The sequence below is a fragment of the Bos javanicus genome, chromosome 4, assembly GCF_032452875.1.
Source record: "Bos javanicus breed banteng chromosome 4, ARS-OSU_banteng_1.0, whole genome shotgun sequence".
Classification (NCBI taxonomy): Eukaryota; Metazoa; Chordata; class Mammalia; order Artiodactyla; family Bovidae; genus Bos; species Bos javanicus.
This window is the reverse complement of record NC_083871.1, coordinates 70,079,085-70,151,173: the sequence shown is the minus strand read 5'-3', so window position 1 is coordinate 70,151,173 and position 72,089 is coordinate 70,079,085. Positions and strand designations below refer to the sequence as shown.

Sequence of the window (72,089 nt, the reverse complement as noted above, 5' to 3'; positions counted from 1 at the left end):
GATTAAATATGCTCGAGGTCAAGGGCAACTCTTCTCCTAGCACTGGGTATCTAGAAATATTTGATAACATGATCAAGGTTTAAGAAAGAAGACAAGGCTGGTTGCCGAGCCCCAGGCAGGGCCCCTGAGTTCCATCAGGTGGACACAGTAACATTCAGCTCCAGAACCCTATAGTACACCTTCGTAAATGCTGATTGGCAATTGTTTAAAAAGGCACCCACAACACAATGGCATATCGTTCTCTTTGGCTTCCCTCTTTCACAGCTCTTCAAGTACCTGCCTGTGGATTTAAGTGGAATTAGAGGAGCTGTGGGAAGATCTCCTACAGAAGAGAATGGCAACCTACACCAGTATTCTTGCCTGGAGAATTTCATGGACAGAGGAGCCCAGCGGGCCATAGTCCAGAGGGTCTCGAAGAGTCAGACACTACTGAAGCCACTTAGCACGCATGTAGAGGAGCTACAGGGGAGGCAGGGGGTGTTTGTGTTTCCTCCCTGACAGTCATCAGTGAACCAGATTGCAGCTTCTGAAGCTTGCAGAGAGGTGACCTGTATGAAGGCCTCTCCATCTCCCGGGGCAGAGAGCATCCAGTGGAGCACTGTGCAGTTATTAGAGGGATAATGGGATTCATTGCAGCAAGGACTGTTTGGCTGGGGCAGAGCTTATTTTAATTCTCAATGTTAATAAACTTGTGGCTATTGCTTTTTTCACACCAATGTGCCTCACACCTCATTTCGTCTGCCCATTAGGCAATTACCAACAGTGCCCCTATTCCCAGCATCTCTTAAACCTGGAGCAATTATGCTTACTTGGTGAATGATGATGAAACTTGGAGGAGGCAAGTGCACTGGCATAGAACTTTCCTCCCAACTTCATCAGGTGTGCAGCGGGCATATCCCTTCAGTGAAAAACAGGGCTGTGGTTACAACCTTCATAATCACAGAGAGGTGGGGACCATCCCCTCCTAGAACCCCAATGTAGCTCCACTAGTGCACCACCTGGGCCAGCCCCTGCTGACCTCAGACCCCCCGCGCTGGGCAGTGAAAACAGCCCACCCAGCTTGGGAAATGAGCATCTAATGCTCTTCATTCATCTTGAAATAGGAAGTTTTTGATAGGGCTTAAGGGTGTATTAATGCATCAAGAGTAATGATCCCTTTATTTACAAAGTTGCTTAATTCCTCCCTTTTGGCTCTGAGTGGATTTTCCCTTTACCAGGTTACTCAATGGCACCCCACTCCAGTACTCTTGCCTGGAAAATCCCATGGACAGAGGGGCCTGGTAGGCTGCAGTCCATGGGGTCGCTAGGAGTCGGATACGACTGAGCGACTTCACTTTCACTTTTTACTTTCATGCATTGGAGAAGGAAATGGCAACCCACTCCCACTCCAGTGTTCTTGCCTGGAGAATCCCAGGGACGGGGGAGCCTGGTGGGCTGCCGTCTACGGGTCGCATAGAGTCGGATACGACTGAAGTGACTTAGCAGCAGCAGCTGTAATTTTCACAGCAGCTTAAACAACCCTTTTTTACCCCCTGCCTGGTCTTTCCAGTGATACCTAGATGAAGCCAGCCTGACTTCTGACTCCATTTGTAAAATCTTCTTGGGTGTGAAGAGGGTTTCATAAGAGGGGACAGTGACAGCATGTGGACTGGGATGGGGAGACATGACGTAGGTCTGTCTCACCCGGAGAGAAGTGCCCTTGCCCTCCGGCAGCTTTGTGGCATCCCCGTCCCCCCTCCCCAACAGTCTTCCTTTGAGCTGGTTACGTCCCCGTGTGGTCCCACTTGCCTCCAATGTCCCCAAGCCCTGGCTTCCCACAGGACAAATTTCAGGGATCTTCAATGAAGACAAGGCCGTGCATAGAAGTCCTGTCAGAACAGGACTCTGTTTGTGATGGCAGCAGTGACATCACTTTAGTGAGTTGCAGCTCATTACCTTTTTAAAGAAATGAAAAAGAATAAAATAGAACAGAAAATATCAGACTGGTAAGTATTGTTTCACTAAGGTTTGGGTTTGCTTTGTTCATTCAAGAAATGGTTATTAAATGGCTATTCCTCAGCAGGCAGAGTTCAGTTCAGTGCAGTTCAGTCACTCAGTTGTGTCCAACTCTTTGCGACCCCATGAATTACAGCACGCCAGGCCTCCCTGTCCATCACCAACTCGCAGGCAGAGTTGGTGGGTCTGAAATCTAGGAGCTGGTTTTAGTTCTGTGTTTTTATCTGTGTCTACTTGCAGCTCTCTGTGTGTACTGGATCGCAATATAAAATGTATCTCTTACCATATATTGGTGTAGAAAATCTTGGTGAATCCCTGATGAAGTTCCCAGCATCCATGCATCCCTGAACTACTTCTGGCTCCAAGATTCTCCCTTAGCCAATCCGAGCCTTGGATCCAGAATGCAGTGCTCTTGGTTGCCAAGTGCTTGCCTGGCAGGATTCAATGTGTGCTTTTAAACTCTTTTCCTGCTCTACTCCCTGGAAGGAGGAGCTGGCATTTTGAAGTACATGGCTCAGAGAGACGGTGTCAGTGACTTAGGTGGCAGAGATTCAGGCACCACTCAGACAGAGACTTAGGCACCAACAAACAATGCTGGGCTTAAACACTTTCAATCAGAAAAGTCTCTGGGTAAAACACTTTCACAGAAGACTCACAAGAGCCCAGAGTCAGTGAGGTCCCTGTGGGGTAAGCTGGCCAGCATTTCTAAAAGCAACACTTTGTGAAGACTGTTTTCACCCTTGGATAGTTTCAGAGGGTCTATGTGGAATTTGCTACAACCACAGATAGAAAAGCTATTAATTTAAAGAAACTTTTATTTTTCTGATTGCAAAAATTCTGAATCTGTAGTTGATTGTGTGTATGTTGGTGGGGGCTTTGCAAGAGAGCGTCTCCATGCTACTAAGCTGCATTTTCAGCAATGTGTCCCAAATTATCTTAGGAATTTCTGCCATTCCAAGTGGGCTTGCCATCAGGACTGAGTCTATCATGATAGTTGGAGCTTGCATCTGAGATAACACTGGGGCAAGATAGGGTGTGAGGATGGGATGTGAGACCTGGCCTTACATTCAATGAGGGCGTCAACCTAGACTTTTGATGAGGCTATGGGTAGAATCACAGATGGTTTTTACAAAACTTTCTTTCCTATTATAGGACAAAGCTACTGATATAGCTTTATAAATTAATATCTTAACACAAATCATGTCTGTATTATGGACAGCACTGTGATATTACATTGTATTTTTTGATGTTGTCAACTTGAACTCTGAATATCTATAGATTTTTTGTGACTTTGGTTTTGTAATAGTTTGGAACCTCTGAGGTGTTGGTTTAGTCAGTTTGAGAAGATTGATCAAGGGCATGCCTGAATGTCGATCCCATGGGGATGCTAAGTGGAGGCTGTTCTGGAAAAGTCATTTCATGCCACCCTCTTCATTAGCTAAGGAGAGGTAACTGCTACTGCTAAGTCACTTCAGTCGTGTCCAACTCTGTGCAACCCCATAGACGGCAGCCCACCAGGCTCCACCATCCCCGGGATTCTCCAGGCAAGAACACTGGAGTGGGTAAGGAGAAGTAAAAGTAGACTCTAATCCTGTTTAAGAGCACTTTGGACACTTCCAGGGCAATGCTGTTACAGATGTTGGGCATTGTGTCCCCAAATGGCATTTCCACATAATATATGACAATGACCCAGGAAGAATGAAGCAGGGAGGGCGTCTCAGGTCAAATGCCTACTCAGCATTGCAGCTCTGCAAAGTTCAGGAATTCTCTTCCCTTTTAGTTTTTTTTTTTTTTTTTTTTTTTTAAGGGGTCTTCTCTTGCTTTCCCTGCCCCAGTAGCAAAACTCTTGTATTCAGAAAACTTGGAAGACCAAAAATACAAAGAGCCAAAGGAAAATAATCACCTATAATCCTTCCTGTTTCTCAGGCAATGTGGCTGTTATGGCAGCACAGTTCATGTCCTTCCAGGTGGTTTTCTTTACCATTATAGAGACACGTAGAGTGTAAGGGGACACTTACACTGGGACTTCAATCCCTAAAGAAACATTAGGCAGAGTACTTCCGCCTTTCCCTCTGCTGCCTCGCTTACTCCCCTATATTCACGGGGAGATGAATTATTGGGATGGGGAAGAGATTAGGGAAATTATTTAAGCATTCCCCTTCCACTCTGAGATTCAAGGATTTCATATCAACTTATCCTCAACATCTCTAATGGCTTTTAGCCGGGCAGCCCCATTGGTTGGTGAGCATTGAGAAATATGTGGGGAAATTTCTTGGTTGTCACCCTGTTTGGGGAATAGTATGGTGTCTAATGGGCAGGGCTTGGATGCTCACCACCTGTGGCCTGGGATTGAGAAGCTCTTCCCAGGGATAAGTTTACAGGGCTGCCCCTTCCTTGCAGGAAGGACTTAGTTCTGAGTGGGTCAGGAGAGTTCCCAGAGGGAAAGAGTAGAAAGCCCACTTTGCCTTAGCTCTAAGCTGCATTTTCCCAATCAGAACTCTTTGTAACAAAACTGGTATTTTGTTCTTTGACTCTTTAGTCCATTTCTCAATTGGTTTCTAACTCTGAGAGAAAGAGAGAAGTGTGATTGATTGTCAAACTCCAACATAGACTTTTACAAAATATAGCACCATTGACACTATACATGTTGTTTTGTGCTTTGCTTTTTCCCCATAGAAATAGATTAAAACATTTTTTCATGACAATAAATATTTTGTCTGCGGCATGATTTTTAATGGCTGTATCACATTCCAACACAGAGATATGCCATACTTTACCTAATCAATTATCTTCTTTTAGACATTTAGGCTGTTTCCATGTATGAATATGAATAGTACTACAGTGAATGCCTGGAGACTTTATATCTTAGCACACACTTCTAATTCTTTTGATAAAAATCTTAGAATTGGAATTAAGATATAGGCATAACATTTTTTAGACGTTTTGTTTTTAAAAACAGCTTTATTAAGATGCAACTGGCACAGAGTAAATTGTATATACTTAAAGTGTTCGTTTTGAAAAATTTGACATATATGTACACACCCATGGAACCATCATCACAATTCATGGTAGTGACTGTATCCATCACCTCGGAAGCTTCTGTACCCTTTGTAAGCCCTCCCTCATGCCCTCCTCACCTTTTCCCCAGGAAACCACTGATCTGATCTTTATCACTATGGCTTAGATTTTCTAGTTTTATATAAATAGAATTATACTGTATGTATACTTTGTGTTCAGCAGACTTACTTTGAGATTCATCTATGCCATTGAGTGTATCAGCAGTTCATTCTTTCTTATTGCTGAGTAGTATCCCATCCTATGGATAGAGCATGATTTATTTACCCATTCACCTGTGGTTGGATATTTGGGTTGTTTCCAGTTTGCAGCCACAGGCATACCCTGGAGATACTGCAGTTCGGTTCCGGATCACTGCAATAAAGTGAATATCGGGATAAAGCAAGTCAAAGAAATTTTGTTTCTCAGTGCATATAAAAATTATGTTTATACTTTTCCAGAGTCTATTAAATGTGCAATAATATTACTGTCTTAAAATATAGCACTTAAAATACTGTCTTAAGAAAACAATGTGCATATCTTAATTAAAAAATACCTTATCATTGGGTCTTCCCTGATGGTTTTGTGGTCAGTTCTGCACTCCCAATGCAGGGGGCACGGTCCCTGGTCAGGGAACTAAGATCCTGCATGATAAAAAACAAAAAAAAAAACAAAAAAACACAACAAAACTCCCAAACTTTATTGCTAAAAAGTGCTATCATCTGAGACTTCAGCAAATCATGAATCTTTTTATAATAGTAACATCAGAGATCACTATGCATGCTAAGTTGCTTCAGTTGTGTCTAACTCTTTGTGACTCTATGGACTGTAGCCTGCCAAGCTCCTCTGTCCTTGGGATTTTCCAAGCAAGAATCCTGGAGTGGGTTGCTATGCCCTCCTCCAAGTGATCTTCCCAGCCCAGGGACTGAACCCGTTTTTCTTACATCTCCTGCCTTGGCAGGTGGGTTCTTTACCACTAGCACCACCTGGAAGTCACAGATCACTATAACAAATATAATAACAAAGAAAAAGTTTGAAATATTGTAAGAATTACCAAAATGTGAGACAGGGAGACACGGTCAGCAAATGCTGCTGGGAAAGTGGCGCTGATACACTTGTTTGATGCAGCGTTTTCACAAGCCTTCAGTTTGTAAAAGATGTAAATCTGCATAGTGCAATAAAACAAAGCACAATAAAATGGGCTTTGCCTATATTACAAATAAAAATATGGGGAGCATTTGTGCCCAAGACTATGCAGACCTCAGGTCTCGTTTCTCTTAGGTAAACGCCTAGAAGTGCATTGGCTGGGCCATACGGCGGGAGTATGTTTAACTTTTTTAAAAGATTGCTAAATTGTTTGATAAAGTAGTAGTACCCTATTAAGCCTTTTTTGATATTTAGTTTAAAATAATGCAAATGAATTTGAATTAGGTTTTTTTAATCATTTTTCAGCAAGATTTTCAAGTACATATTTCATTTGTTGATCTATCATGGATACAGTCATTTTCCCATTACTCTGTTTCTTGCCTTTCCTATTCTAACATTTTTCTCAGTTACATCATAGGCATGTGGGCCATTTTGAGGCCTCCAAGAAACAGAATCTAAAATGCATATGATATTTTTTCAGTATTTTGAAAACAAAACTCAGTAAACAGTGATAGTAATCAGATTCTGTTAAAATACTACTGAGTTGATGAGCACCAAAATTATGATATTATACATGTTTTAATGCCATTCTCCCAAATCATTCCCCCCCGCTTCTCCCATAGAGTCCAAAAGACTGTTCTATACATCTGTGTCTCTTTTGCTGTCTCACATACAGGGTTGTCGTTACCATCTTTCTAAATTCCATATATATGCGTTAGTATACTGTATTGGTGTTTTTCTTTCTAGCTTACTTCACTCTGTATAATAGGCTCCAGTTTCATCCACCTCATTAGAGCTGATTCAAATGTATTCTTTTTAATGGCTGAGTAATACTCCATTGTGTATATGTACCACAGCTTTCTTATCCAATCATCTGCTGAGGGACATCTAGGTTGCTTCCATGTCCTAGCTATTATAAACAGTGCTGTGATGAACATTGGGGTACACGTGTCTCTTTCCCTTCTGGTTTCTTCGGTGTGAATGCCCAGCAGTGGGATTGCTGGGTCATATGGCAGTTCTATTTAAGAGGGTTCCCTTTTCTCCACATCCTCTCCAGCATTTATTGCTTGTAGACTTTTGGATCTCAGCCATTCTGACTGGCGTGAAATCGTACCTGATTGTGGTTTTGATTTGCATTTCTCTGATAATGAGTGATGTTGAGCATCTTTTCATGTGTTTGTTAGCCATCTGTATGTCTTCTTTGGAGAAATGTCTTTTTAGTTCTTTGGCCCATTTTTTGATTGGGTCGTTTATTTTTCTGGAATTGAGCTGCAGGAGTTGCTTGTATATTTTTGAGATTAGTTGTTTGTCAGTTGCTTCATTTGCTATTGTTTTCTCCCATTCTGAAGGCTGTCTTTTCACCTTGCTTATAGTTTCAATTGCCCTAAGAATAGAAACATAAGATCATGGGACAGTGAAGCTAGAAAGAAATTGGTTTTGTGATTGTCTTTTTTTTTTTTTTTGCTTTACTGAAGATGAAACAGTGATCCAGAAAGAGTAAGTAACTTTTCCAAGGTCTTCAGCTCACAGGCTAGTTTCTTCACTCTTTTATAAAACCCTGCCATTTGGGAGGAACGCCACTAGTCATGGTGCAACTTCTCAGCATGGCCTTGTGTTGTGACCGCCAAGGGCACAGTATTCAAAATAGGCCTCAATGTGCATGTGATATGTAACTTTGGCATGAAACATCTTTTGAAATTGGGGGGATTTTGCAGGAGATGGCGTAAAGAGTATCCAAAGGGAAATAAGAGTGTAATCTACAGGAGGTCATCTCTGACCACGCATAGTATCAACAGCAGTTCAACAGCAGGTAAAATAAAAATGTGCACTCATCAGTGATGCATGGAGGAGATCCACCTGGTTTCTAAACTAAGTGATGCACCCAAAGATTAAGGCTACAGAGCAGTTCATTAAAAATGAAGAAAGCAGCATGCCTATTACCCAGCCCCTTCAGCTTACTGTTCCAGCACCCACCTCTTATTATCACATTCATAAGCATTGTCGCTCATCAGTCTTCCCGAGTAAAGTTAACAAGTATATGCATTCACTCTCTTAAAATTATTTTGCTTAGCCTAAGAAGCTGTCACGGTGTTGAGAAGGCTGCTGCTTTAACCAGATTTCATCTTTGTGTGTCACCGCTCATGTCAAAGTAAAAATGCACTCAGACATAAGAGTTGTCCTGCTTTCATCAAGAGCGCCAGCCTGCCTGAGCCTCGTTCCACTTGGTTAAGCCTGTTATTTAAATTGTTAAAATTGAGACATCGGCAGTAAATTTCAGAGAAGATATAACAATTATTAGATACAAGCTGGGCTCTTGTACTTGAGAACATACCATGCCCTCCATCCACCAGCAGAATTAGCCACAAATAATTTACAATGGTTGCTTTAAGAAGTGTGCCCTATAGTACTTGGATGGCTTTAAATCACAGCCCGCCCCCACCTGGATCATATTTCCAACTTTAAGATAGATTTGGTACCAGTCAGCAGAGTGGCGGAGCATTCCCGGGGACTGCCTTTTAATGCCTATAACTCTTGAAGGGCTGAGTGAGGATTCCCGAAGCTGCCTTCTGGCTATGAGTTTTGTGTTTAGGTGACTTTATATACCAGGCAGGGGAGCCACAATCCAGAACAATTGCCCTTTGAGGGTGAGGAGAAGGAAAAGCTGGGAGGCTCTCTGAATGACCTTGTACTATTCAGTCATCCCACTGAAATCCTAGAGGAGCACTTGACCTTGTGGTGACTGTGCCCCATGCCACCCTCTGCTTGTACTGAGACAAAGGCTAAAGGGAAGAGACAAGTATGAATGAAGCATGGAAACTTTGAACAGATCATCAGAGTCCCTCTGATCCATATTAGCCAACCTCTCTTTCAGTAAAGGGAGCCCAATAAGTACCTGCTTATTTAGCAGTTGACTCATTAGACTTTGGGGTCCATACAAATTCCAGGGTTGGCTATTATTGTTGTCTAATGCAAATGACTTTCAAGCCAAATCTCCCCTAATCCACACCTGTAAAAAAAATTCCTTGGACCCAAATGTTGGACTTGACATTTAGTTACATTGTTTCATAATATTGGTTTTGATCCTTTATTTATATTAATGGAATATTTTAAAATTCTGCTTCTGACATTTAATGCATCATATTTGTGTAATTTTTAAAGTTGTATATCTTTCTTCAAAATCATAGAGGAAAAGAGAAATTTTAGAGCTGAAAGAAGGCTTGGACATCATCAGTCTAATCTCTCGTTTTAAAAACCAATAAAACAAGAACTAAAGAGGTTAAACAACGGTCTCAAAGTCATATGTCCGAGTGGCATTAAACCATGGTACTTTTTGAGTAATCTTCCCAGGTGGTGCAGTTGTAAAGAAGCTGCCTGCCAATGCAGGAGACACAAGAGATGTGGGTTCCATCCTTGGGTCAAGAAGATCCCCTGGAGTAGGAAATGTCAACCTGCTCCAGTATTCTTGCCTGGAGAATCTCATGGACAGAGGAGCCTGGCAGGCTACAGTCCACGATGTCACAAGGAGTCTGACACGACTGAGTGACTGAGCATACACGCACGTACTCTTTAAGTATATGTTGTCTTGTTATTTGAAAATTTACCCTACTGTAAAACAAGTACACATTTCCTCACCTTATCCATACGACCACTCTAGGAAGGTTTGTAAACATACCTTTTAAGAGTCAGAATCTGGTCTTGATATTTCCACATTATTTCACTATTCTTAGGCATCACCTCACATCCTTTTGCCTGAAATATCTCCCAGCCCTTGGCCACTTGTTGCCCTTCAAGAGTTATAGGCATTAAAAGGCAGTCCCCGGGAATGCTCCGCCACTCTGCTGACTGGTACCAAATCTATCTTAAAGTTGGAAATATGATCCAGGTGGGGGCGGGCTGTGATTTAAAGCCATCCAAGTACTATCTCCCAGCCCTTGTTGCCACAGTGACTGTCTCTTTTTTTAAAAAAAGTTATACCTGTGGCGGATTCATTTTGATATTTGGCAAAACTAATACAATTATGTAAAGTTTAAAAATAAAATAAAATTGGAAGAATAAAAAATAATAATAAAAAAAAAAAAAAGATTGAAGAATTTCTCTTTTGGCTGTGCTGGGTCTTCATTGCTGCGTGGCAGCTCTCTCTAGCGACAGCGAGCGGGGGCTACTCTTTTGTTGTGGAGCATGGACTCTTAGGAGCAGGGGCTTCAGTAGTTGGGCCATATGGCTCAGTAGTTGCGGTGCATGGCTGTATTTGTTCTGTGGTATGTTGGGTCTTCCTAGACCAGGGATCCAACCCATGTCTGCTGCATTGCCAGGCAGACTCTCAATCACTAGACCACCAGGCAAGCCCCACAGTGACCATCTTTTATGGATATAGCCAGCAGTGCCTGTCTCATGCCTGTCCATGAGCTGTCTTGTTGACACTGAAGCATGATACTATTTGGAATCCCATTCTGCATCTTTGCAGCTTGGTAATACAGGGGTGTTCATCAGGGCATTCAAGAGAAACAACCAAAGGTATATGGGTATGTGTGTGTGATAAACAAATTGGCTCATCTGATAATGGAGGCTGGCAAGTCCAAAATCTCTGGCTTGGGCTGACCCAAGACAGGCTCAAGACCCAGGAGAGCTGACAGTGCTGTTCCAGTCTGAAGGCCAGCAGGCTGTTTCTGATTTAGATGTTAGTTGCAGTCAAGAACACCCTCCAAGTTGGGGATTCTCTGGAGGTCCAGTGGTTAGGAGTCAGTGCTCTCACTGCCAAGGGCTGGGGTTCAATCTCTTGTCGGGCAACTAAAATCCCACAAACTACATGCCCCCCCTTCAAAAAGAGAAACAAAAATGCCCTCCAAGTTGATACATAAAATTACTCTTCACAAGGGGTTAATACTCTGTGAAACAAATCTCTGATGATTGAGGTATGGGAGTCAGTGGATATTCTTCCTGCCCTTCCCTGCCCCAGCATGCAGTCATTCACATGGCCTCCCTGGAAAGCATCTGCGCCACTGAGCAGTCGTGCATGTACTTCAGTGTGGAGCCTGGTTTGATGTCTCATCCCCTTTCTCTCACTTTTGCCTTCCCAGCATTGCACCTCCTAGCAAAGTCTCACCACATAAGTTTTGCCTCAGACTTCATTTTTCCAGAAGCCTATATCTTCTTATCAACTAGCAAACCCCTCTCTAAACTGATTACAGCCACACGCCGATTGTATGAAACATACTATCTAACTTTGTATCTTGTGCAATTTTAAGAAACTCTTACTTACTGCAATGCTTCAGTTGATTCTTTTTGACCAGTTAAAAATCTGTTGTAGATTACATACAAGTGTCGATGTCAAGAACTATTATTACTTATCCCTTATGCATAGAATCTGAACTGTAACTTCATCAGCTTAACTCACACAGCCCAAATCAATCCTCTATGTCTAAACAAAGCAATTTAACTTCTTGGTAATTTACCAGTTACAGAGCACTTATTTATAGGAGAATTCATAAGTGCGGGACATGGTGAAAGGTATGAAGAATAAAAGATATGATTTCTGCTCTCAAATTACAGTCTACCAAGCATTTTTGCTTTTCGTTCTTTCCAAACTGATATTATACTTACCTGATAGACATGTGAAATCTTTTTATAAATGTTTTTTGACCAAGATGTTTCAAAATTCAAATGATTCGGTTGGAGCCATTGAAAATCCTGGTGATGATGAGCCAGGAGGCACAAAACAGGCTCAAATATTGGAGAGAAAAAGATGTAGTAGTTGGTGCCGGTGAAAGCTCACTGATGGGTTGAAGCAGCCTTTCCCTCTTGTTGCTTACTGACATTTTGAGGAGTCTTGAAGGGAGTAGATCTGCAGATGATATAAAACCAGCAAGCAGTCCATAAACAATGCTGGCTCTGAAATATATAGAATAACTATTTTTTAATAGTAGATTTATAATCTGAATTAAAACTTGTTTAAGCCAATGTTACGATTCAATTGCATTCTCCAAAGCACAGGTAGGTGAAGGAGAGGGTGGAACAAATTGAGAGAGTAGCATTAACATATATACACTACCATGTGTAAAATAGATAGCTAGTGGGAAGCTACTGTCTAGCCACGGGGAGCTTAGCTTGGTGCTCTGTGATGACCTAGATGGGTGGGATTGGGGGTAGGTGGGTGGAAGGGATGAGAGGGAGGGATATATGTATATTTATAGCTGATTCACATCCTTGTACAGCAGAAAGTCACACAACATTGTAAAGCAATTATCCTAAAAATTTTTTAAGAGAGGGAAAAAGATGGAGGAGACATCTGATGGTTAAAATTAGACTTTGGAGCTTTCTCGTATCTGGCTTCAATCTGGCTACCGGAGAGAAGCAGATACTACAAGTTAATAGCATAATTGGTAGTTGTAAGAAGTCTTTGTCTTCTTATTAACCTACTTCAGTTTTAGATACATAAATTAGCCATTTTGTACTTTTTTACCCTATTCCTATGTCTGTCCTAAAAATAATAATTAAAAGATGCAGACGGACTATCTTGAAATAAAGGACTAGAAAACCTTTATGAACAATGTATTTCCTGTATGATAGAGGTACTACTATGAAAAATTATTATAAGATCTAAAATCTTCAAAAACATCCCCTAGTTCCATTATGCCTTTCTATAATTGGTTTTGACCTTTATTCAGGCAAAACTCTCACTGATTTTCAGTTGATTGAGCTGATTTGAGTTGAATCGGGTCAGCTACAAATCGCCCTCTCTACTCTACATTCTGATCGTGTGATGCAGTGTGTCATAATGTGGCAATGATATGTATTGGCAATCTCATACCACTGATTAATTGCTGGGAAAGTAATTTCTTTATAATTGTACTAGAATGCTTTTTGTGTCTGACATCACAGGGACTCAGGCATACTGGCTCAGAACAGCACCCAAGAACTGTCTCAAGACTCCCATCCCACCTGAAAATGACCCCAAGTCTGAAAATAAGAGTAGCCATTCACATCTCGAGTGCTGACTCATGCCAGGCACGTGTGAAAATTCGCATACACTGCCTCCTCTGCTGTCATCTTCCCCAGAATCCCATTAGGTGGGTGCCCTAAGCAGGTATTACTGTCCCATGTGAGATGGGACACCCTTGCATTTTGCGTTTCCTTGCTCTTCTGTGAGGAGAGCAGCTTTGTCTGAATTAGTTGTTACTCTAGCTCTAGCATCCAGGACAGTGACCATCACTCCACAGGTGCTCAGCCACTATTTGTTGAGTGATCACAGAGCCAGGTTAGCTGAGCAAGCCTGCAGATTTGATACCCAGTGTATATGAAGGCTGGGCAGGGTCTCCCCGCAGAAGAGGGCAGAGTGCTTAGGAGGTCGTGCATGGGGCTCACTACAGGATGGAGATGCATGGAGCATGCTTACTTTCTCTGTATCTGCTTCCTGTCTTGCTGTCTTATTTTTCCTCCAGGCTTAGTCCCAATTCACCCCACACCCTGCAAGCACTTTCTTGCCTTAGAGCAGAAATATTCTACTTTCCCTTGAGCCATGGGATATGTTGGAACCGACTTTGGGTATCTCATGACTGATGGGCACCAGTATTGGTTTGCAGAATAACCACGAACACTGGACAGTCCAGGAAATCCAAGGAGAAAGCTAACCAAAGGGACGTCAGCACCTTGAAGGCTGCATGGAAGTCCACTGACCACATACCTTGAAAAGGTGACATGGCTCATTACCTGGCAGCTTTCTTGGTGAGAAGTGACTAGACCCTAGTGCTTCAGTGTGATGTGGGGCTTGGGACAATTGGTTGGTCCTAACCAAATATGAACAGAGAAGGCAATGGCACCCCACTGCAGTACTCTTGCCTGGAAGACCCCATGGACAGAGGAGCCTGGTAGGCTGCAGTCCATGAGGTCGCTAAGAGTCAGACACGACTGTGCGACTTCACTTTCACTTTTCACTTTCATGCATTGGAGAAGGAAATGGCAACCCACTCCAGTGTTCTTGCCTGGAGAATCCCAGGGATGGTGGAGCCTGGTGGGCTGCCGTCTATGGGGTCGCACAGAGTCGGACATGACTGAAGCGACTTAGCAGCAGCAACCAAATATGAAAGCAGATACAAGACCAAATACCTTTGTACCCCAATATGGGGGAGGGAGACTGAAAAGAACACTTCCTCCTCCTTCAGGGTCTGCCTGCTCTATGTTCCTGCAGGCATATGGCAGAGCTCTGGCATCTAAGGAGAGCCCAGTAAGCACATCACAATCATCCGCCAAGTTCAAAACGCATCCTCACAGGCTTTCAGAGTGCTTGACATCCTTTCAAGTTAGCTGCTACAAAGGCAAATGCAAACAGAGTGTGTTTCGAGGGCGTTCTGTCAGTCAGCCCTCAATCTGTATGTTCTTCAAGGCACTCCTTCTCCTGCCTGATTTATTTCATATTAAAAGGGCTGTCAATCTGTATCACAATAACAGGTTGAGAAAAACTGAGTGATGTTTGCGGAGTGGGTTTTCTGTTGTTGTTTGTTATTGTTAAAAAATAATGGTCTCCCTCTCTCTGGCCACACTCCTGACTCACCGACTCACCCTCCACAGCTCCCTCAGTCCTGACTTGCAGGTATCTGCACATCCGAGGTATGAACTGCATGTACTAGATGCATTTACATTAGAAACGTATTTTGTGAGGCTGTGGCAGACCCTTTTTTATTATCCATCAAATATATCTCTTTTTACCATCTGATGGCTTGGCAACAGGCCCATTCTTTCAAAAAAATAAATGTGCCTGCAATGTGGCAGAATAGTCAGCATTGAAGAGGCTTTGCCTGGTTAATGAAAGTTGCATTCTTTGGGCTTCATTAGGACAGAACACTAAGGATGTAAAAGGTAGTTCCGGGTGGGAGTGCTTTATGGGACCAGCTGCATTATTGTTGCATGTTAGGATATCGATTATTGCCTTCTCCTGTCACTTAGGCCAGCATTTCTTACTTTAATCTGCTGTTTCGGTCTATAAATAGAATTGCTCCATCATCCTGTACTATTAATTTCTCACCAGTCTTGAAGATGCCTGAACCAATCAAAGCCATCTTCACTGGCCATGTGAAAAACTACACCCAAATTACAAAGTAACCAGAAGTCAGATTATCTCCAGGCACAGGGTCTGTTTTGAGCATGTGTGGGAATGACTGGGGAAACTTGTCGAAAAGCAAAGTCCTGGGTCCCAACCTCATAAATGTGGAAAGTGTGACAGGACCCAGGAATCTACATTTTCAATAATCACTCAGATGATGCCTGGAAAAGGCTGGGGGGCAGAGTGTGCTCGGGGCGGGGTGGGGGGGTGATGCAGGGTTGGCAAGGAGCTGGCAGGAGGCCCTGGACTCTGTCCCAGACATCTGTTTGTGATGCAGCTGACCTTGGCTCTACTCCTTCCCTGTGGCCCTCCCCCAGGCTTCACCCCCTCTTTGCAGGCTGCCCCTGAGCTCCACCTCCCCCCAAAGGTTTTCTGAGGGCTTCACCTCTTCTGGGTCTACCTTTAGTATTTTAGAGAAGTATTTTAGAGTAGAACATGGAGAAGGAAATGGCAATCTACTCCAGTATTCTTGCCTGGGAAATCCCATGGATGAAGGAGCCTGGTGGGCTACAGTTCATGGGGTTGCGAGTGTCGGATATGACTGAGTGACTAAACAATGACAAAGAGAAGAACATGACCACTTAGAAGAAAGACCCAAATAAAAAGTGATGTTAATGCTGCTCTCTCTTTTCAAAACAGTTAGGCACATAATACAATTTTGTAGTGAAAAGGTGAGATGGAGAGGAGAAGAAGAAGAAAAACATTCTAGAATAAAATATAGGCCAAACTGCTGCTCAGGAACAAAGCCCTCCAGAGGCCCTAGGAAAATGCTGCCTTCAAGGAAGCAGCAGACCCTCTTCCTTGAGGATGGGTCACTGGGAGACATCCTGGGCCATCAAGGGAGGGCCAGGTGTATGCAGATGCTGCCGGGAAAGGGACACAGCACCATAAACCTGCTTTTGCTCTCAGCTAATGCTTGCTGAAAGGCGGTACCTGGGGGACGGTGCAGACCTAGGAGGACCACTAGGACTTGGGAAGAAAACTCATGGAAAACCAATAGTAAAATAAATATATTAAAACCCCAAATAGTAAATGCTCAAATTCTTCAATTCCTAATTATTTTAGTATTTTACTATTATCTGTGCTCTTGAGTTTTTTTTACATCAGTTGGATCTCTTTGGCAGAAAGCTATACTGTGGTGGGTTACACTGTGTCTTATCCCAGTTCTGCATTCAGTGACATCATCTTGGCAGCTTGGAAATGGCCAGGGGAAGTGTATTTACACCATGGGAATCAGCAAATGCTGTGAAATCGCACTTGGTTTATTGTTTCGTGGGATATCCGGACTTAAGAGAGTGTTGGGGAAAATGTTAATAATTAAACATACAAGTGTGTTGTGCCTATAGCTGTTATACTGTGATAGCACAAAACTTTGTATTTGAAAATCATCATCTGATTCAGCAAAGAAGTCACTCATACCACTGACGAACGAATATAGTTCTGACATATGTCTTCATTTTCCACTTCTGTCCTACTCATTAATGTAAATGAAAATATCCACCTCTATTCATGTCGGAACTACACTTCATTCATCACTCGCAATGTAGGATGGTGATGGACACAAGAGTTCATGAAAAATTGGCAAAGCCTCTTGAGTATGTAGAATTATAATAGTTTTACTCATTTTATCTTTATTTGTAAATTACTTGCTATGGATCCTTCAAATCAGTAGAATTTCTAATAAACCCAGGCACACATATACAGGCAGCCTCCTCCCACACCCCTTCCCCCTATGCTGATGTTAAACAATTACTAGCACGTCACTGTCTTAATCACGTTTATAAATATAAACGTGGCTTCTTCCTTAGGAACCCCAAGGAGGGAGCAAACTTATTCAGAGGAAATCTTATCTCATCTACTGGATTACATGTTTCTTGAGTCAAGAGCCCATCTCTGATTCAGTCTTTTATCTGCTGTTTTACTTAATGCAGAAATTATATTCAGCAAGTGTTCTTAAATACTACATAAATAGTATACAATTTTTCCTTGGTATCCACGGGGGATTGGTTCCAGGAGCCCCCCTGGGGCACTAAAATCTGAAGATGCTCAAGTCTCTTAAATAAAATGGTATAGAGCAGTGGTATAGTTGGCCCCCCATATCCGTAGGTACAGAGGACCACCTACATCTCAACACAAGCATGCCAACTAGGGATGAACTGTATCACATGTCCTTGGTAGGAGTGAAATACAGGAAGACCAGAATGGAGCAAAGAAATGTAGACTTGTGGTCCATGACAATTTGGGACTAGCAATTAAGATGAGCCTGCTGTTTATTTGCAAGAAGCTCCCTGATAATTTACACTTGGGATGTTGGGATGGTCGCTGGGCTTGACTATCTGTCAACTGTCTTCTCTGCTTCTGGAGCAGTCCTTGAAAACCAGTTTGTTTTTGGTGTTTTTGGTCCCATCATGCTGGCCTATGGGGAAGAGTGCAGCTGGAATGAGGAAGGAGGTGGGAGAAAGAAAGAACAAGAAGGGGAGGGTAAGGGTATGTTAGTTATACTAGTTATATCGGTGTTATGTGATGCTCTTGCTAGGTGCCAGGGATTGCACTGCATATTCAATATTTTAAAACAATGTTTTAGGGTCTTCCATGGTGGTCTAGTGGCTAAGATTCTGTGCTCCTAATGTAGAGGGCCTGGGTTCGATCCCTGGTCAGAGAACTGGATCCTATGTGCCACAACTAAGAGTTCTCATGCTGCAACTAAGACCCAGTGTAGCCAAATAAATAAATATTGAAAACAAAAAGCAGTGTTTCACATAAACCTCATGACCAGCCTCATGAAATCATATTGCCACTCCATTTTACTTTTAAGAGAACGGAGGCTTCAGTTCAGTTCAGTCACTCAGTCATGTCCAACTCTTTGTGACCCCATGAATCGCAGCAGGCCAGGTCTCCTTGTCCATCATCAACTCCTGGAGTTTACTCAAACTCATGTCCATTGAGTCGGTGATGCCGTCCAGCCATCTCATCCTCTGTCATCCCCTTCTCCTCCTGCCCTCAATCTTTCCCAGAATCAGGGTCTTTTCAAATGAGTCAGCTCTTCTCATCAGGTGGCTAAAGTATTGGAGTTTCAGCTTCAACATTAGTCCTTCCAATGAACACTCAGGACTGATCTCCTTTAGGATGGACTGATTGGATCTCCTTGCAGTCCAAGGGACTCTCAAGAGTCTTCTCCAACACAACAGTTCAAAAGCATCAATTCTTTGGTGCTCAGCTTTCTTTATAATCCAACTCTCACATCCATACATGACCACTGGAAAAACCATAGCCTTGACTAGATGGACCTTTGTTGACAGAGTAATATGCTGTCTAGGTTGGTCATAACTTTCCTTCCAAGAAGTAAGCATCTCTTAATTTCACGGCTGAAATCACCATCTGCAGTGATTTTGGAGCCCAGAAAAATAAAGTCAGCCACTGTTTCTACTGTTTCCCCATCTATTTCCCATGAAGTGATGGGACCGGATGCCATGATCTTCGTTTTCTGAATGTTGAGCTTTAAGCCAACTTTTCCCCTCTCCTCTTTCACTTTCATCAAGAGGCTCTTTAGTTCTTCTTTACTTTCTGCCATAAGGGTGGTGTCATCTGCATATCTGAGGTTATTGATATTTCTCCCGGCAGTCTTGATTCCAGCTTGTGCTTCCTCCAGCCCAACGTTTCTCATGATGTACTTTGCTTATAAGTTAAATAAGCAGGGTGACAATATACAGCCTTGACGGACTCCTTTTCTGATTTGGAACCAGCCTGTTGTTCCATGTCCAGTTCTAACTGTTGCTTCCTGATCTGCGTACAGATTTCTCAAGAGGCAGGTCAGGTGGTCTGGTATTCCCATCTCTTTCAGAGTTTTCCAGTTTTTTGTGATCCCCACAGTCAAAGCCTTTGGCATACTCCATAAAGCAGAAATAGATGTTTTTCTGAAACTCTCTTGCTTTTTCGATGATCCAGAGGATGTTGGCAATTTGATCTCTGGTTCCTCTGCCTTTTCTAAAACCAGCTTGAGCATCTGAAGTTCACGGTTCACGTATTGCTGAAGCCTGGCTTGGAGAACAGTATGAACTGAAGCTTAGAGGGGTGAAATAACCTAATCAAAGGTAGCAGATGCCACCCTGGCCCTGATGGAATGAGGTCTGGCATTAACACAGGGCTTTCTTTTCTCATGCCTCCTGGTATCCTGGCTGTGGGGATAATATTGGGGATACATTTTGGTGTTTATGAATCTGCCCTAAGAGGATAGATGGGCCTTTTTGGTTTTGGTAGTGTCATGAGTCTCTGGGTGCATTGGGAACTTCTCTGAAGTGAGAGAGGTTGCTACAGGGCTCTGCTGCTCTGCCGACGACGGAACAGCTCCTGGGCTGGGAATTTTCCTTGACTTTCATGGAGGTCGAGGCCTGGTCCCTGGAGGAGGAGGGGCTCATGAGGAAGTCTGTTGCGTGCCAAGTTTGACCTTAAACACACTCCTCAAGTGGCTTATTCCACTGTTTAACAATCTTTACTTCCAAGAATTTCTAATTTACATCTACCCTGAATTTCTCACCAAATTTTAGTGCATTTCCCATGTCAAGGGTGCCCTGTTATCAGAGAACTCACATAGCCAGTAGTCCTTGGGGATTTTGTGGAACCTGGGTTCTGAGAAGTTCTCACGTGTGTGAGCATAGCAATGTTGAGTTCTCAGAGGACTCTTCAAGCCTCTTGGCACCAGAGTTTTCACTCAAGCCTGGATGGGAAGGACTGGTATGTGAGCGGACTGCCCTGTGGATGGATGGTCACTTTAACCACATGGGTCTAATTGCAACGTACTTCCTAATTCTGCACCGATTCCTGTGATGTTTGCTGCAACAGCATGCCTCACAATGAACTCATTTGGCATTAATGTGAATGTAATATGCTGTTCCATAGGAGTTCCACTGTAATTGAGCATTCATTAATGTCCACTTATTGTAAAGTGTTACAGAAAACACTTTATCGCCCACAAATTGCCAAAGGGATTTCCCCCTGTGGGTGTATATATGTTGTGTGTACCATTTAATGAGGTCCTTGTGAACTTGGGAATCCTAGTAAATATAAACTTCATATAAAGTCCCAGGTCATAAATCAAGCAAGTATTGCCAATGACCTTACCATCTAAAGGTCAGATGTGCTGGGTCCTCTCAAAGGGCTTTGATCTTTTGTGGGGTCCAAGGACATCCAAACACTTTGTTGCAGCAGCATCATGTCAAGGGTCCCTTCAGTGTGTGCGTTTCCTGTTCTCTACTGGGAGCTCCCAAATTCCCTCAATTGACCATTTGTTACGTTTCTATCCCTATGGCTCCTCACAGAGGCAGCCACAGTCACCTCTCCTGTTCAGGGGAATTTTCCTTTATGACATTTCTGAATACTAAGTGAACCAGAGCTATTTGAACCCATCCCACTTAGAAGCTAAACTCCTGTTGCAATAGTTTCAACTAGATTTAAGATCAAAGGCAGAGGTAAAAGTCAGTGTAGCAATGCAAAGCATTAATCTCTGATGTCAGTTGTGTTCACTGTTGCTTTTTTAAAAAACATTTCAATAGCTTGACATATTATTCATTTATATGCAATAGGAAGGATTTACTTTGCTTCACGCCACAGATTGACCGATGCATCATGGAAAGACTCTCTCTTTTTTTTAACAAAGGTCATCTCTGTCCTAAAAATAATTCCACAAAATAAATGCAACACACCACACCCCTCAGTATTTTTTTCTCCTTTTGATACCATTTTCTCTGTGATGTAACTGAGTGATTTTGCAGCAGAAAGCTTCCAAAATTAAACCTGAACTTTCCAAATAGCTTCCTAATAACCGTTGCCCAAATCAATGGGGCTCCATGAATATTTTGACACAGTTTAAATGGGTTTGTATCCTCACCACTGAGATCTGGTGATTTAGCCTGTCAGGCTGCAAATGTGGAAATATCACCTCTCACTGAGCAAAGTCCAATATCTCATTAGAAATGAAAATAGAAGAGAAGGGAAGCACAAATGCTGTCAGTGGTGGTGAGGAAAGAAATTAAACCTCCGGAGGCCTGTATATCTTATACAAAAGATTATGCACTGCCAGGCTATATAAATCATGCCAGGGCTCTGGGGCTGCAATGGACTAGAAAATAAAAAACCATAAAAGTGTCATATTGAAATACAGTCACTGAGAATTCTTTTATGATGAGTCTAAATTCGCCTGACATTCTCGCAAATTCAGGGGCCTGCTTGGGTTGTTTATACCCGGCCTTTCTCTGTCAGTCACGAAGTCCCAGTTTCCACAGCAAATTATTCTAAACAGGGCTTATTATCAAGGCATAAAAAAGTTAAAACACAGATGGCTGGAGAGTTCCTGTTTAATTTAAATGCCCTGTGGCCCACATCAATGTGAGTCTGTCTTGTCCTAGATTTACTATCAATAAATTGGCTGCACTTATTAGATGGCAGAGCCCTAAGATGTTGGTAGGGAGTATTTCAAATAGAATTAACATGAAGAGATGCAGAGCCATATCCTATCATCTGTGAAATATGGAGAAGGACAAGCCATACATAAACAGGTATGACCACTCGTACGCGCATCCACATGGGCCGGCATGCCAGCACCAGGAGGGAGAGGAATTATACCTGTTACAGGATTTAATTACAGACACAGGCTTAATTACCAGTGGCATTTTCTGCCTGGGTTAAAAAAAAAATTTTTTTTAAACGATCAGCATAATACAAGCAAATGGTGATCCAGATTTTCGGCGCAAATAAAGGAGATTTGGGCCCAGAGAACCAAATAGGGTATATAGGAGCATTTTATGTGGAATGACACACTGCCAGTTTGTGAAAATACGGGCCGGCTCTCTCCTCGGCTGATTTATCTTTCAGCCTCGCTTGTACAGCAGCCAGTCAGCTGGCAGTGTTTGCTGGGTTTTTATTGTGCTCAAGGCTTGGCAGTGAGTGACTGGGAAGGTTGAAAAGATGCAGAGAGACCTCTGTCCTGGAGGCGAACTGTTGGGGCCCAGGGGATCTGAGCTGGGTACGGAGATGAATGGGATGCTGGACATCAATGTCAAAAGTTGTCCCTCCCTTTTCTGTGAAAGGTGCAGGTTGGCCATGGGAGAATCCAGGCTTCTTAACCACCGAGTTGGGCTGGAGCCAGACAGACCTGGGTTCAAATTTCGACTTTGCTTTCTCCTGGTTGTGTGTGAGTCCGTGGCTACTTCTTTGCTTTTTCTGATCTTTGATTTCTCTACGTAAAAAGAGAATAATCTGATCTGCCTCCGAAGGCACTTTTGAGGGAAAAAAATGGAGAAATAAACGCAGGGACCTAGCATGGTGCGAGGCACACTGAAAACTGTCAGTAGCTGCGTGCTGAGTTAGCCTGACGCTTGTCACTGAGTTAGCCTGACGCTTGTCACGGAGACCTTCCTTGACCAGTAAACATTCAGTAAGAATGAGGGGCTGCAGTCCCTTGTGCCTTCAGAGCAGCACTGCTTAGTCTCCTAGTGGACACTGAGAATGGCCCATCCGCCGAGGCCCCAGATCGAACACCTCCCTCTCCTCCCCTGCACACACAAGGATCATGTCCTTTTGGAAGTGCCACCACGTCTAGACATCTGGGAGAGACCACATTGAGAGGCGGTGGCTAACTCAAGTCACGCTGCCCGACCTGTGGCCATGACTAACGGTTACTAGGTACCTCCTCTTGGACCCTCCTAGGAGGTAGGTCCCATTTTGAGAAATCCCAGTTTAAATGGGCCTCAGGGCAATGAACTTCAGTCAGCCAGACTGAAGATGCCAAGGGTTCCACGCTGCTATGGGTACCAGCGTCCAGCGTGAACCATCTCCTCCTCATCCACTGACACCGGGCACTATAAAAAGGCCAGAAGAACATGGTGCACTGGTTCTCAAGGCCAGCGGGGATTCCAACTCCATGAAGGAAAGCAAAGACCGTCACGATGCCAGCCGCCAGGGACAGAAGACCAAACACTGCTGCCCACTGCATCATGGTATCAGATGCCAAGGAAAACACTCAAAAGTGCAGCTGTGAGTGAAACAGCACTTTCACTCAGACAGAAAGAGAATAGGGAGCAAAATCTGCTCCAGTGGCGTGGGTGGGTCCTCGGGGCTGTCAAGGCCAGCAGGTGCCCTGGCAGCGATGCAGGGGAACTGGCCCACGCTCGCCCAGCAGTCAGAGCACTCTGACCCCATTCCTGTGGAATCTGAAATACTGAGACTGAAGGCATTCAGTACAGGCTTAAGCAGAACAAAGAAACACTTACTGAGTCTGAAACAGGAAAAGAGAATCCCACATAAGGTGGCAAGCCCAGCGCAAACTGTGTGGCTCTTTCTCTCTCAGTAAGGCAGTGTCCTGGGCCCAAGGTCTCTTCTCATGTGATGAGCAGGGGTGGAAGACTGTGGGCACAAGACTGCTCTTCCCCTCAAAATGATGTTAGGCCCCTCCTTCCCTAAGTCAGATGCATTCAACAAGATGATGTGGAAGAAGAAATGCTTCAGGTTCCACCATGTTTCCCCAGACAAAGTGAATGAAGTCAAGGTCATCGGTTGGGTTGTGATGGTGCTGTATTGCTCACCTGTGGGGTCTGACTTTCAGAGAAGAAGGCAGGCCAAGAGGAAATCTAAGGCCCAGGAGACTCCTTTCTACACTGGCTTCTCGGGATTTGTGATCGAAGTTCCAGCTCCACTTAAACTCTTCCCTGGACCTAAGGAAGGCAAGCAATTCAGCAAATGCTCAGCTAACTGTTTGCAGCCAAAGACTCCTGAGACGTCTCTTACAAAGTTCATCTCAGTTCATGCTTCCGAAAGTACTTGCCTCTCTGGAAAGTCAGCGTCCCTCAGGATTTGTTACTTGGCTTTGGTCAAATAACTTTGAAATTGAACGCTCTATCTCAAGATGGATAACCCCATTAGGCATCAAGACCACATTTGTTTCCCGTGCAGCACATTTTCAGTGGAGGAGGGATGCATGCAGAAGTTGGAAGGGAATATCAAGGTCTCTGTGGGTGTTTTCCCCACCCCCACCACTACACGTACACACATTCTGTGCTTCCTGGCTCTTGCCTTCTCTTTCAGCACCAGGCCTCTGGTTCACAGCCAGAGGAACTGCCTGGAAATCAGACCCTGTGGCTTCTCCATGTTGTCACCACGTGGGAGGCACTGGGAGCAAGGCACTCGTGGGTTTACTCTTGCGTGGATCCTCTGACCAGATCCTCCTGCAGAACTGAGGTATCAATACCCGCCTCCCTCCTCCTGCCAGGAGCTCCCCCTGCTGGTGACTTACAGCTGAATCCCTGTATCCAAAGACTGGCCCGTGTTGGGGGATGGGGGCCCAACCCTCTTGCCCCAGTGGGGCCAGCTCTGAAGGGCCGTCCCAGGTACCCTGGGGCTGGCCCAGGTCTCTGCTGTGACTGCAGCACAGTACAAGCTCCCCTCTGCCAGCCCCGCTCCCCTCATGCACCCACAGGTGTTGTTCCCTCTTTCCAACAAACCTCCTCCCCACAGTCTCCTAAGTTCTGCTTCCCCAGCCATCTGATCTGTGACAACTCTCCTAAAGTGCCCTGGGAGGAGGATTCCAGGTGAGCAGCAAGGGAAGGAAGAATTCTGGAATGAGAGAGGGAGAAAAGGCAAGCACCATCATCTTCAGTGATATAAACTCAATATTCAGACCTTATACCAACTTTGCCTCCCTCTTTTCTAGGTGAATGGAGGGAGACTATACCGAGGGGGTGGGATTACAGTAAGATGTATGCTAATGAGATGATTGATCCATGTTTCTTTTCCTAGAATGCCATCACAGTTTGAAAAGACCATGTCTGTCATATTCTAAAGCTTTTAATACATCTAAGGCAAATCTCCATGTTTTGGGGAAGTCTAAGTCAGCAGGGAAGCATGTGGACTGGTTTATGAGTAGGTGGTTAATAGATCACCCAATGTATGTGATTTAAATTAAATGGTACAATTTTCTTGCATTATTTCTAAATTCTGATAGACTTCTGATATTTGAGTTTTGAAAAATGAATCATCTGTTATTAACATGCAAAATAGTCATTTATAAGACGAATAATTATCACCTATTAGTTCTCAGCTAGCTTGGAGCAAGGCAAGTACTAAGAAAGGGATTGGGATGTGGGTGTGTGGGTTCCAGAGGCCCCGTAAGATGAAATAAGAGGGAACAAAGAGGAGCTGTTTGCCTTATACTCTATGGTAATATGAGTTAAAACAAGTGTTTCCCAAAATGTGAAACCAAAAGGGATGGAACCTGGTGGAATCAAAAGAGATCTTAGGTGGTATAAGAGAAAAATATTAATGATTTTCATTATTATGAGTTATAGTTACCTTTTATTTTTGACAAGTGTTTCTCATCTTCTTTTTATAGGTAGTGTTATAAATTTTAAAGTAAATTTATTTATTTATTTAAAATGTATCAATTTGAATAAAATATTTACTGATACAAGTGGCCTACAGATATTATAGAAAAAATCACAATGATCATTTGTGACTATTAGTTTAGATATTATAGAAAAAATCACAATGATCATTTGTGACTATAAGTTTAGATGTAAAGTTCGGTTCAAGGTACTAAAGAGAATTAGAGGAAAAAAAAAAAGATTATCTAGCACATTCTGACAACTCAGTAAATATTAAATAAAATAACAAATGACACCATGTAGAATTCATGTAGATTGTTCAGACTGTTTACATTTTTTTCTGCAAACTGCTTACATTTTTGTTGTTGCTTTTGATATGTTCTTAACTAAACTAGTACCACCCCCCCCCCCATCCTCATGTTGCATACTGTATAAAATAATTCATTCTAGAACTTTCAGTCTCTAGCACACTTTCACAGTCTATAAGATTTTGTAACATATCATGCCCATGATATTATTGCTCATTAATTACACACCCAACACATATCAGGTATCATTAAAGCCCATTCATTAAACATAAAACTAGAGGATTTAAAGGGAATTTGGGAAAAAGAAAAAAATACCTCCTACTCTGGAAGGTTTCCAGGCTAAATAGAGAAACTTGAGACAAGTAGTGGTTTTCAAACTTTTTCAGCCAGAGAACATTCTGTTCAAATAAATCTTATGCACAAACCCAAAGTCACAGGGGAAAGGTACACAGAGCTGCTTAGTGGGTGAGGGTGCTGGGGTCATGACAGTCCTCCTGTGATGCACGGTTCCCCTCCCCTGTCTTCTGGACAGCCCCCCCAACCCCAACCCCAACCCCAACCCGAGGCTTGGGGGATGTGGTCCTCCATTTGAAAACTTCTCTTTCTGTCTGCACCTGTCATTTTGTGTCAAGGGGTTTCTATTTTATGATATGGTGCAGTAATGGTATATTCTCTCTGAGATTACTACAGATGTGTCTTGTCCAAAATTAAAAAAAAAATGGATTTAAGGGATAAACAAACAAAAAATCTCCTAGATCATAAACTCCATGCAGGGCTTCAAGCTTCTGGCTTGTTTCTCATGGTGTAGCCCCAATATCTAGCAGGACTCCCCATATACATCAGATGATCAGATGAAAGAAGGAGCAGAAGAGGAAAGTCAGGCTATGATGAGGTCTGAGAAATGGGATTAGTGGGTCAGAGGGTGTTCACACTCTAAAAACTTTCAGTGAATGAGTTATTATAGAGAGCAGCTGGGAACAGTTGGGCAGGTTGCAGTAATCTGTATGCAGTGAGCCCTGAAGGTGATTATGCTTGGGAGAAGATAGTGGTTATGAAATAGAAAAGCAAATATGAATCTACAACTATCAGAAAAGAAACAATACTGGTAGTGGGTGGAGTTTGAGAACCAGAAAGACTTGGGCCAAAAATGATTTTTGTTTCCATCATTAAGATGCTGTGCGAGGGATTTGAAACATCACAAAGCTGATCAGAAACTTAGTTCCTGAGATAAGCTGAGAGTTGCCTTAAAAGACAATTCAGCCTCCTTAGTATAGTCCATGGGGTTGCAAAGAGTCGGACAGAGCTGAACGACTTTCATTCACTCACTCATAGCTGCTTTGGGTGTGCCTTGTCAGGCAGATGAGAGTAAGAAGGCCAGGGCACTCAGCATTTGCCCTAGTGAGTTCCCCAATCTAAGCTGATGACTGCCTCTGTCATTTGGGTTGGGATGTGTGTGTGTGTGTGTGTGTGTGTGTGTGTGTGTGAGTGCGCACTCAGTCCTGTCCGACTCTTTGTGACCCCATGGACTGTAGCCCACTGGGCTCCTCTGTCCATGGAATTTTCCAGGCAAGAATACTGGAGTGGGTTGCCGTTTCCTACTCCCGTTGGGGTTGGGGTGAGGATGGATAAATGAATGTTCTCAGGTCATTGTACAAATTCTCTCCCCATTTCTCTGCTGCTGCACCCCTCCAAGCCATTCTGCAAGTCCTAGGTGGTTTCCACTCCTCCCCAAAATTTTCCCAGACAACCCAGCCCTAAGAAGACTCATCCAGCCCCTCGTCACTTCTAGTCTTCTTGGCCTGTGATATTATTTTACACCTATCCCTGTCTGTGTGCTTCATGTGGATATATGCATGGGTTGTTTCCCTGACTGGATGAAAATGATGCTGAAGGCAGAGTCTGTATATTTCTGTTATTCCATTAACACCTTTCCCCAGATGGGGACAGGCACTGAGGCCATGCTGGTTAATTGAATGTCATGGATAACCTGAACAGGAGCATGCTCCGTCTCCAGTTCACTGCTGATCCATACTAGTTTTGGGGGATTATCCAGCCCATGAAGGCCCACAGACTGGATCATGAGCCAAGTTTCCCAGAAGACTGAAGGGGAATTTTGATTTATTGGTCTTGGAGCCTCAAGGCAGGAAAGGCCCAGGAGGGATGACATCTCCTTGTAGAACATTCCCATCAAAGGTGTCACGTGGTTACGTATACTGATACAACTTGTTCCACTTGGAGATATACCTAAAAGCTCTGCTGGCACAGTCCCAGAAGGATATTTTTGGCTAATCTGCCCTTGAGGGACTTGTTCACACATATAGTGAAATGTGCGCATTGGAGGACGTAAAGACTTGGCTTTGCTGGATGAAAAAAACCCTGGTAAATGAAATGATAGGGTGTTAAGGATGACGTTCTTCTCTACCTGAGAAACACAATTTGAAAGTTGACTTCCATGGATCACCCTTCCCAACTGATTCTTGTGAAAGATGGAGCTAAGGGGGTGGGGTGAGGGAAGGGAGCATCTCTCTTGGCAGAACCTGAGGTCATTCAACCAGAAACAGGCATGGCAGCCTTTCCTGGGTCTCTAGAATCCAATGGCAGCTCCAAGAAGCCACTGCCAGGGTTGTGGGTGGGACAATCCAATGTACTTTTCACCCTTCCTTGCTTCATGTGTTCTAATTCCTGCTCCTGTCCCCAAAGGGTGATGGGAACAGAAAAGCTGTATAAAGTTGTAAGGAAGAGCTCTGTATTTGAACATGTGAGGAGGGATCCAGATTTAACTTCCTGTTATACCAGGTGACTTCCCTGGTGGCTCAGATGGTAAACAGTCTGCCTGAAATGCAGAAGTCCCAGGTTCTATCTCTGAGTTGGGAAGATCCCCTGGAGAAGGGAATGGTTACCCACTCCAGTATTCTTGCCTGGAGAATTCCATGGACAGAGGAGCCTGGTGGGCTATAGTTCAAGGGGTGGCAAAGAATCAGACACAACCGAGCAACTAACAAACACACTTTACACCAGGTGGCAGGATTTTGAATAATTTGTTCAACATCTCTTAGACTCAATGTCTCCATCTGAAAAACGAGGTTGGTATTTACCTTGCAAGCTTCTTGTGACAATGAAAAGAAATAATAGTCATAAAGCTCTTAGCACAATGACTGACATGTAGGAAGTATTCATTAAGTACATGTACTCAGCAAATATTTATTAAGCACTTAGGCACCCAGCATTTTCCTAGGCACCTGGGTCACATCAGAGAATGGTAGGTCTTATTATGGGATCCTAGTGGAATGGGCAGACTGTGGGGTTAGGGAGAAGTTTGGCTGAGCTTATGATATTAATATGACAATCTCAAGGTACCCTTCTACAGAAATTCCAGAGGGAGCAGTGGGAGGGGAGAAAAGAGGGCTTGCACCTGAGAGAGACCCTGGGTTGCATCTTCACTGGGAGCTGGCTCTCTGTAATAACCGCCTCCCCCACCCCCACCCCCGCACCACAGTTGAATCTAATGCCTGAGTCCCTTCTCCTTTCATGGGGTTGGGGGTAGAGTGCATCTCCCGCCCTTGCTTCCAACTCGGGTCAGTTCCAACTGACCACTCTCTGGAACCTGCTCTGGGGTTCCTCCTCTCTATGTTCCGGGTCTCAGTAGTACTGCCAGAAAACTGGGTTTAGATAAGGATGGAATCTTAGTCATATTTCACCTGTACATGGTTTCCAGATCTTTTCCTTGTCATTCACTCTCTCCCCACATGCCTGCCACACCTGGTTGGTGGATTCCTCCCACCATTATTATTTTAACACAAAAAGACTCATATGAAAATTAGGGTGGCACATCCATTAACATGGGCTGTTCTTTGGAACAACAACCACAAAAAGGCATGGACAAATTAACTATATTTTGAGCCATAGGTTGACCACATCCCAGCGGGAGATGTTTTGCTTGTAGGAGATTAAGAGGTACAGTTTCCGTGTCAATCACAGGTAGGAAACCAGCCAATCCAGTGCTGATCTCAGTTCCTTTCTGTTTCGGGACATCTGAGCAGCCTTACCATTCCTACTGATTGAGGTAGGAAGGTCTATTCCTAACACAGGCCAGCTTGTGTTCAAAGGAGAAGGGCATGTTTAGGTTTTCCCGACTGTTCCTGGGGTTTGGTTTCAAAGACTGCCAATTGTGCAGCCTCTCACAGGATTTACAACAGCAGAGATTTGGAGCAGTCCACACTGAAAGAACAAGGGCTGGGGCCTGTGAGAGCCTGGGGGCCTCTTATTGGTTGAAAGAGAATTTGCATCTTGACCCATTACCCACAGGAAGGGCTGAGGTCTTCAGACAATGTAATTTTCTTGAGCACATCACAGCACTAGATAGCTTTGGGACAGACTGAGAACACCAAACCAAAGGCAGCAAGAGTGGGAAGAAAACTTCTCAACCAGGATACCCCAGTTCACTACTAACAGCCATTTGAGGTTTCTCTGCGGGGGCTGTTTCACCCAGACCCTGGAACATCTTCCCAAACCTGCCTGCCACTATTTGGGGGTCCAGGTCTCATGCCACCGCTGGCTTGTGGTTTTCCTCTGCACCTCCAGCCTCCCTGGTTTTCTCAGGACACAGGGTCCTTCCCCGATTCTGCCCACCAAAGCAGCTGGTGCTGCACTCGGAAGACCTCAGCTTTAACTGAGCAGACCTCCCACACCACGCATCTGAAGGCTGCACAAGGAATGGGGACACCAAAGGCTTTATCTCTTGTAGCAAAAAGCACAAATCTAAGAACAGGACCACTGGGGCTGGATTACCCTTGAGACTTAATGACCAGAACTAAAATCCCAAGTATCCATCAGGGACTTTCATCACCTCACCTGACAGTTGCATGCCTCTCAGTTCACAGAAGCTGCCGAAGTGAAACTGACGGCTGTTCACTCACGTCTCATTGGACGCTGGGTGCCCAGCTCACTTGCTCCACTTGGCTGCCTCCTGCCTGCCTCTCTGCTCAAACCCTGTCTTGATTTGGCAGCACTACAAGACAGAATAAAAACATACACTTCTACCCAAATTCCTGTCTCCTCTCATTTGCACAGGAGATTAGATGATTTCTTTTCCTTGTCTTAGGTGCCTGGGGTTCTCACTGCCCAATTCCATTTTCCTCTACATTAGCTACAAGAAAAGAGAGAGTTACTGAGTAAACAAGATGTCACACCTTTTTCATATGGTTTTCTTAATGGATAATCATCCTCATTTAGCAGATAAGGAGAGTTATCATTATAACATCTGTCCATCATCTACATCCATCCACCCATCTCTTTACCCCCAAGATGGTCATTGTCTAGTATGAGCCAAGCAAAGTGCTACTTACCGCAGACTCTGAACCCAGTGCTCTTTCTCCTGCACCACAGACATCTCAGGAATATACCCCTTGTTTATGAAGAAGCCTGATTCATTCAACAGATATTTTTGGAGCACCTCCAATGTGCTGGCACGTTTTCAATCTAATACTGGAAAAGCAAAAAAAAAAGAAAAACAAAACCCCAAAGACAAATCCATTCCTTCATGGAGCTTACGTTCTAAGTTCCATCTGTCTGTCTGGAGACAGACAATAAAAATAACAAAAAATATAGCATGTTAGTGACACGGTGGAGGGGCACTTAACAAATGTCACGTACATAAATAATTTCCGTGAAATTAATCACATGCTGACAGAGACAACACATTTTGGTTCACAGTAAAATTGTTCCTTGGTATTAGCTATTTCCTTTCCTCAACATTTCAGGAGCTGCTAAAACCACTCTCCTGTTTCTTCTTACTTGGGCTCGTTGTGTCCTGAGATGTGCCTGCTGTTGTGAGATTTTCCTCACAATGAATATAGAACTTGTGCTTGGTTCCTCCAGCCATAGCAAAGGAGCTAAGAGAGAAATAACTTCTGTGCATTTCTTCAGTTGCATTTAAGTTATGCCTCTTCTTCATTTTTTAAAAGAAAGATACGCTATAAAGCCTTATTGATTTAGCTCAGCAGTTTGAGATTTATGATGCTTTAGATAGGCTTGGGCTTGAGATTGCCTTGAGGAGAGGTGAATGTAAGTAAATTAAGAATAAAAATAAGATTGCTAAACATTGCACTACTTAAGGGAATAAGTGGCTTTTTTATTATTTTGAATAAGCTATTTTAAACACATCGGAAAACAAAATCAGACTTGCTCATTATAAATAGTTCTTAACCTGTTCCTAAAAGCAGGAGCCAATGATATGCTTGCTACCTCCGTTTAGACTCATAACATTGTGCTTCAAGCCCATTTGGATTTGAGAGTAATAAAATGGTTTTTATTAAACAAATACTCTAGAATTCTCACTTCACTAAATTGAGACCCACCTTTTACCCAAATTTAGCTAGATTTTAATGGATATCACACATCTCCAACCTGGATTTTCCTGTAGCCTATTTCAAAAGATGGATTTGTTCAGTCTTATCAGTAAAGTACTCAATCATGCTTCCCTTGTATCAGGCACCTCAAGGGCAGGAGATAACGCAAATGTGCTTGATTTTTAATAGGTAGAAATATGTCTATGTGAGGTTGACTGTTACCTAATATAGTCAGATATCTGAAAGGAATGTGAAAAATTAAGGTAATCATTGGTGCTTCCAAATAGCTTGGTGGATGTATATTTGCAAAACATAGATTATGCTGTCATGTTGGATTTGGGACACTTTGGGAGGTTGGGAGAGAGATGGAATAGGTGGTGGCCAATGTCAGACTGGTTGGATATGCAGGTGGGTGATGTAGCTGGTCCATAGCGGTGGTTGGGTCAGTGAATCTATATGCAAATAGGAACACATAATTTCATTCCTGACACACTAATTCCAAGGTTGATACTCCAGATCTATATCATCTTTCCTTTTTATCACTTTAGGAAATAGAGAAATATATCCCCCCAAAATCACCCTATATCCCACCAACCAGAGATAGCTACTGTTAATGATTATGGCATATTTCTTATGTCTCTTTATTTCTCCCTAATGCAAACACATTTTTTAAAACAAACATTGGGATTATCTTGTTCATATAATTTTATATGCTTCTGTTTTCATTATTACAATTAGGGCATTTTTTCATGTTAATAAATACTTACAGAAAACATAAATATCTAATGGCTATATCATAATTTATTCAACCTTTCCCTTGATGTAGAATGTTTAAATTGTTTTAATTTATTCTTGCTTATATATAATAAACATTCCTGAATATGTACACATGTAAAGCACTCTGACAAATTACTCCTGGTTATTTTCCTTATCTTCAGAGAGGCTTATGGAGAGATAAGTATTCCCAAGATGGTGAGAGATTGAATGGTTTATTTGTGGCAAGAATTTTTGGGGTGCCATGCCGCTTAGCATGTGGGATCTTAGTTCCCCAACCAGGGCTGGAACCCGTGCCCCCTGAGTCTTAACCAGTGGAGTCTTAACCAGGGAAGTCCCTGTAGCAAGAATGTTTTGGAGTCACATTGATACAATCACATTTAATCAATTAATTAGTTCCTCAGGAATTTGTTGAAGTCATAGAATGTGTTAATAAATCCTGCAGGAGATTGCACAAAGAGTTTGAGGGCTGCTCCGTCTAGTTGCAAAGACATACTTAGACAACATTCAGGAAACCTTTGCTAATAACTGCTAATAGATGGAACTTCCTATATGTTGTTCTAGGTATTGTATGTATATTTACTTAGTTCCCACAACAGTTACTATTGTCATGAACCCCATCTTATAGTGAGAAAATCAAAACACAGAGAGGTTAAGTAATTTTTCCCCAAGATCACACAGCTAGTAAGCAGTGGAAGTGTGATTTGAAGCCAAGCAATTAAGCTCCAGAGTTCTTCACAGCCCACACATATCTCAAATATGCAAACATAGAGAAAGTATTATAGAAGGGTTATATCTTAATACTTTCTATAATACGTCTATAATAATTTCTCTCTACACTGGCATATTTGAGATATGTGTGGGTTGTGAAGAAAGCATTTTCTAGAGGTGACTCTTTTCTTTTGCACTGGTTTTGTAAACTCTATAACAAAACCCTTTAGGGTTCTATAGTCAAGGTCATTCTGAGGCCACTTTCTATAATACTTTGAATGTTAATGAGAATCACTAGATGAACAAATTGTCTCTTCTGATTTGGGTAAGTGAATTATTTGAAGGTAGAAGAACCATCATTCCACTTGTCTTGTCTGAAGGAACTTTTATGGGGAAATGTTGGGGAAATAATATTATTTCAGATTGAACCCAATAGAAGATTTGATTTGTAATAAAGAACTAATTTAATGGATACTTTGTTCATATTCCTAGTATTAAAAATGTTTGTCAAATGGACGAACCAGTAATACTTTAGACTGCAAGGCTTACAGATGAAATAATGCCATGACCCAGACTCAGTGGTGGGCTGGTGCTCACTCCTAGTGGCTCATACCTCTTTCCAACTTCATGGTCAGTGACTTGGTGTTGGTAGCTTGAAATCAGTCATAGCAGGCATATTTACAAAGCTCAGTAGATGCTACCAATTAGGGCTTTTTTTGTTATCTTGGAGAGCTAGTTGTTACACATTTACCAGCATACTACTCCCTAGGCTTGTTAGGGAATTCATAAGTGGGAAGAGTTTCTGAGACTTCAGGGGAAGAAAGAAGGAAGTGCAATGAGAATTCAAACCCTTTTCTCTTCTTCGGTCTTGAATGTTTATGTCTGTTGCTTTCTTTTATTGGTTATTTCAGAGTTGGGGGATACTCTGTTAAGATAGTTGAGATGTTTAGGTAGTAGAGGGCGACTGAAGTTCAAGAGTAAAGGCAGACTGGGGCATGTTAGTTTCAGCTGAGCTCACCTCTCCTTTTCAGCCCTACAGCATTAATGGTTCCCATAATTTAAGCAGGGAAATGTTGGTGGACACCCACGTAGGAAGTCCTCGTGGAGTATCATTTGCCTGTGGAGACAAGGAAATAAAGGTGTCCAAGTGGGAAGAAAATCTTCCACATCATCTGGTCCAATCCCCTCATTTCCCAGGTGAGGAAAATGGGCTCCTAAGAGTGGATGTGTTTCCCCAGATCATGGGTCTAGCTTACAGTGAGGACCTGGATCAGACTATCTGGTGTGACTATCAACTCTCTACTTCCTTGTTATATTTGACATTGGACTGGTTACTTAATCTTTGTGTGTTTTCTCAGCTATAAAATGAGGATTTTGTGAGGAGTAAATAATACATGTGAAAAGCTTACATGTAGTAAGAGCTCAATAAGTATTAATAATATGGAGTATTTAGTAATAATGTTTTCTTTCAAAGGGAAAGTTCAGAAAAGAAAGATTTATTAATATACTAAAACCCAGCATACTACTAATTAATAATATATTAATTCAATCTATTAATTTATTGAAAACCAGCACAGAAATTAATAAAACATTAACATTTTGAAATTGCAAATGTACGATTTCTCCCCAAAATCAGACTGTACAAGTATTTTATGATTCACCAACAGTGGTAGTTACTACTCTCCTTTTTTTTTTTTGAACTTCAAAGGATTTCTAGCTGAATAAGGGACCAAGTAAACTCCAGACATCTTTAGACTGGCATGTGTTCCCTTAGGCCTTTTCTTGCGCTGAGTCACTTCAGTCATGTCCGACTCTGTGCAACCTACGGACTGTAGCCCTCCAGGCTCCTCTGTCCATGGGATTCTCTGGGCAAGAACATGTATACCTGTGGCGGATTCATTTTGATATTTGGCAAAACTAATACAATTATGTAAAGTTTAAAAAAAAAAAAAAGAATACTGGAGTGTGTTGCCATTTCCTCCTCCAGGGGATCTTCCTACACAGGGATTCAACCTGTGTTTCTTGCTTCTCCTGCATTGGCAGGTGGGTTCTTTTACCACTAGTGCCACCTGGGAAACTTTTTTTCCAAGAATGTTTAAAGAAACTCCTCCCGTACCAGGTAGGGGTTAGGCCACATGCCCCTTTACGTTGCCAGTGACTATATCTGGGTTGCATCTTCTACAGGTCTCTACCACCAGCAAGTGGTAAAGGTCAGAAAGAGAAGGCCCTGGGGCACACCTGGTTTGTCCAGGATCAGAGAAGAGCTGAATCCAGGGTTTATCAAGGCCAGGGGCTGGACAGAGGCCTGGGGCTGGCCCCTCCTCACCTAGCCCTCTCTCTACCCATTTGCTCAGTCGTGTCTGACTCTTTGTGACTCCTTGGACTGTAACCCACCAGCTTCCTCTGTCCATGGGATTTCCCAGGCAAGAATTCTAGAGTGGTAACCATTGCCTTCTCCACGGAATATTCCTGATCCAGGGATCAAACCTAGGTCTCCTGCATTAAAGGCAGATTTTTTACTGTCTGAGTCACCAGAGAAGCCCCTACTCAACCATGCTGCTGCTGCTGCTAAGTCACTTCAGTCGTGTCTGACTCTGTGCGACCCCAGAGACGGCAGCCCACCAGGCTCCCCTGTCCCTGGGATTCTCCAGGCAAGAACACTGGAGTGGGTTGCCATTTCCTTCTCCAGTGCATGAAAGTGAAAAGTGAAAGTGAAGTCCTTCAGTCGTGTCCGACTCTTAGCGACCCCATGGACTGCAGCCTGCCAGGCTCCTCCGTCCATGGGATTTTCCAGGCAAGAGTACTGGAGTGGGGTGCCATTGCCTTCTCCGTACTCAACCATAGATAATGCTTATAATTTGTTAGTCACCTGGGAGGGTGAGCAGCGTACAGGTTATAGGGGCTGGTCCTGGAAACTGACTCTGGGTTCCCTTTCCTAGCTCTGCCACCTACTCACTCCATTTCCATAGGGAAAATGCATAACATCTCTGAGCCTCTATTTCTCATCTGTAAAATGAGAACCATAGTCCCTGCTTCATAGGAATGGTGAGAAAATCAACTCAGGCAATACGCAAAAAGCATCCTAGCACATGTTTTGCTTTTATTTTATTTCTTAAAATTTAATTGTGGTAAGATGTACATAACATAAAATCTACCATTTTAGCCATTTAAAATATACAATTCAGTCACACTAAGAACATTCACATTATCATCAGGCAACCATCACCCATCCATTTCCAGAACTTTATCGTCATCCCAAACTGAATCTCTGTACCCAGTAAATAATAACTCTCTACCATCTCCTCCCCCTCTGCCTCTGATAACTTCTATTTTCTGTCTCTATTAATTTGACTACTCTAAGTACTACATATAAGTGGAATAATACAATAGCTATCTTTTTGTGTTTGGCCTATTTTTCATAGCATAGTACCTTCAAGGTTTATCCACGTGATAGCATGTGTCAGAATTTCATTCCTTTTTAAGGCTAAATAATATTACATTGAATTTTCATACCATATTTTGTTTACCCATTCATCTGTCGATATTTGGTTGTTTTCATATTTAGGCTATTGTGAATAATGCTGATATGAACGTCGGTGTACACATGATCTATTTGAGTCCCTACTTTTATTTTTAGGGTGTGCACCTTGAAGTGGAATTGCTGGATCATGAGGTAAATCTATGTTAATTTTTTAAGGAACAATCATAGTGATTTTCACAGCAGCTGCACAATTTTACATTCCCATAAACTGTACACAAGAGTTTTGATTTTTGTATATCCTCACCAGTATTCATTATTTTCTTTCTTTCTCTTTAAGAAATAATGGCTATTTATTGTGGGTATGAAGTGCCCATTCTATGGGTTGACTTTTCACTCTTTTGACAGTGTCCTTTGATTTACAAAAGTTTTAAATTTTAATTAGTCTAATGTATCTATTTTTTCTTTTGTCGCCTGTGCTTTTAGAATCATATCCAATAAATCATTGCCAAATCCAATGTCGTAAAGCTTCCCCCTATCTTTTCTTCCAAGAGTTTTATAGTTTTAGCTCTTATGTTTAGGTCTTTAACCTATTTTGAGATAGTTTTTGTACATGGTGTACTGTAAGCATCCAACTTCATTGTTTTGCGTGTGGATATCCAGTTTCTCCAACACTGTTTGTTGAAAGTGGAAGTCGCTCAGTCGTGTCCCACTCTTTGCAACCCCATGGAATTCTCCAGGCCAGAATACTGAAGTGGGTAGCCATTCTCTTCGCCGGGGCATCTTCCCAATCCAGGGATGGAACAGAGGTCTCCAGGACTGCAAGTGGATTCTTTACTAGCTGGGACAAAGACTGTGCTTTTTCCCTTGAACAGTATTGGCACCTTGTTGAAAATCATTTGACTACATATGAGAGGGTCTGTTTCTGTGCTCTTTATTTTATTCCATTGATCTATATGTTAGTCTTTATGCCAGTACCACACTATGTTGATTGCTATAGCTTTGTAATAAGTTTTGAAATCAGGAGGTGGTAAGTCTTTTAACTTTAACTATTTGGGGGTTATTTGAGGCCCCTGGAGATTTCTTATGTATTTTAGGATGAGTATTTTTTTATTTCTGCAGAAAAAAATGTTGTTGGGATTTGGATAGGGGTTGTGTGAATCTGTTAGATCACTTTGGGTAGAACTGGCTTCCTAATCATGTTAAGTCTTTCAGTCCATGAACACGTGATGTCCTTCCATTTATTTATGCCTCCTTTTATTACTTTGGCAGTATTTTGTTTTGCAGTTTTCAGTGTAGAGGTCATTTGCCTCCTTGTAGTTTATTCCTACTTAGTTTATCATTAACACCACAATAGTGCTTAATTTGTGCCTAGCACTATACCACGGAGAAGGCAATGGCACCCCACTCTCTTGCCTGGAAAATCCCACGGACAGAGGAGCCTGGTAGGCTGCAGTCCATGGGGTCGCTAAGAGTCGGACACAACTGAGCAACTTCCCTTTCACTTTTCACTTCCTGCATTGGAGAAGGAAATGGCAACCCACTCCAGTGTTCTTGCCTGGAGAATCCCAGGGACGGGGGAGCCTGGTGGGCTGCCGTCTATGGGGTTGCGCAGAGTCAGACACTGAAGCGACTTAGCAGCAGCAGCAGCACTATACCATAGAAACCAAGGGAATCTTTCTAAAACGGAAATGTTATGTCATTCTCTTGCTTAGAACTCTTGAGCATAGTCTATAATGTGCTTTGAGATCTGGTTTTGGCTTGCTTTCTAGCTTTATCTCTTATTACACTCACCACCAAAAAAACTCCCAAAGCAATAGACAAAACTCTAGCAAGGCCACTAGTCCTTTTTCTAGAATATCCCACTATTTCCAAAGTCTGGAATACTTCCCCCCAGCCCCCGCCCCACCCATTCAGTGCTGCTATGTCTTCTGAATGTCCACCCTGACTTGCTAACTCTTCCTATAAACTCTTTGAAGGCAGGAACTACAACTTACTCATCTTTGCATCTCAAGCATTCAGGATGCTGTCTAGAACTGAGTAAGAACAGGATGGAATTGAATTGACTTTTTTTCCCTGAACCTTGAGAAGAAATAATGTGAGAAGCAGGAAGAGGAGGAGCACAGGGATGCTGACTTTAAACAATTAAAATGTTACTGTATAAAACAGGGAATTCTGTGCTCCTTACAAAGGAATAGAGACCAAGGTAATAGGTATATGTCCAAGGAGATAAATTTGAAATCCATATAAAGGATATTTTTAGCAATTACATCTGCCTAACGATGGAATGGGTTATCTTGAAAAGTAGTGAGTGTCTCCTACTGGAAATGTTCAAAAGTAGGACCTCCATGTCCATTTCTCAGTGATTGATAAAGTGCTTGATGCACATGGGCTCTGGAAACATCCAGTCTTTAAAGTTTCATGATTCTAGATGCAACATAAACAGAACTATTTTATAGTGGTTCAGCATTTGCCCTCTAAAAACTTACCTCATCAACTTATTTTTTGGTGAACAATAACTTAAAGAAATGCCTTTGAGGGCCAGAGTCTGGGTGGTGGTGCGTGGGCATTCTGGGGACAAATCTGAGATTCATAAATCTGTGAAGGCTTCAGGAGATGGTGTCAAGGACACTCGGGATGGGCAGGTGGCCTTCCAGGGCTATGGCAGACCCAAGTCAGAGAATAGTGGGCAAGGGCCCCGCTTCAGGGAGTTCCTGCAGGGGACTGTTCTGAGTGTGATGGTGTAAATGGGCTGAGTGGATTGTCATGGAAATCTGGCTGCAAGCAAATGGCAGACCACTATGGCTCTAGGGTGACTTGACATTAGGTAGCATTAGGACTCCAGATTATAGAATAGTTGGCAAAAATAAGCCAAGACCCCACTCTCAGGCAACTGACATGGATTGGGGTGAGGGGGTGGTGGTGGAGCAGGCAGGCACCGCACTGTGGCAGAGTTCTTATTGCAGGTGCTGGGGAGTAAGAGGAGGGCTTGTTTACCAACATCTTTAATAATTACCAGATTTGTTTAAAGATCAGAGCAGGAAATTGACTTGGATGCTGAAACACCAATCTACTGGTATGGACCCCTTCCTTTTGCTCACCTTCAGTGGGAATGGGGTTAATTTCTCTACTGGGCTGGTTTGAGCTCCTTCTACCTGAGGCTGTCTGCACCTATGGAGAGGGGAAAAATGTGGAGACATAAACAGCAGACTGGTTCCAAATCAGAAAAGGAGTACGTCAAGGCTGTATATTGTCACCCTGCTTATTTAACTTATATGCAGAGTACATCAGGAGAAACGCTGGGCTGGAAGAAGCACAAGCTGGAATCAAGATTGCCAGGAGAAATATCAATAACCTCAGATATGCAGATGACACCACCATTATGGCAGAAAGTGAAGGGGAACTAAAAAGCCTCTTGATGAAAGTGAAAGAGGAGAGTGAAAAAGTTGGCTTCAAGCTCAACATTCAGAAAACGAAGATCATGGCATCTCGTCCCTTCACTTCATGGGAAATAGATGGGGAAACAGTGGAAACAGTGTCAGACTTTAGTTTTTTGGGCTCCAAAATCACTGCAGATGGTGATTGCAGCCATGCAATTAAAAGATGCCTAAAATTAAAAGATGATTACTCCTTGGAAGAAAAGTTATGACCAACCTAGATAGCATATTCAAAAGCAGAGACATTACTTTGCCAAGAAAGGTCCATCTATCAAGGCTATGGTTTTTCCAGTAGTCATGTATGGATGTGAGAGTTGGACTGTGAAGAAAGCTGAGTGCCGAATAATTGATGCTTTTGAACTGTGGTGTTGGAGAACTCTTGAGAGTCCCTTGGACTGCAAGGAGATCCAACCAGTCCATTCTAGAGGAGATCAGCCCTGGGTGTTCCTTGGAAGGAACGATGCTAAAGCTGAAACTCCAGTACTTTGGCCACCTCATTCAAAGAGTTGACTCATTGGAAAAGACTCTGATGCTGGGAGGGATTGGGGACAGGAGAAGAAGGGGACGACAGAGGATGAGATGGCTGGATGGCATCACCAACTCGATGGACGTGAGTTTGAGTGAACTCCGGGAGTTGGTGATGGACAGGGAGGCCTGGCGTGCTGCAGTTCATGGGGCCGCAGAGAGTCGGACATGACTGAGCGACTGAACTGAACTGAACTGAACCGAGTAAAGAGTTACATCTTCAGTTTAGAGGTTAATTTCATAGGTCATTGAGTTAATGGAGCCTCAGTTTGAGAAAGAGTTCCCTCTACTGGCTGATCTAAGCCAGAGCCTATTGTCTCAGGATACTTGTTCATTGTTGATGTATTTAAGATAAGGAGGTTACACTACTGAGTACAAGAAAATCATTGCTAGGTTTTATTTCATTTTTTTCTGATTTGGGTAGAGGTTCTTGGAGCCTTCTTCCCCCTCACCCACCCCCCAGTGAACTTTGTTGAGGTATACTTTACCTGAAATAAAATACATACATACTTGTGTAACCACCACCATTACCCAATCAAGATTTTGAACATTTGTACACCTCTAAAAAGTTCTACTGTGCGTTTTTGCAGTCAGTCCCCAATCCTGATCCCCCATGTCTCCAGGAAACCACAAATCTGCTTTCTCTTGGCATAGATTGTATTGCTTGTTTAGAATGTTAAATAAATAAATCACTTAGTATGTACTCTTGTGCCTAAATTCTATCACTCATGATAATGTTTTTGAAATTCATTCATGTTGTATGTGTCAGTGGTTTTAACCTTTCTATTGCAGAGAGGTATTTCATTGTATGAATATATCAAAAAATTTTTATCCATTTTCTTGTTAAAGGACATTTGGATTGTTTCCAGTTTGAAACTATTTTGAATAAAGTGCCACAAACATTGGTATACAACTCTTTTTTGTGGACATGTTTTCATTTCTCTTGAGTAAATGCCTGGAAATAGACTTGGTAGGTTATATGATCAGTGTGTGTTTGATTTTATAAGAAATTGCCAAGCTGTTTCTATAGTGGTTGTATATCCTACCATTAGTGAATGAGAGTTCTAATTTCTTCACATCCTTGTCAACATATAATGTTGTCAACCTTTTAAATTTTAGCCATTTCAGTGGATGTATTGAATATCTGAAAATCATTGTTAGGTTTTATTTTAGTTTTGTTGTTCTGACGGTAAAAATTCCTGAAGACGTTTTTTAAATTAAACTTGTAATTTTGAAATAATTGTAGATTCACAACACAACTGTAGAGTCTCAGTAATGTTAATACAACAGAACCTATGGTTCCTTGACCCATTTTCTTGAAAAACTATAGCACAATATCACAACTACTAGAGTCTTTTCAAAATACAGAAGTCTCAAAGTTTAATAAGAAATAAACAGATACTAGGCACCATCTGGTCGTGCCCTGCGCCCAGTGATATAGGCAGAGTCATGGAGCAGGGAAGCTGTTGTAACCATAAATGCTGAGGAATACTCTGAGTATTGCATTTCAGGGACTGGAAGAACTGCTAATCTGTTAATATTGGCAGTGCTAACCCTTAAGGTTTCCAATCTGAAAATGCAATATGTGAAATTTCAAATTAGACAGCTCTGGTGAGAAAGCAAGACTCTGAGTGAAAGGCAAGGAGATAGTCATGAGGTGACACAAGAGGTACCGACTTAGAGCTCCTCCAGTAGGACGTCCACTAAATGTGTCTTTTTTTCTCATGTAGACATGTTCATCTTTTGACTTCAGGACTAATCGTGGGTGGTCATTCTATTCAGGGATAATGAAATAGCGCTGAACTTCAGATAGCCCCCAACCTCATTTGAGCTCATGTTTTCAAAATATTTGGCTATATCCCCAAATAAGTAGGAGAATGAATTGATTTGGGTTTTAGCTTTTCATGCTTCCCCTCCCCACATCTAGTGGAAGGATTGATAAGCAGTGAAATGGCTAAGGTGCAGGGAGTCTGAGTGGGGAGATAGAGAAAGACCCAGATAATCATTAGACTGGATAATTAGACCCAACAGACTCTAGAGTTGATGGTACTAAGGGGAAGCAAATCCTTGAGATAAAGGTTATAAGATACTCCTATGGAGAAGTAAAGACAGGGAAGGTTGAAGAACTAAATCTACCGTAATTATAAATGTAATTTTTTTAAAAAGCAACAAGAAAGGAAAAGATGCAAATTTGCTTGAAGAATGAATGTAGTGAATTATTCCCTATAACTTCCTTCTGAAGATGACCGTTCCAGCACAGTCCCCACACTACTGGGACAGGACAATCACTCTTCTGGAGGTCATTTTTTATATGATGGCAAACTTAGGGTTGCTTGTAAGTTCTTTCAACATTCTTTTCTCCAGCTCAAAACACCTGCATCATTCCTTCCCCTCTTTCTTTGATCGTGTCTCTGGAGTGTCTCTTACTTTCCAATGTGAAATTCTGTCCCCCTATGCCCTTGGTCCCTCCTGCCTGCCCTGGAATCTTACTCCTTCAGGCACACAAGCCTGGTTTCTTCCAGCTCTGCTTTCCTGAGACCTGCTCAAATCTCCCCAGTGTCTGCTCTCCCCTTACCTTATGGACCTACACCTCTTCCCCTCATTATTAAACATTTCTAAAACAGCAGCTTACATTCTTCAGTTACTTTCCTCATCACCGACCTATCTCCTTGACCTTGGGCAAACTTCTGGTTACCCCTGACCAACAGTTTTCTAAGGGTTGTCAGCATCCTCCTGAACTCCAGGGCCCATGGTCTTTTCTCCTGTGTCATTTTCATCATCCCAGTCTCATTGAACACTGTGGACATATCCCTGCTGCCTGTCACGGGGTGCTTCCTGGGATCCTCAGCTGCTCCTTCTTGGACATTTTGGCCACTTCCTCTGCCCTACAGGTTTAGGTCTCGGCTGAAGCCTTCTTCTGGGCATTTTCCTCGTCTTTTCCTGTGATCTTTCCCCAGTAATCTCATCTGCTCCCTCCTCTTTAACTAAAGCCTCTAAGCTTTAGTTATCTTTGCACTTTGCACTATATCTTTGTACTTCACCGGTTATACCCTTCTAAGGGCACTTTATATAGCTGTCTAAATTGTAGGGTCATGTCAGGCTGAGATTATGCTTTCGATTCACCTTTGTGTCTCCTGGCATAAGGTCTTGAATATAATAGAGGCTCAGATGCCATTTGTTGAATGGTGTTATCTTGCCCATTGGATGTCAAGAGCTCTTATCTTGATGGCTTGTTGACACTGTGGTGAGGAGAGGCCAATTAAACCTGTAATCTCCTCATTCCTAGATAGGTTCCTGGTCTAGGACATGTGGTAGTCCTCCCTGCACTGGTTCTCATAAATGACAGGGAAACCTTCAGGAGAGAAGTCCCGGGAGTAATTGAGTCATGACTGGCATCCCCTGCACGGTTCTGACAAGCGGGCACGGCAGCGTCTGTCTCTTCCAAGCGGCCTCTCATTTCTCGGAGGTGACTTACATTGCTTTACGGAGGCTGGCACGCTGATTCAGGAGACCCTACTGGGAGCTGCACCTGAGCCTTGTGCCTGACTGCAGCAGACAGCTGCCTAGTTAAGGTGAATTTTACAGTTAAATGTGTGTTCTGCTTGGGAATTGGAAACTACCATGGAAGGACAAATGCAAATAAGATTCCAGTTCAGGGCAGAAGCTTTTTGAGAGACAGCCCTTCCAGAAAACTCTGAGTCTCTGGAGTTTGTCTTCAACTGTTGTTTTGGGGAAACTTATGGGCCATTTTCCAAAGGGCGTTTGGAGAGGACAGAGGCAGCCTTGGTGCAATCTGAAGAATGTGGGCTTCGGGGCAGTACTGTTGCATTATTCTAATAAGAAGGAGAGTAAATGCTGGTCCCACCACCAAGGCGTTGGATAACCCGGGGCAAATTATTTTGAATTTCTGAGCCTCAGTATTCTTATCTAGAAGCTATAAATAATAATACTTACCTTGTTAGGATTTTTTTTTTTTAAGCTTATCCCAGCATTTGGCATATAAAACTTAAAAAAAATTTAATAAAAAAATAAAAGTTTAATTTAAAATAAAAGATAAAATGTTTATTCCAACACTTGGCATATAAAATTTCAAACAATGCTAACATTTTCCTAATTGTTTTTACTTAATAATTGTGAGACTTTGAGCAAGTCCCTTAACCTCATGGTATCCTTCACCTCTTGAGCTGGTTGTGAGGATTAAGTGATAAAAGATAGATGTTTGGCACAGGGTGGGCACTTGGTAGGTGATGGCTATTATGAACAAGATTGTTCTAACAAGCTAGATGTCAGCAAGCCTTTTTCATTTACCCTAAGACAGTGGGTACTTGCTGATTAAGACTCCCTGGGGGAACAAGTTTCCCCCAAAAAGAGCAAGAGAAGGGAAATTAAGTGTCAGGATTAAGGGAAAACGTTTTTAAGTCAGATGGATTGGGCTCCGCGGCTAATGACTTGTCCTCCCTTAAACTCGGTTTCATTCTCTGAAATATGGGGCTTGTAATAAAATAATTGCATTTATTTAGAGTTGGGTGAGGTTAGGTAGCCTGATGCATGTAGGGTGCTAAGTAGGGGACTCCCACTCATTGTTAATCTCTACAAAATATGACTGTAATTGAGAATGTGAAGATTTGAGGGGAAGGACTGAAGAGAGAGGAAGTGGTGGCAGGGAGTATAACCAGAGAGGATGGAGAGAGAAGCTGGTTAACAGCACCTAAAGGAGATCCCAACTTGGAAGGACGAACCTGTATGTGAGCTGAGACTGCCTTTTATTCTCTTTATGTCCCCTGCATGTGTTTCCTATGGAGCCAAGTGTAATGTCTTATACATGGAAAGTATACAGCAGATATTTATGGAATGAGAGGCCCACCAGTGAGAATTTAGCTAATTAGAATTTATCCCAGTGAGTGTATATGTGTCTGACCATTGTTTCAGGGTTCTGGAATTCAAGAGTGTGGGGGCACAAATGCCCTTCTTAAAACTCTTTGTCAGGGAGACACTGGAATGGCGGCCATTTTTTTCCCATCTGTTACTGTGGACCGGAGGATCTGATTAAGCCTCAAGGTAATGGCTTAATCCTTCCCCAAAGAGAACCCAGGAGTGGGTCTGCTGTGAGAGTATCGGTCAACATCATCAAGAGTTTATATGCAGGGTTTCCCCATGGCCCAGCAGGTACAACCCAAAGGAGAAATGAAGTGCAGGAAAAAAAGGGGCCATGTGCTGGTGAGGTCGCTGCCTCACAGACAAGCAGTCTGAAAGGGGACCTTGTGAACCCAGGATGGAGGAGTCCTGTATCTGTTCACTGGCCAAATTGCAACGGAAAGGAAGGCTGTTTGTTTTCCTCCCAGAACAGGAATTCTCAGAAAGCCGATTCTCCCTCATTGACAATGCATACTAAGTGATTGAAAGGCCATTAAACCCATTAATGGGATGCTCTTTAAATAAAATAAGTCCCTAAAAGGGATCTTAGACTTGGCAAAGTCAGTAGAGCTGACAGTGCTGGGCCAGCCGAGGGACCATAAATACAACAGAACAAATACTGGGGGTGGGGGAGAGGCATACAGAGGATAGGGAATCGGGAACCATGAATAGCTTGCATAAAGGACAAATGTTGCCAGATGAGCTTAATGGCTTTTATTTTATTTTTGACAGGATTTACAAAACGAATAGATGAGGGGAAGTTTGCATCTTGATTTCAGTTAAACATTTGGCACTGCCTCCCACCAAATTTCATGCACAAAATTAATTCAAATTGTTTTGGATGGGAGTGTGGTCACATGGGTTGAAAATTGGCTGGTGCTCTGTGAACAGCAGGGGGAGGAGGGCGGCCCCCTGTGGCCAGCTTGGTGCTGAGGCCTCATTCTAATTCCTGTCAGGAACTGGGGCTCCTCTTCTCCAACTCTCCCCTTAAAAATAATAATAATTGACAACATCAACTAACACTTATTGTTCACAAATGATGGTCTAGATACTTTATCTTATTGAAAGCCTTTGTTCTTCCAGCCCCTGATGTTTCTCTCTTTACTCTCCATATTCCCTTTTAAGCAGTTCATCAGCTGTGTTGATCCTCTCAGGGGACAGATGTGATTAGAGCGTAGAGGATGTGAAGTAGAGAGAAAGTGTTTGGGAAAAACAAGAAGACGGAGGAGCTTCCCACCTCTACCAACACATCAATTCTCCTGAGAGCTGATGTGTGTGAGTGGGGAGGCCTTTGGGTCCGAGTGCTGCCGGGGGCCCCACATCTAATTTCCTAGGCAGAGCTGCTGCCTGGGTCTCCCACACCCTCTGAGAGGGAGTCTCTGGGGATAGCTACAGTTGCTGCCAGCACCGGCCTGGCTCAGAAGAGGAGAGCAGCCAGGTCCACTACTGAGCGACTTCACTTTGACTTTTCACTTTCATGCATTGTAGAAGGAAATGGCAACCCATTCCAGTATTCTTGCCTGGAGAATCCCAGGGACGGGGGAGCCTGATGGGCTGCTGTCTATGGGGTCGCACAGAGTCGGACACGACTGAAGTGACTTAGCAGCCAGGTCCAAATGGACTATTTGGCCAAGAATGTAGACCTCTCCACAGGGACCTCCAGTGACTGTGAACAGTGAGTCAGCTGCCTGCTGTGTCTTCCCTCCTGGGGAAGTGAGGACTCACAATCAGAAAAGGAGTTGAATTATAGAAGAAGTTGTATATCTGGAGGCAATAGCTCTGTAAGTCCTCATAGAACTGCTATTAAATAAGGAAACTAAGGCATAGAGAGGTAGAGGAGCCAGATAGAAACCCAGGCAGGAGCCGCCCCCCACCCCCGACACTGAGAGTTTGCTGTCACTAAAGGATGGTGAGAACCTCCTGGTTTTAGTCCAGGTTGCTGTTTCATGAAGAGGATGAACCACTTGGAGACTGTGGTGAGTGTGAATAAATTCGGGGAAATAAATAGCTGCGCTGTATTGCTGTAGCAATATCCACAATATTGTATAATGGGCTACTGAAAATTCATTCACTCGCTCACTCATTCTTTTGTTTATTCAATGAATGTGTGTATTGGGAACACACACATTGTGTATCACACATTGGGTAAACAAGCCTGAGTCTCTGAGTCAGGCCCAGTCTCTGCTTTCCCAGGGCCAGTTCCTGTTGAAGGCACACACACACACAAACACACACATGTACACACACACATGCTGTTCTCATTTTTCAAATGTCCTGAACATTCTCCCTGATTTAATCCATCTTCTATAGCATTGAATAACTTTTTTTGAAATTTACTGGATTCAAAGCTTAATATTTGATTTTTTAAAAAACCAATGAACTTGATCAACATGTATTTGGTCAGTTGTGTTTTGACAAAGATATTAAAGCAGTTCCATTGGGAAAGGTAGCTTTTTCAATAAACGATGCTGAAACAAATGGAAATTTATATGGAAAAAACCAATCTTGACCTTTATCTCATACTATACATAAGTGTTAATTGAAATGGCTCGGAGACCTCCTTGTAAAAGCTGGAATTATAAAATATAGAAGAAAAGAAAAGAGAATATTTGTATAATTTTCCTTTAGGTAATGTTGTCTTAAGACATTAAAAGCAATAATCATAAAAAGAGTTAAATTTGACTTGATTAAATAAGACATTTTGACTCTTTGAAAAATACCATAATGGATTAAATAAATAAGCCAGATATATATTCACAAAACATACATCTCACCAAAAAAAAAAACCAAAACCCTTTGGATCAATATGTAAAGATTTCTTACAGTTTGATAATAATAAAAACAACCCAGTTTTTAAAATGGGCAAAAATAGGTACAGGAATTTACATAATTTACACTAAAATTTGTAAATTTATTTGTAAATTTACATAAAATTTACACAAATATGTATAGAAATTTACACAATTTCACAAAAGAAAATATATAAATGGCACAAAAGAACAAGAAAAGCTGTTCAACATCTTTGGTCATGTAGAAAACTGAAATCAAAACCACAATGGGATATTATTGTATACTGATGAGAATAGCTAAAATTGAAAAAAGACTGACAATACCAAGTGTTAGTAAGTACATGGAGCAACTAGAACTCTCATACACTGTTGTGGGAATGTAAAATGGTATGACTGCTTTGAAAAACAGTTTGGTAATTTCTTATAAAGTTAATTATACCGTTACTATAAGTAATATACTCAAAATTCCATTCCTAGGTAATTTACCAAGAGAAATAAAATCATGTATCCCTACAAAAATTCGTTCATGAGTGTCCATAGTAGCTTTATCCATAATAGTTAAAAACTAGAAAAATCCAAATGGCCATCAACTGTTGGGAGGATAAGCAAATTATAGTGTATCCATACAATGGAATACTACTCAGCAATAACAGGAAAAGAACTAAGCATGAAACAGCATGGATGAATCTCAGATGCATTATACTGAGAGAAAGGAGCCAGGAACCAAAGACTACATAGTGTGTGATTTCTTTTCTACCAAGTCATGGAAAAAGCAAAACTAATCTATAGTGACAGAGAGCAGAGTGGCGGTTTCTTAGGGCCAGGGTGGGGGATATCTGCTGGTTTCCATCCAGGTTCCTGCTTGATTCTTGGGTGACAGTCCCTTTTTTGAAATCACCTCACTCAGGCTGATGAACTCTGTGAGTTTTGCCCAGAGAATGTCCAGGCAGTCATACTGTGGTGAACCCTGTTTCTCTCTTCCCATTTGTGACCCTGAACCCCGTTCCCTTAAGTGCTCCAAGACCTTCTCACATCTACCTGAGCTTTCCTATCTGCACGATCTCACTTCCCCCACTGCTCCCTGAGAGTCTCCCACCATCTTGCTGATACAGGTCTCATTGTTTTCTTTAGCACATCTAAAATTAACTTTTTTCGGGGGGAGTTTCTTACATTTTGATTAATCCTAGGGCTTTTTCCATTCCATATATCATGAGAAGCACTTGGTTTAGATATGCCACATATTCAAGGAGTAAGTTGTTTTGCTCAATATGCCTCCATATTATTGTTCATATTCTCTCCTATTCCTTCAAAGAAATGACTCTGTGATGCTCCCTCAGATAAATCAGAGCCCAGACTTTGATTTCATGGACTTCAGTATTAATTGAGCACACATTATGTGCCAAGCATTGTGCATGGTTTGGTGGGAAAGACAGATGTGAAGGGAGGACTCCATGAGTTTAGTGTCCCAGAAACAGGGAGCAGAGGAGAGAGGTATATGCTGGAGGAGATATGATCCAGAAATTGATACCAATGTTCAGTCTCAAAGGAGATGATGGTGATCACAAGTGCAAGTCATGGGATGACAGAAAGTGGATGGATGGTGGTGGAAGAGGATGGAACATTCCAGGCAGGGTGGAGGGAATATTTGATTGGTTTCATTTATGAAGCCCTTTCTCTCTCTCAGCATTTCCACTATATTGCATTGGGTGTTTCACTTAATGGATCTGGTCTCCTCTGCTCTATTTTAAGTGTCTTAGAAACAAAGATGCTGCCATTTCCTTGGGATTCCGTGAAATTCCTAGAAGGAACGGGCACTATTAAGAAGAACAGATGCTGGGTAGGTGTTGCAGGAGTGAGTGAAAGGTCTGCAGGGCGGGCTCGTTTAAATGTAATGGAAGGTTTTGTCCTCTGGTGTAAAGATAACTCCACTTGTGCCCTGAAACGAAGTGTGAACAGATGATCAATAGCTTCTTGCTTTGGCCTGGGTGTGGTAACATCCAGGCCATTAATATGCTGTTGGGTCCTTTCCATGGGCATTTGTTTCTCGAAGCTGCGCTGCAGCATTTCTGAGGTCCTTGGCTTCCTCTCCAATCATTTGCACACCCTCAGGGAGGAAGGGCGCGCTCTCTCTCTGTTTATGAACAAGGTAATGTGTGTCAAATTGTCTTGGCTTAACCAGGCAATCGTGCACCTTTAAAAGGTACTGGGAAATGTTTCTCTGTGGTCAGATTGGCCCATTATGCACATCTGTTCTCTTGACCAAACTCCAGCAATCTGCCCCCGCTTAGCTGCAAACTCCACAACCTGCTCCTGGCCAGCAGCCCAGGCCCTGCAGGAGTGTCAAGACACAGCCAGCCAGCTGGATTTCTGGCTGTCCAGAGGCTCTGGAGGGTGGCAGTCAGAGGAATCAAAGTTCATGGGTCCCCATAGCTTCAGGGCATCCCCAGGAAACCTACAGAGATCTTAGGAGGGACCCAGAGGAAAAGGAGGGGAGAAGGGACGATGATGTGCCTAGAGAGAAAGAATGAGTGTTGCCTTTTTATACAGTTCATGGGGTTCTCATGGTAAATACACTGGAGTGATTTGCCATTTCCTCCCCCAGCAGTCATGTATGGATGTGAGAGCTGGACCATAAAGAAGGCAGAGCACTGAAGAATTGATGCTTTTGAACTGTGGTGCTGGAGAAGACTCTTGAGAGTCCCTTGGACAGCAAGGAGATAAAACCAGTCAGTCTTAAAAGAAATCAACCCTGACTACTCACTGGAAAGACATGTTGAAGCTGAAGCTCCAATTTGCTGACCACCTAATGCAAACAGCCAACTCATTGGAAAAGACCCTGATGCTGGGAAAGACTGAGGGCAGAAGAAGAGGGTGACAGAGGATGAGATAGTTGGATGGCATCACCGATTCAATGGACATGAACTTGGGCAAACTCAAGGAGATGGTGAGGAACAGAGAAGCCTGGAGTGCTGCAGTCCATGGGGTTGCAAAGGGTAGGACATGACTTGGGGACTGAACAACAAGGTGTATACACTGCTTTGGGGGAGTCTAGATTGGAGAAGACTCTTGAGAGTCCCTTGGATTGCAAGGAGATCCAACCAGTCCATCCTGAAGGAGATTAGTCCTGAGTGTTCATTGAAAGGACTGATGTTGAAGTTGAAACTCCAATACTTTGGCCACCTGATGTGAAGAACTGACTCAATGGAAAATACCCTGATGCTGGGTCTGATTGAAGGCAGGAGGAGAAGGGGACCACAGAGGATGAGATGGTTGGATGGCATCACCGACTCAATGGACATGAGTTTGAGTGAACTCCGGGAGTTGGTGATGGACAGGGAGGCCTGTTGTGCTGCAGTCCATAGGGTTGCAAAGAATTGGACACGACTGAGCAACTGAACTGAACTGAACTGAGTGGAAACTGAAACCAATATCTGTATGGTTTTTCCTTTAAGAAGATGATCTACAAGGAAGTTAATTTGATTAAAAGTCAGACACATTTTTTTACTTTCCCTAAAACTCTGGCTTTCCCCCATATTATGCATGGGTTCTGCCCTTAAGTGAATCCCCGTGAATAACATGCAGCCATGATGGGTGGCAGTGCAGAATTAAGCCTAGTTGCTTTTATGGAGGATTTCATTCCAAAGACATCCAACACCCACCGACTTCTCCCCATCCCTACAACATCCGCCTCTTTCCCAGCCACCCTCACTGCTCCCCTGGATTATCACACCTCCTCTCCTCGTCTCTGCCCTGTCCCACCATGAACTGTTTCTCAACACAGTTGCCAAAATTTACCTCTTAGAACAGGTCAGTTTGGGAATATAGCAAATATTTTATAATAACTATAAATGGAGTATAAATTTTAAAATTGTGAATAATTATATTATACATGGGGCTTCTCTGGTGGCTCAGTGGTAAAGAATCTGCCTGCCAATGCAGGAGACATGGGTTCAATCCCTGGATCAGGAAGATCCCCTGGAGAATGAAATGGCAAACCACTCTAGTCCACTTGCCTGGGAAATCCCATGGACGGAGGAGCCTGGCAGGCTACAGACCATGGGGTCGCAAAAGAGTTGGACATGACTGAGCAACAACAAATATTGTACATTTGTGATTTATACAGTGCTACACATCATCTTGGAGAAGGCAGTGGCACCCCACTCCAGCACTCTTGTCTGGAAAATCCCATGGACGGAGAAGCCTGGTGGGCTGTAGTCCATGGGGCCGCTAAGAGTCAGACACGACTGAGCGACTTCACTTTCACTTTTCACTTTCATGCACTGGAGAAGGAAATGGCAACCCACTCCAGTGTTCTCGCCTGGAGAATCCCAGGGACGGGGGAGCCTGGTGGGCTGCCGTCTATGGGGTCGAACAGAGTCGGACACGACTGAAGCGACTTAGCAGCAGCACACATCTATACTTGAGTCAGTCATCCAATAGAGCAGCGTGTGTCATGTCTCTGCCCAAAACTCTCCAATGTCTTCTCATGTGATGCAGAATAACAGTCTAGATCCTCATATTGGCCACCAGGGCCCTCGACCCTCTCCCCTTATTACCTCACTGACCTTCATTCTTCCTCTGCCCATAGCTCACTTTGCTCCAGCCACACTGACTTTCCTCTGGTCCTTTTGTTGGAATGCTCATCCCCTGCTTATCTCTGGGTGTCTCTGGGTGCTCATCCTCTGGGCCTTTGCTCCACTGGCCCAGTGGTCACTCCCTCACCATCTTCCTGTCTTTGCTCAGATGCTGCCTCTTCAGCCAGGCCCTCTCGTCACCCCCATTTGAGATTGCTTTTATGCCTTCCCAGGACTTCTTCCACTTCCTGGGTTTAGTTTTTCCACGGTACTTATCACCCTTTGGCATATTATAGATGCTAATGTTTCATTTTCTATCTCCAATTTGGGTGTAGAGGGTTAAGTGAAACAAGGACTCTTCATTCCAGATTGGGAACATGGGGTGGTGGGGCGGTGGTTCTGGAGAATGTTCCGGTCTTTACCCCACTTGGGAGGAAGCTGTGCTTTCCTGCTGTTTCTGCCACTGTGGTGTGAATGTCCATGTGGACTCATTGCCACATGGGACAGGCACCCTCGTGGGCTGGTAAGTGAGTAAGCAAGTGGCCCGAGGACCAACTACTGCAGGCCCCTTAAGACACTAATTGTAGCAGATTAACTGGCTTTTTTCTCATTAGAAACATGGGGAAGGTGCTTAATGCCCCCACGGGCCTCTTATCTGGTTTATAAAATCTCCCCATCTGTCTCCAGTAACTGATCCCTCCAGCTTCTTAAAAGCTCAGTCAGAGCTTTGCCTTAACTAGGAGAGAGCTGGGATGTGGGTAGGTTAAATTCGGGGCATCTCTGCTGTCTTTAGCAGAGTGGTTTCTGGAATTCAGTGGCTTTGACTTTTTTTTTAAACTTAAACAAACTGACTCTGAAGTTAACTTCTGTTCTAATTGATTACTCTCTTAAGCTTGGCAATTACATGTATTTAGAAATTAGGTGGGATTTGATTCTCCAAGAATTGAACAAATTTGCCATTTATGGTGAACAGCAAAACCTCAGAAATGGTTGTGAGGGAAGCAAAGTGAATGTGTTTTGCCTTTTTTAGATGTAGATCCTTGGCTTATTATTCTTGTACCAATTGTAGCTAAATCGGGGCAATTGGCTTGTTTATTTTAGATAATTTATAGCCATTTTACCTTGTTTTCCTGTTGCCTTAGAGAGGGATGAGAAAGCCATCATTTACAGAATTCTTGCTATGTTCTAGGCTTTTTTGTGTGTATTTGTTCATTTTGTTTTTATGACTTTTCTGGAGGAAAGCATTTTAGTCACTATTTTACAGATGGGAAACCAGGGTAAAAAGAGTTCTTGTTCAAGCTTACAGTTAATGGAGGAGCTTGGATTTGAACTCAGGGTGGCTGGCCATGAAGCCTTGCACACTCCTTCCTAGTCCTCCCAATTTGTACCAAACTGAACAAAGAAAGAGACTGGAGCAATGGCGATCAAACACAGCATTTAGACTGCATAAGTGTGTCAGCATTCCATTGTGTTAGGGCCACACCCCCCTACTGCCACCCCCAGAAAGGAAAGAGTCACCTGTAATGAATTTGATTATCATTCCAAATTCACCACGTTGTCCCATGAAAGGATTATACATCCATATCCTTTACCACATGACACTGGCAATGCTTCCTGGTGAGTAGACAGAATATACACTCTGGTCACTGAGTTTAGGCGTGGAGATCCAACCAGTCCATCCTAAAGAAGATCAGTCCTGGGTGTTCATTGGAAGGACTGATGTTGAAGCTGAAACTCCAATACTTTGGCCATCTCATGCAAAGGGTTGACTCATTGGAAAAGACCCTGATGCTGGGAGGGACTGGGGGCAGGAGGAGAAGGGGACGACAGAGGATGAGATGGCTGGATGGAATCACTGACTCGATGGACATGAGTTTGTGTGAACTCCGGGAGTTGGTGATGGACAGGGAGGCCTGGCGTGCCTCCCTGGGTTGCAAAGAGTCGGACACGACCGAGCGCCTGGACTGAACTGATGCTTGGTCTATGGAATGTTAGTGGATTCAGTACAGATAGAGTCTTTAAATGTGCTTGGGTGTTTTTGCTTGTCTTCTTATGCTCCTGCCATCTACTGTGAGACTTGAATGAAATGCTCATGTATGAAAATACACAAATGCTCCTTTGAAGTCCAGTACAAAGAGGTGAATATATCAACCTAGAAGCACTATGATCCAAAATTATCTCAGTCATCCTTTTTTGGTAGAAGTTTTATTCAAATATAATTCAGTACCATATAATCTATCTATTTAAAGCATATAATTCAAAGGTTCTTCATATATTCACAGATTTGTGCGTTAGCACAATCAATTTTAGAACATTTTCATCAGCCCCTAAAAGAAGTCTTTAGCAGATACCTCAATGCCCAATTCCCAACCCCCTTTTCCATCCCTAGGCAGCAACCACTAATCTATTTCCTGTCACTGTGGATTTGTCTGTTCTGGACTTTTCATAAAAATGGAATCAAACATTATGTGATCTTTTGTGACTGGCTTCTTTCACTTTTCATAATGTTTTCAAAGTTCATCCATGTTGTAGCATTGCTTCATTACTTTTTATTGACAAACAATATTTTGTTGTGTCAGTTCAGTTCAGTTCAGTCGCTCAGTTGAATCAGACTCTTTGTGACCCCATGAATCGCAGCACCCCAGGCCTCTCTGTCCATCACCATCTCCCGGAGTTCACTTAGACTCACGTCCATCGAGTCAGTGATGCCATCCAGCCATCTCATGCTCCGTCGTCCCCTTCTCCTCCTGCCCCCAATCCCTCCCAGCATCAGAGTCTTTTCCAATGAGTCAACTCTTTGCATGAGGTGGCCAAAGTACTGGAGTTTCAGCTTTAGCATCATTCCTTCCAAGGAACACCCAGGGCTGATCTCCTTTAGAATGGACTGGTTGGATCTCTTTGCAGTCCAAGGGACTCTCAAGAGTCTTCTCCAATGCCACAGTTCAAAAGCATCAATTCTTTGGTGCTCAGCTTTCTTCACAGTCTAACTCTCACATCCATGACCACTGGAAAAACCATAGCCTTGACTAGACGGACCTTTGTTGGCAAAGTAATGTCTCTGCTTTTCAATATGCTATCTAGGTTGGTCATAACTTTTCTTGCAAGGAGTAAGCGTCTTTTAATTTCATGGCTGCAATCACCATCTGCAGTGATTTTGGAGCCCCCCAAAACAAAGTCTGACACTGTTTCCATTGTTTCCCCATCTATTTCCCATGAAGTGATGGGACCAGATGCCATGATCTTAGTTTTCTGAATGTTGAGCTTTAAGCCAACTTTTTCACTCTCCTTGTGGATACACCATATTTTAGTTATCTATTCATCAGTTGAGTTCTGAAGAAATTTATGCTTTTGAACCTTGGTGTTGGAGAAGACTCTTGAGAATCCCTTGGACTGCAAGGAGATCAAACCAGTCAATCTTAAAGGAAATCAGTCCTGACTATTCATTGGAAGGACTGATGTTGAAGCTTAAGCTCCAATACTTTGGCCACCTGATGTAAAGAACTGACTCATTGGAAAAGACCCTGATGCTGGGTCTGATTGAAGGCAGGAGGAGAAGGGGACCACAGAGGATGAGATGGCTGGATGGCATCACGGACATGAGTGGACATGAGTTTGAGCAAGCTCCAGGAGTTGGTGATGGACAGGGAAACTGGGCTGCAGTCCATGGGGTTGCAAAGATTCAGACGTGACTGAGCAACTTAGCTGATGAACTCAGTGGTACTTTTGAGTACCCACAGAAATACAAAGAAGGAATAAGCGTGGTGCAATATATTAATGACTTTATGGGATGTACTGGCTATGTACACACAAAAGTTCTACCCACACAACAGTTCCATTTCTCATATAAAGAAGTTGGTGTATGATGTGGTATAACAGTCTCTGAGACTTGCTAGCATGTAATAGCATCCCCGTGTGCAATCAACTTGCAGTCGTAAATGCAATGACGTTTCTATAGAACTGAGGCCAGACTCTAGACAACTTAATTCACTAAGGCAAGTACCAACCTCAGTATGAGTTACCAAGTGGGCCACAGTCTGTGGCATTTATTTATTTATTTTAAATTCTATATAACTCATGGACACTGAAAGTTTTTTTCCTTGAAACCCAGGTAATTAAGTCATTGTTTTCATGTAGTCCAATGTGTATGATGGTGGTATCAAAATTCTGAGTGTTACTTCCACCTTCAGCCTGAATTCTTGGACATCTTTATTTACTGAACCACATGTTTACTGATGCCTAAGTTGAAACATATTTGTCTATATCACTCATATTACGCCAAAGAGCTTTGTCATGTTGATTACAATGAGCATAGTGCAGTGACTAAGGAGTCCTGGAGTCCCATCTGACTACAAATGTGACATGTCAGACTACAGCAAATTTTTCTGAAGTAGTGACTGCGACCCTAAAGATGGAGTGTCACTATCTCAGGAGTTTGCACTTTGAAAGCAGAGCAGTATTTTGTTCCATTGTTTTGATTTATTTCATTTTTAATATTTAATTTAGATCAAAAGTCAATTATTAGTAAAGAAGGGGAAGAGGATTTAATCTTATCAAAAGTGTTCACGAGCTTGCAATTAGTAGATAAATAAGTCTTGGAGATCTAATCCACAGCATAGTGATTATAGACAACAATACTGTGTTATAAACTTCAAAGTTGCCAAGAGACTAGATCTTAATTGTTCTTATCACACAAAAAAGAAATAATAATTTTGTGATATAATGGTGGTGTTGGCTAATACTACACTGGAAGTCACACTGCAATACAGAAATGAATCAACTCAGTGTTGTTGTACACCTTAAACTTAATGTTATATGACAATTATATCTCAATTAAACAAAGAAAGTCTTGAATGACAAAAAAAAAAAAAAGTGCTCAGGGGAACATGGATTCAGAAAGTTTAAAAAGTACTACATAATAACAAACATGTTGTGTGAGTAGTAAACCGGGGTGCCTCCAGGACCGGACAGGAAAAACCAGTCAGATGTATTGGGAGGGACACCCTCCCAATGGAGATGGGCCACATTCTCTTATTATAAGTTAATAATTAGACATGAATAGTCTAAAAGTGGGTAAAATATACTTGGTATGAAATACAGTCCTAAATAACCCTTTAATGAAAGAGAAAATTGAAAAGTAAATGATGACATATCTAATCAATAAGGGAAAGTAGAACACTGCCTATGGATCTATGGACAGACTGAAAGCTGTGCTCAGAGGGAAAAGTACAGCCAGTGCTTTTATCAGGGGTTAAGAAAGCTTTTCTGTAAAGGGCTGGGGCTAGGTGGGCTTGGTGGGCCATATGGTCTCTGTTACAGAGTTGTTTTTTTTTTTTTTTTTCTGATAATGCTTTAATAATGTAAAGATAATTCTTAGCTGCCAAGTTGTACAATAACAAACTGTGGGTCCAATTTGGCTCACGTGCAATAGGTTGCTGACCCCTGCTTTTATTGTTAAGGAGGATTCCTCCCCCCTAAAACTTCAGTACTAATCTTAAGAGGTAAAAATGACAACAGCGACAAATGAAACTATGAAGAGAAATTAATAAAGGCAAAAGTTGAAATAAATGGCATAGGAAACAAAAGGGAAATAATAGAAAGAATTGACAAATTCAAAAGCTGGATGTCAAGACCAATAAAATAGAAAAAACTCTTGGAAGTTTGACTAAGAAAAAATGGGAGCAGCAAAAATGTACAAGATTAGCAATGAAAAAGGGAGGTATAACTACATCTGCAGGAATCTCTTTTTTAAATCAAAGAGAATACTGCATGCAACAAACGGCAATAAATTTGGAAATCTAAAATAAACAATTTCCTAGCACACACTATCCAGGTTTCCCACTGGTGGCTCAGTGGTGAAGAATTCACCTGCCAGTACAGGAGATGTGGATTTTATCTCTGGGTCAGGAAGATTCCCTGGAGAAGGAAATGGCAACCCACTCCAATACTCTTGCCTGGGAAATCTCATAGACAGAGGAGCCTGGTAGGCTATAGTCAATGGAGTCGCAAAAGAGTCGGACATGATTTAGTGACTCAAAAACAACAAAGCACAGACTATCAAAATTCATCCAAGAAGAAATGAAAACTTGAGTAGACCAAATGCCATAAAAGAAAGATGATTAAAGGTTTATCATTGAAAAATACACCAGAGTCAGATGGGTTCATAGATTTGCATACGCTTTGATAAACAATTCTACTAGTTTAAAAGAAAATCATCCTGGCAATAGAAAAAGATGGAAAATTCTGTAAATTCCTCTCCTTCAAAAGTAGGGAGCTAGAAGTTCTAGAACAGGAGGAGCACCTAAATTTTATATGGAATGCAAACTCAAATCAATTGGTATTGTCTGCTTGGAGAGACTCTGCAAGAGATTGTGAGACACAGTTGAGATCCAGTGGAGAAAACTTGGGATTTGATTTGCCATTTGACTAAGTCTGGAATATAAAGTCAAATGGATCTTATGAGATATTTTCCACTGATATAACTAGGACTACTCTATGATGTCTAATGGGTTTCTGATCAATTTATTTGAGAAAACTTACATATTCAGTAAAATTTATATTCCTCTAATGACTATTCAGCAGACATATGAAAATCATCATCCAGATTAAACTTGCAGACCCCAAATCCAACTGCACGAATCCTCACTGCTCTGGATGTAGCAAATATGTCAGAAGAAACCTATAAGCTCATGGGGTACTTCCCAGTTGGAGGACCATCATGGGAAGACCATCTTCCAGTCTTTGGTGATTTGTAGTTGAAAGGAAATCTTCCCATTCCGTTGACTGAAAGCAACCTCAGGGCTCTCTTTTCCTAATTCACCAAGTGCAAAAGTAAATAAAGATACCTCTTCCACTCACAAGGTGCAGCTTCTTCTAGGGGCTGCGGTGGCCAACCGGGCCTGGGCTTCCACAGTCTATCGTAGCGCCCCCTGCAGGTAGACGAGGAAAAAAGGGCCAGACTCAGTAGAGAGGAAGACAGGAACTGCCAGGGCAGTGAGTACATCTTCATCACTGTAAAACAGGAAATTGTAGTTTTACTCTCTTTGTTTTTATGATGAATTAAGATAAAATGGAAAAGAAGAGAGAGAGAAATGATTGCTTAGGAAACAGCCTCAAACCTAGCACGTGTTTATTTAAGCATCTCTGTGCAAACATAACCCTGGGTGTCGGTTAAATCAGCAGGCATGTCAGTTGGCACTTCTGGTTACAGACCATTTTACGGTCATACATCATTCATAGCTGTAAAAGCTATTTGCCCTCTGTCACCCAGCCAATCAGGATCCAGCCAAGAGAAAGCAGAACAGGAGCCTGGCAGTTTTCTCCGGGCTTCTCTGAATTTCCACAACCTGGTTTAGCAGAACGTCACAGAAAATTAACTCTCCTTGGTTATTAAGAACCCCTTCTCTTCTCCCTCCCCACTAAAGAGCAATATATGATTTCAGGCTACTATTTACCCCATCACAAGCACACCTTGTGACGTACAGGGCAAGTGTACACTGGGCATTGCACACAAATCCAGTGAAATCCCTGCTGTTCTGAACCACTCAAATGAAGGGACAGGGATGGGGCACTGCTTGCCTGTGCCTCAGCGATTCACTCCTAATGCTCATTTTGAGTAGATTTGGAATTGCTGTCAGTGTCTAAACCACCCAGCGACTAACCTTGATCTGCCCTTGCTTCACTCTCAGGAGTTCACAGGTTCTCACTCTTAGCCACCTCACTGCTATTTTGTTATTGACGCTGAGGAGCCTGCTGAGGCCTGATGATGACCTCAAGTCTTGCAAACCATGCAATTTTGGGTTCTTTCCAAATGCTTTTGCATGGTATCAGATGGTATTTCGCCTGAAATACCTCCCCAAATCTAGGGTCTTCCCTTTATATTTATTATTGCTTAATAGTGCTCAGCAGTAAAGAATCCACCTGCCAATGCAGGAGACACGGGTTCAATCCTTGGGTCAAGAAGATCCCCTGGAGAAGGAAATGGCAACCCACTCCAGTATTCTTGCCTGAGAATTACATGGACAGAGGAGCCTGGAGGGCTACAGTCCATAGGGTCACAAAAGAGTCAGACATGACTTAATGACTAAACAAAGACAACTCTTAGCACACACCTTCATTTATGAATAAGGCTCACTGCTGTTGTCATAACCCTAGTGGGCGCTAGAACAGCCCCATCTGGTCACCCCACTCCATCCTGCTTGGGCATTTCAAGTGTCTTTGGCCTCTCCAGTCATAACAGGCTAGGATCAATTTTCCAGTGGCAGCTTGGAAATAATAGTGTGAAATGTATATTAATACAGAAATATATTGTGAAACTGTCCTTAAACAAACAAATGAGCCACTTTAAAATATTACTGCTATAAATGACCATGACACTAGCACAGCACATATAATAAAAAATAACTGCTGAAGAGAAGCTGCTGAATTACTATAGTAATAAACCAGATGTGATTATTATCATTTAACACGGTCATTGAATACCATGAATCCCTGAAGCCATTAAAATATTTATGATTAAACATTTGCTATTCCTTATAACAGAACATATAGTTGGGTACTAAAAAACTGTTAAAGTATTATTTCAGCTAATATATGCCAGTTCTATAATAGAGGTCAACTGACATTGCCTGAATCCTTTAAAAGAGGGATGAACAGCTGCCTCTCCATAGCGGGACATATTTCAGGATGTTTATGCTAGTATTATATACTCTCCTGGTACTGGGGAGGGTGTATCAACTACACACTACTAAGGTAAAAATATGTTCCTATTCTGTGTGTTCATGAACAGATGTGGGCCTTGGGGCTGTTCTGGTCATTCTTCTAGAAAAAAAGTGCATGTAGCAGATGCTTTCAAAGGCCTGCTCATATTGCCTTTTCCCTTGGTACTTGTCTTGAGCATCCTTCAGCAAGCCTGTCTCTACCATAAGGGCTTTATCCCACCAGCAGGAGCCTGAAGTCCCGGGGCATTAAAGCTCCTAGAAGCAGCCCTCAGTAGTTGTGGATGGAAGTTGGAGAGAAAATCAGTTTAGTTCAGTTCAGTCACTCAGTCATGTCCAACTTTTTGCGACCCCATGGACTGCAGCACACCAGGCCTCCCTGTCCATCACCAGCTCCTGGAGTTTACTCAAACTCATGTCCATTGAGTCGGTAATGCCATCCAACCATCTCATCCTCTGTCGTCCCCTTCTCCTCCTGCCCTCAATCTTTCCCAGCATCAGGGTCTTTTCCAGTGAGTCAGTTCTTCACATCAGGTGGCCAAAGTGTTGGAGTTTCAGCTTCAACATCGGTCCTTCCAATGAATATTCAGGACTGATCTCCTTTAGGATGGACTGGTTGGATCTCCTTGCAGTCCAAGGAATTTTCAAGAGTCTTCTCCAACACCAGATAGATTTCAAAAGAGAGGTATGTCCATAAAATTTGGCCAAGATATTTATTTACTCTTGAACTGTGGTGTTGGAGAGTAAATATCTTGGCCAAATTTTACAGACATACCTCTCTTTTGAAATCTATCCCTTGGCCATGGTCTTGATACCCTTATCTCTTCCCTGATAATTGTTTTCTCTTCAAACTTGAAGTTCAGTTAAATATTAGGTGGGATTTGTTGTACTGAACAAAAGTATTACTACAGACAAATTTAATTAGAGACACCTCTACACTGTAAGCTCAGTCTTCCAGGATCTTTGCTTCTCATCTCTCTCCCTGTTTCTCGGCAGTTTAAATTCCATCAGCAGATGAGGGTTGTTGCCAGGAAGGGAGCTCATCCATCCACAGAGCATCCTCCTGAAAGCTCAGGAGTGTCGGGCTCTGTGCAGGAAAGAAGAGATGAATGAGAATTCTTCAGCACTACGGCTTGGAACTTACCTAGATATTTTAATGATTCATGCTACCAGAATTGACTGCTTTTTAAAAATGAATACCAACAGTAATCACCTTTCCCTATATCTTTAGAGGCAAACATTTGACAAGAAATAAGATCCCTGAGTTGTTGAACCCTGCTATGGGACAATGTGTTGAAAAATAAAGAAGCAGGAATTTTAGAGAGAGACCTAGATTTGAGTCCCAGATCTGTTGCTGACCTGGTATATATGTATAAAGCAAGCATTATATAACTCTTTCAAGCCTCCTAACTTGTCAGAGGCTCAATTTTCTTATATGTGAGGTGACCATTTCAATTGTATAAATTGATATAATATATATATATACACACACACCATATTAGTGATATGCATTTAATAAATATGAATTTATTAGATGATGAATGAAAGGTGAGTTTACCCACACTATCATGGTGACAGTTTAATTCTTGGCATATCACCTATTGGGAACCCATTTGGCTCCCAGCAAATCTCTCTCTAGTTTCCCATTGTATGAATTTGGCAGTGTCCTACATCTCTGTCACGTGGGTTCACTAGTTTCCCTTATACTACTAAGTTATAGTTGTAGGTCCATCCTGTTCTTGCTGTGGTTTCGTATTTGTAGGTTTAATAATCTGGACTGTGGTCTGATGTATGTGCAGGAAAACTCACAAAGCCTCACAGTGGAATAAAAAACATTTTCAAAGACTCCTCCTGGCTCAGTCAACCCTAATGAGCTATTAGGTCATTAGAGACTCTTTGCCATCAATTAATCATTAGATCAGAAACCATTCATTGATGACAGTGGGGGAATTCATCTTAAAGGGATAGTACCACCAGCATGCAAAGGAGCCTTTGCTGGTATCTCTGAAAATCTGAAAAGTAGATCCATGTGGTCTTTTCAACTTGTCAGTTACTCCAAAATTTGACATGAGGGCTCATCCAGTATAGCAGTTTAAATTTTCAGGTTACCTTGCCTTCGGAAGAATTTCCAATGAAAGGAGAATCAAGGGGTTGTTATAGTTTATATGTAGACATATAGCTCAGGTTGGAGAAGGAAATGGCAACTCACTCCAGTGTTCTTGCCTAGAGAGTTCCATGGATTGGAGAAGCCTGGCAGGCTACAGACCGTGGGGTCCAAGACAGAGTCAGACACGACACTGTGACTAAACACCACCATAGCCCAGGTGGGGTAAAACAGGCTAAAATGTCCTTGTTCACATGATGTATAAGTATCACTGCCTTGCCCGTGGTTTCTGTGGCTTTCTAGGGGCTTGTGTTCTTGGGGGGGGGTCTCTTCCTTCAATACGTTGTTAACTGCTGACCTCTGGATCTTGCTTGGATCCCAAGGCTGCTCCATCTTCTCTGCCCTCTGGTCACCAGTACACCCTCAATTTCCTTGAGAGCTTCCATAACTACTCATATAATACAATATAAAGAGACATATGGGGAAAAAAGAGAGAGAGAGAGACCTGTGGTGACTGTGTATTTGTGTGCTTACATGTAGCACGTATTACTTAGCAATTCATCTTGGCAGACTACTAACTGCTAACTAAAAATTGAATATTGGACATCATTTTTGGTAATATTGCCTCTATCATAACCACATAAAGGTAATCTCTTTGCACCTTTCCTCCTAAACATCAACTGCCTTGCCCCTACCCCTCAAAATACCCATCCCCTCTCTCTGCTTCTTAGGCTGCTCCCAGCACACAAAATTACTAAGCAGAGCATTTCACTAATGTTACTCCTATGTTACTAAGCAGAACAATTGTCTTGGACCCCATCTAAAGGCACCAAAATGACCATCAAGTATTTGCAAAAATGAAGACAGTTCTCTCTCCTAAGATAAGTTTATCTGCAGATATTTGTGACATTGATGTAAGTAATCAAAGATCATGCTCATTAATGCTTGATTATTATTTTTTTTTATTATTTTCAGGAATTGTGTTGGAGAGCTTCATTACCTACCACTGCACCCACCAAGACACTGTACTTCATGGAATGAACCATGGTCTCTGAAGGGCAATTTTGTTGGATGGTAGGTGAAGTCAAAGTTTGTGGGAATTTCATTTCTGAAGTTATCATGAGCAAATACAATACAATTCCCAGTGGATAAATACTCATTTAAAAATGCTTCCTGGCTCTCTTTAAATGAAAGTAAATGTTATTACCTTTCATAAACTGATAAGAATGCCTTGGGGGAGAATTATTCTGCTGAAAATGTCTAAGGCTCAATGAGGAGAATGAGTCCTCTTTATCAGTGGGTAGAACCAAGCTGTAAGATCCTTTCTGCCCTACAGAAGCTGATGTTTGATAAAGACTCAATTGCTAGTGGCTTTTACCTGAGTTCAGTTCAGTTCAGTTCAGTCACTCAGTCGTGTCCGACTCTTTGCGACCCCATGAATCACAGCACGCCAGGCCTCCCTGTCCATCATCATCTCCCGGAGTTTACCCAGACTCCCGTCCATTGAGTCAGTGATGCCATCCAGCCATCTCATCCTCTGTCGTCCCCTTCTCCTCCCGCCCCCAATCCCTCCCAGCATCAGAGTCTTTTCCAATGAGTCAACTCTTCGCATGAGGTGGCCAAAGTACTGGAGTTTCAGCTTTAGCATCATTCCTTCCAAAGAAATCCCAGGGCTGATCTCCTTCAGAATGGACTGGTTGGATCTCCTTGCAGTCCAAGGGACTCTCAAGAGTCTTCTCCAACACCACAGTTCAAAAGCATCAATTCTTCGGCGCTCAGGCTTCTTCACAGTCCAACTCTCACATCCATACATGACCACAGGAAAAACCATAACCTTGACTAGACGAACCTTTGTTGGCAAAGTAATGTCTCTGCTTTTGAATATGCTATCTAGTTTGGTCATAACCTTCCTTCCAAGGAGTAAGTGTCTTTTAATTTCATGGCTGCAATCACCATCTGTAGTGATTTTGGAGCCCAGAAAAATAAAGTCTGACACTGTTTCCACTGTTTCCCCATCTATTTCCCATGAAGTGATGGGACCAGACGCCATGATCTTCGTTTTCTGAATGTTGAACTTTAAGCCAACTTTTTCACTCTCCACTTTCACTTTCATCAAGAGGCTTTTGAGTTCCTCTTCACTTTCTGCCATAAGGGTGGTGTCATCTGCATATCTGAGGTTATTGATATTTCTCCTGGCAATCTTGATTCCAGCTTGTGTTTCTTCCAGTCTAGCGTTTCTCATGATGTACTCTGCATATAAGTTTACTTGAGAGAGCCTATTAATTTTATTTCACTATCTCCAAATTTACTTTAATGTTCTACAGATGACATTACTATTTAGTTCTTTATATTAAAAAAGAAGAACTATCTGGCTCTCAAATGTTAATTTCTTCGGTAATCCTGGGGTGGTACTTAGCAATAATGGCAATAATCACTTTCCAATTTTTTTAATTAATTAATTTATTTATTTTACTTTACAATACTGTATTGGTTTTGCCATACATTGACTTGAATCTGCCATGAGTGTACATGTGTTCCCCATCCTGAACCCCTCGCCCACCTCCCTCCCTATCCCATCCCTCTGCGTCGTCCCAGTGCACCAGCCCCGAGCACCCTGTATCATACATCAAACCTGGACTGGCGATTCGTTTCACATATATTTTACATGTTTCAATGCCATTCTCCCAAATCATCCCACCCTCGCCCTCTCCCACAGAGTCCAAAAGACCGTTCAATACATCTGTGTCTCTTTTGCTGTCTCGCATACAGGGTTATCGTTACCATCTTTCTAAATCCCATATATATGTGTTAGTATACTGTATTGGTGTTTTTCTTTCTAGCTTACTTCACTCTATAATAGGCTCCAGTTTCATCCACCTCATTAGAACTGATTCAAATGCATTCTTTTTAAGGCTGAGTAATACTCCATTGTGTATATGTACCACAGCTTTCTTATCCATTCGTCTGCTGATGGACATCTAGGTTGCTTCCATGTCCTGGCTATTATAAACACTGCTGCGATGAACATTGGGGTACACATGTCTCTTTCAATTCTGGTTTCCTCAGTGTGTATGCCCAGTAGTGGGATTGCTGGGTCATATGGCAGTTCTAGTTTCAGTTTTTTAAGGAATCTCCACACTGTTCTCCATAGTGGTTGTACTAGTTTGCATTTCCACCAACAGTGTAAGAGGGTTCCCTTTTCTCCACACCCTCTCCAGCATTTATTGCTTGTAGACTTTTGGATAGCAGCCATTCTGACTGGCGTGAAATGGTACCTCATTGTGGTTTTGATTTGCATTTCTCTGATATTGAGTGATGTTGAGCATCTTTTCATGTGTTTGTCAGCCATCTGTATATCTTCTTTGGAGAAAAGTCTGTTTAGTTCTTTGGCCCACTTTTTGGTTGGGTCTTTTATTTTTCTGGAATTGAGCTGCAGGAGTTGCTTGTATATTTTTGAGATTAATTCTTTGTCCGTTGCTTCGTTTGCTATTATTTTCCCCCATTCTGAAGGCTGTCTTTTCACCTTGCTTATAGTTTCCTTTCTTGTGCAGAAGCTTTTAATTTTAATTAGGTCCCATTTGTTTATTTTTGCGTTTATTTCCAATATTCTGGGAGTGGGTCATAGAGGATCCTGCTGTGGTTTGTGTCGGAGAGTGTTTTGCCTATGTTTTCCTCTAGGAGTTAAATAGTTTCTGGTCTTATGTTTAGATTTTTAATCCATTTCCAATTTTTTTTTTTTTTCAACACAGATTTCGCTTCGTGTTGGGAGCAATGCAGGGAACCATTGTACCTTAACTCATTTATTCTCGTAGCGCCCCCACAAGGCAGGTATTATGCATGCATGCTAAGTCACTTCAGTCGTGACCAACCCTTTGTGACCTTGTGGACTGTAGACCACCAGGCTTCTCTGTCCATGGGATTCTCCAGGCAAGAATACTGGAGTGGGTTGCCATTTCTTCCTCCAGGAGATCTTCCCAACCCAGGGATCGAACTTGAGTCTCCTGCAGCTCCTGTGTTGCAGGCTGATTCTTTACCTCTGAGATAGATCACTTTTTCCCAGAAGGCGTTCCTGGAATCCCTTGTTATTCTGCCTGACACATTTCATGGTAAATGTTTACCCATCTGTTGGCCTCACTAGATCAGTGCAGTCAGGAACCATGCCTGTTTGTTACCTGTTATCCACTGTACCTAACTTAGCACCTGGCATAGGGTAGGTCCCTAACAAGTTTTTGTTGACTGACTGGCTAGATCAGTGAATCAGTGTGGAGAGGAATAACTCACTCAAGCCCACTGGGTAAGAAGTGGAACCGAGACACAAACCCATGGCTCTAAACTCTCAAGTCCAAGCTCTTAAATGTCATATAGAAGTTTCCTCCATCCCATGCCTAGTGCCCAAACAAAAACAGTATGTCACTTTGAGCAATAACATGGTAATTAAAGCTCCATGCCAGAGCATTCTTTATCACTGGGGAAAGGTTAAGTTCCTTCAGGGCTCTGTCCAAAGAGCTGTGTACTTGGCATGGTGTGAAATGTTGAAGGAAAAAAGAGATAGAGCCTGTCCTCAAGAAGATAGCAGTGTCATGCACTGGGGTGTTGCCACCCTGAGGGCTGTAAAGAGCACCCCCCTACCCCTGATGTTCCCAGAAGCACCCCAGGCCAGGCCTCCTCCTGACTGTGGTCAAAGCTCTGAAGAAATCCATTTACTACTCCAAAGTCTGGCCTTGAGAAAATCTTAATGTTCCATATACAAAAGGGTGGAGTGGGGTGAGGTGATGCAGATTTGAGGGTGGTGGGGGGTGTGCAGAAACTCTTTTCTTAAATGAAAAGCCAAAATAAAATAAATAAATGAAAACATAAATCACAGTGTCTTCTCTGGGCTCCTGGCTGGAGGAAAACAAATTAGAAAGGGCTTGAATGAAAGGAGTATTGAAGAAGCTTGACTTGAATTAAGTGGTTATATATTTTAAAAGCACTTTGTTGGGTCCTGTAAAAATAGCAAATAAAAAGGTAGTAATATCCCTTGGCTCTTGGAGGCAAACACCAGTAATAAAGTAGGTTTGGGTCGGGGGAGGATTTAAGAGAATAAACTTCAGGAGAAGGGAAAAGAAAAGCATTGGGCTTAAAACACTTTCATTTCTCCCTTAATAATTAATGATGAGGTGCTCTGTTTTCAAATAGACATCATGTGTCTTTCTAACACTGTTCACTTGCCTCTTAAAATGGCCCCAAATAAAATTTAAGGACATAAGTTGAAATTTTTTTCTTTTGACAGGCAACCTAAAAGAGTGATTTCAGAGCTATCAAATATATATGAGTCCCTTTTACAATCCCTTTATACATAGCCTGAGAAAAATTTCACAATGAAAATTGTCACAAGCATCTACCCCAGTTGTCAACAGCCAATTTGCAACTCCTTTTTGATCAGTTGTATTGTTATCAATTCAAAGATAAACCTTAACTGTAGAACTTAAATATTTTTACAAACATAAAGGCTTGAGCAATGAGTCTTACAAAAATGGCTGTGGAAGAAAATAACATGAGAAAAGTTACCAGGAAAGAGCTCAATGAACTTTCTCCTTGTTAAGAAATGTTTAAATCCTTTTGTTTGTAAATGGCAGGTGGGTTGTACAATTCCAATGTAATTTCAGAAAGCCATCTTCTGAATGTAATAAACATGTCTGCAATAATAGGATTCAGAAAATAGCAAAATGCATTCCAGACGCCCTTTGAATGTGCATACAGAACAGAGAATTTAGCTATAATTGGCTATAATACAGTTATGGACAGCAAATGACACGCTGTGGGTTTGGGTGATGGTGCAGCTCTGATTAGGGATGGCGCATTTCAGCTGAATATCAGAAATAAAATAGTCAGTGTACGGTGACACAGCACATTTTCTGCCTCCTTCCCTCCCTTCCCTCCTTCTCTTATTCTCCCATTCCTTCCTTCCCTGCCTTCTTCCCTTCCTCCCTTTTTACTTCCTCATTTTATTCCCTTCCATTTAACTGAAGTATCATAACTTCAACTAGAAAACTTACTGTTACTCGACTTATCAACTGTCAGCCAAAACTCCATTGTTTTCAGAGACTAACAGTTGTATGGAAAGGGGGGAAGTAAGAGCCCATGGAGAATTGACTTTTGGAGAACTAGATGTAATTTGAATCAAGAATTATAATAGGAAATAAACCATTACAATAAACAAGGAAACATGTACACAATTACTTTCATGGTGTAATTTTATTCACTCTAGTTGAGAAAATAAAGAGGTAATACTGACCGTAGCACCTGGGTATTTAATGCAAACTGTAAAATCTATTATATTAAACAAAGTCAAAAGCGATGTGAAAGATCTTGAATCTATTCAAGGCATGCACCTCATTACAGACTTAGCAAATTAAAACACAAATAGGATTAGAAAAGAATAATGTAACAATCTCCCACTACGGTCCCTAGAGCATTAAGTCATAAATTGGGTTTGCATTAAATTGTGCCTGCAGTATTGAATTCAGGGAAAGAGCTGTGGGCTGGAGATAAACCATGCTGGGCTGCTCACCAACTTTGGCAAAGCTATGTGTTTTCTGAGACATGTAGTAAATTTGTTAGAATATAGCAGGTCCTCAAAAAAAAATGAGCACTTCATATCTTAATTAAAAAAATGTCAGTGTCACGCCATATGTGGTCTGCAGAGATATAAATGCAGACAAAAACCCACATGTGAAATGGAACTGCGGTATCCACGGGTTTATATAGAAGGCTATTTCAGTAAATGCATTGCTTAATACAGACAAAATGTTTCTTTTTTCTTTGAAAACTCTCAACACAGAGTTTTTGATGCATTTGTTTTGTTTTTATTTATTTGTTTGATTTTGCAAAATAAGAAAGAAAAGGAGAAAGCAAATCATCCTTTTTTAGAGAACACATGGGCTTTTAGATCATTCCGAGGAGTGTTTCTTTCATCCTATATGAAGATGAGACTTTAACTATTCTGGCTCTTCCATAGAAAATTACATATGACTTCATTTTTAAAGGCAAGTACGTGTACTTAAATCAGTTTTTCAAGTGATTCACATTGAAAAACCACTGTCCATATTGCTTCCATTCCTGCTTACTCTAGTTTGTTTCCTAACTCCTGGGACAGGGAGGATAAATCGGGGAAAGAGAAAATGCTTCTATTTGTTGGAGAAGGAAATGATAACCCACTCCAGTACTCTTGCCTAGACAATCCCACGGATGGAGGAGGCTGGTGGGCTACAGTCCATGGGGTCGCAAAGAGTTGGACATGACTGAGCTACTTCACTTTCTTTCTTTCTAATTATTTGTATGGTGCCCTTATGTTAATTCTAGCAGACTCTTTGCAAATGGACAGGTAAAGGCAGAAAGCAGGCTGGTGGTCCTGTTTCCTCAGGGCTCTGTTTTCTCTGACTTCCTAAGGCTGTTAAGAGAATTAACAAAAACCGAGTAAAATGTACAAAAATGTTAGCCTTCCTGTTCCCACTTCATCACTGAGTATAAGTTCCAGAAGCAACCTATGCGAGGCCACCGGCCTTCACTGGTTCCCCCAGTGGAAGGGTGACCTTCTGGCTCTACGATGTGTGCAGGAACTTCTCAGTTCTGTGGTGAAATTGATCCAGACCTCCCTGAGCAGGGAAGTCCACGGCCTCTTCCTCGCCAGTCACTCTTTCTCCTTCCTCCCTGCTGGTTCCCATCCTCTCCCTCCCAGCCCTCGCAGCTGTCCCTGCCTCCCAGCAAAGG

At 42.4% G+C, this 72,089-nt stretch overlaps 1 long non-coding RNA gene across 1 annotated transcript; it reads left to right on the top strand.

Annotated features, from left to right (window-relative positions):
- Window positions 1-46,215: 46,215 nt before the first annotated feature.
- On the top strand, window positions 46,216-65,506 carry LOC133246804 (uncharacterized). The gene is made up of 2 exons (XR_009736181.1): window positions 46,216-46,300; window positions 65,313-65,506. It is a non-coding gene; the product is annotated as an uncharacterized LOC133246804 (long non-coding RNA).
- The last annotated feature ends 6,583 nt before the right edge of the window (window positions 65,507-72,089 follow it).